Raw genomic sequence first — 72,089 nt, 5'->3', positions numbered from 1 at the left:
AGAAATATAATTGTAGTAGTTTTCTAATTCTTAATTTGAGCATTATTTTTGAAAAATTTTATTTAGTTTCTAAGTTATTATTACTATCTGCCGTTTGCTTTCGCGAGTTTTTCGAGATTAGACTATTGAATTATTTGAGTGCAATTGATAGCCCTGTTAGTTTGTCAGCCCATCAATTTTTTGACCATCCTCATTCTTTCGGACTTTTTTACTTGAACGTTATCTAACGTTTTCAATACAAAAATTTTGCTGCATTTTGTTTCTCATGGTGACAGTGGTTTAAATTTCACCAATTTTAAGATCTGACCTGGGTAGGTAATGAGTTAATGGTGTAATACAAATGTTGATAGGTTCAGCTGTTGTTACGGTTTCTTTGTGAAGTGTTGATGCTTCGAGTCGCTTTTGGATTCTTTTGGCTTTGTTTTTTGTTTCGTCGTCTGACGTTCATGTTTTTTATTTGTTCACACAACAAAGCTGAAAAAGTCAAATTTTCGGAATGACCTCTTCCCCTCACCGGCATTTGCGCGCGTGACGTCATTTCTCACCCTCTCTAGCAGAATTTTTTTGCGTGATTAGATTTTGATCAACAGTGACTTACCTCACTCATTAAAATGACTTTTGCACTTTAAAACTTAGGTTTATTTTGAATAATTTAAGGTCAAAGGAACTCATATGTCTAGTAAAGGTCCCTAATGAAAAGGCTTCTGCGCAATGCATTTTAACAAGCTTTATTAATTTATCGCTTTTTCACATAGCATTTGGAGCGGCGTCGATAACTTTCTCAACTTATTTCTGTATCTTTTTCTATCTCTTTATTATAATAGGGCACGCAAGTCTATTCTTTCTAACTTATTTCGTTAATCTGCGGCTATGTTAATAGCCACGAAGCTATGGCGGAGGCTACTATTTTATTGATGCGCTGGATATTAAGTGAAATAATACTATTAGGCTATATGTTTGAACTTATTTTGTTCAAATTGGGCGAACACCAATTATAACGTTCAAAAGGCGCACTCGAAAAATAACTTGATAAAAAAAAATTTGTCTAGTTTTCATAACGAATATATTTTAAAAGTTCGATATTTTTGATTTTCAAACGTTCGTTATTTGAACCTCATCATCTCGACTCAGTGTTGCGTGTGCGCACTCTTCGGAACGAAAACGGGTTGTCGTGCAACAATCAAGTCGAAAGTGAAACTTGAAAAAACATTGACTTTTGTCCTTATCGCAACCAAAACGAGTTGGTTTTTCCCGCAAATTAAAACTGATATAAAAAACTTAACAAACTGTCTTGAACAATGTAATTGAATCCTTATCTACATTCCCTTACATTTTACGGTTTACCCCTCGTTCAAAGAACAAAACCTTCTTTCCCCAAAACAATTTTGAGGACAAAAGTCTCCCCTGTTACTGGCAAATAGTTTCTTTGTTCCACAACTTGTGCGACGCACTGAAGAAAGCATCAGCGGTCAGTTTAACCATCAAGTGCCGAGCACAGTAAATGGAACCCGAAAGTTGGCAGCCGGTCAAGACAAAGAAAAGACACAGAAAAGACACAAAAAAAAAGACAAGCATTTTTTTCAGCGACTAAGCCAAGTTTGGGTTACCCCGACGAGAAGATCTATTGTTTTTACTGGTTTCTGAAGTCACCAGTAGAAGTCCGCCCGAGGTATCAGACGTTACTTCTGATGTCCTCTTCCCCGGTTAGAGCCATCCAAAATTTCTATTTTTTTTTCGACAAAAAGCCTCCAAAAAATTGATATTTGTCCTCCAAAAAACCTTTTTTGTTACTATAGCATCTCGATTCAAAAATCTTCCATTATTTTCAAAGCGAGTAAAGGCAATTTTTTTACTTTTAACGAATAATCTGCGGAAAAACAACACAAAAGTCAGAGAAATGTTCCTTAAATCAGAAAATTCAAAAAACACAACTTAGTTTTCTGACTACCTATCCGTTTGAATTGCGGAAAAAACTATTAAACCACTCTTCTGAATTGGTTTTCGATCAGACAAAAAGCCACTTTGATCGATATATCACATCAGCATTATATAAATAAGAAATGTCAGAAAAAATTTTTTGAATTCAGAAAATTCAAAAAACACAATTTAGTTTTCTGACTACGTATCTGTTTGAATTGCGGAAAAAACTATTAAACCACTCTTCTGAATTGGTTTTGGATCAAACAAAAAGCCACTTTGATCGATATATCACATCAGCATCATATCAATATGAAATGTCAGAAAAAATTTTTTGAATTCAGAAAATTCAAAAAACACAATTTAATTTTCTGACTACATATCCGTTTGAATTGCGGAAAAAACTATTAAACCACTCTTCTGAATTAGATTTCAATCAAACAAAAAGCCACTTTGATCGATACATCACATCGGTATCATGTCAACAAGAAATGTCAGAAAAAAATTTTGAATTCAGAAAATTCAAAAAACACAATTTAGTTTTCTCAATTCATATCCGTTTCAATTGCGGAATAAACCAATAAAACACTCTCCTGAAATCGTTTGCAGTCAAACAAAAAGCCATTTCCATCGATTTATCCAATCAGTATCATATAAATGAGAAATGTCAGGAAAAATTTTTTTAATTTAGAAAATTCAAAAACACAAGTTAGTTTTCGGACGACATATTCATTTGAATTGCCAAATAAACCACTAAACAAACCCCTAAAACAAGTCATTCTCAGTCGGTTTGATAGTTTCACCTGTATAGGGAAGTAAGTAGAAAGTCTTTAGGCGCCACACCAAATACCAAAACTTTCATTTGACGAAAATAAATACCATTTTAATTTTTGTTTTGGAAAAAACTTCCAAAACTTGATTTTTTGCTGAAATCCTCGGTCTCATACGTAGCCGTCTGCGAAGTCCCTTTATCCCTATTGGTTTCAGACGTTACCATTAGCAGAAGAGGAGTTTTCGAAGAAAATTGGTTCCTGTAGTCACCAGAAAATCTGATACTTTTTTTCCTACTCTCAGTTATTTTGAAAGGCAGATCTCAGACGTTATCTATCGGAGAAAGCTTTGAAAGTTTAGTACAGTCAATGCATATTAAAGATAATGAAGAAAGAGTGTAAAACAACAGATAAAGTCACACAGTTTTAAAGAAAACGAAAAAGATTTTGCAAAACCCGAAAAAAGACAATACACCAATGAGTTCTAAAGATTTCCACAATATGACCCGTCTCTGCAATTTTCTAGCTTTCAGTAGCCCCTCTGTAACCCTTGTTGCCTAAACGTATCGCATTTTTACAAATTTCTTATCTTTAGCCGTCACAACAACAATAAACTCCTAGAAAAAGAACAGGTTTCGAAGTTATAAATTCGCAAAAAACTGTGAGAGTTATTTATTAATCATAGTGCTCGGTTTGGGTTAGGCAGCTAAGGAAAGTTTCTTGGGTAGCTTTATAAGCTTTCTGGTTGGTAAATTGTTCGTATTTGAGAGAAACAGACAATTTTTTTGAAGTTTTCAAGAAAAAGGAGTTTAAAGTAACAGTTATTTGAGTTCTGGTCTAATATTGGTTCAACTGCATAATTGTAGCAAAACACAGTTTTCCTATAAACCACAGTAGCCACACACACTAGTTCAAAAAGTTAGAGCCAGCTATTTAAGCGAAACTTGTGTTAATTCAACAAAAAACAAGCAATCATTTAGGTCTGTTGAACGAAAAACGGTTAAAACGCGCGAACGTTCGGAAAAGCTTTTAGGTTTTTTTAGTGCAAAAAGCCAGATTTAGCACAGAAAACAGATCCTAGGACATCACTTTTGAGAAAAGTTGCGTCGCTGGTCTTTTGAACGAGAAAAAACTAGGATCATTAGCATTCAAACCTTAGACAACCTATTTTAAATCAAAAATTTGCGTCGCTCCGGTTCTCAAAGCAGTTTTTCACCTTCAGTAACGAGATTCTTCACCAACAGCATCTACAATTAGCTTCAACAAAGCAACAGCCACCAAGATGTCGGAGCAAAACAGCGCTGAATGTCAGTTTGCCATCAATATGTTCAAAGCGACGGAAATGTCAATGAAGAAACTGCTCGAACTCCTTGAGAAAACTGTGGAGCAGAAAAGGAGTTTCTGATCATTGTGTTTGATGATCAACAAGATCACAGGCCAGGATGTTGAGCTCAGGAAACTCTCAGAGGAAGTGATGAGACAGCAGCCACATCAAAGCTCTGCATCATCAATTTTTAATAGGCAAACGACATTAATAACTCGACTCAATGAAATGGAACTGCAAGTCGATCTGTTGGACGATGATGGCCAACTCAGTCAGTCTTCCAGTCGCATTAGAGATGATCTCCAGCAGAAGAAATTTGTCTTGGCAATAAACACCTGCGCCCAGTGACGACAAGGAACGAATCCAGCATCAGCGCGATAAAGAAGAAAAGCAGACCAGCAGTAACATCATCAATCAACCGCTCCCAATACCATCACGGCCAAGACAACCATCATTGTTTCTACAAACATCTTATTAACCAGGACTTCAAATTCAACATGTGCTTGAAGCCCACCAAAGAAATCCTAAAATGGAAGTTCGTGAAAGTCTTCTAAAATCAAAAAATAACCTTGAAAACCAAACAAATGCTCCCAATCCTTTTCCCTACTTTGACAAAGATACCAGCCAGGAATTGACATCTCCAAAAAGATTAGGGAAATTCAAAACTGCCTCCAATCTGGTAAATAGAGATGTCCTCGAAACTGAAACAGCTCAAATCAACTTGAGTGACAACTTTAACACGTCGCAGAACTTTTTGCCTCCAACTCAAAATTTGAACCTTTCAAGCAATCACTCACTTTCAAACCTCTTCAATTTGGCAGATCCAACTATTCAATTACATGCAGATGGTCTATTTGCCCAAAACTCGGCATTAGAGGAAACCTTTAATTTAAACTTGCCAAAGCAAAGAAACAAACAGGATTCAAATGCCAACAAATCCTCAGTGTCATAATTTTCCCAATCTGCAACAGAATTTTGGACCTTCTCGATTTCAAATAGGAGCAGATGGATACCTCGATAGTCAACTGTTGAATTGTGAACTGCAAAAATTCAAAAAACACAATTTAATTTTCTGACTACATATCCGTTTGCATTGCGGAAAAAACTATTAAACCACTCTTCTGAATTAGATTTCAATCAAACAAAAAGCCACTTTGATCGATACATTACATCGGTATCATATCAATAAGAAATGTCAGAAAAAATTTTTGAATTCAGAAAATTCAAAAAACACAATTTAGTTTCAATTGTTCCATATCCGTTTCAATTGCGGAATAAACGAATAAAACACTCTCTTGAAATCGTTTGCAGTCAAACAAAAAGCCATTTCCATCGATTTATCCAATCAGTATCATATAAATGAGAAGTGTCAGGAAAAATTTTTTGAATTCAGAAAATTCAAAAACACAAGTTAGTTTTCGGACGACATATTCATTTGAGTTGCCAAATAAACCACTAAACAAACCCCTAACACAAGTCATTCTCAGTCGGTTTGATAGTTTCACCTGTATAGGGAAGTAAGTAGAAAGTCTTTAGGCGCCACACCAAATACCAAAACTTTCATTTGACGAAAATAAATACCATTTTAATTTTGGTTTTGGAAAAAACTTCCAAAACTTGATTTTTTGCTGAAGTCCTCGGTCTCATACGTAGCCGTCTGCGAAGTCCCTTTATTCCTATTGGTTTCAGACGTTACCATTAGCAGAAGAGGAGTTTTAGAAGAAAATTGGTTCCAGTAGTCACCAGAAAATTTGACATTTTTTTTCCTACTCTCAGTTATTCTGAAAGGCAGATCACAGACGTTATCAGTCGGAGAAAGCTTTGAAAGTTTAGTACAGTCACTGCATATTAAAGATAATGAAGAAAGAGTGTAAAACAACAGATAAAGTCACACAGTTTTAAAGAAAACGAAAAAGTTTTTGCAAAACCCGAAAAAAGACAATACACCAAAGAGTTCTAAAGATTTCCACAATATGACTCGTCTCTGCAATTTTCTAGCATTCAGTAGCCCCTCTGCAACTCTTGTTGCCTAAACGTATCGCATTTTTACAAATTTCTTATCTTTAGCCGTCACAACAACAATAAACTCCTAGAAAAAGAACAGGTTTCGAAGTTATAAATTCGCAAAAAACTGTGAGAGGTATTTATTAATCATAGTGCTCGGTTTGGGTTAGGGAGCTAAGGAAAGTTTCTTGGTTAGCTTTATAAGCTTTCTGGTTGGTAATTTATTCGTATTTGAGAGAAACAGACGAGTTTTTTTGAAGTTTTCAAGAAAAAGGAGTTTAAAGTAACAGTTATTTGAGTTCTGGTCTAATATTGGTTCAACTGCATAATTGTAGCAAGGCACAGTTTTCCTGTAATCCACAGTAGCCAGACACACTAGTTAGAGCCAGCTATTTAAGCGAAACTTGTGTTATTTCAACAAAAAACAAGCGATCATTTAGGTCTGTTGAACGAAAAACGGTTAAAACGCGCGAACGTTCGGAAAAGCTTTTAGGTTTTTTTAGTGCAAAAAGCCAGATTTAGCACAGAAAACAGATCCTAGGACATCACTTTTGAGAAAAGTTGCGTCGCTGGTCTTTTGAACGAGAAAAAATTAGGATCTTTAGCATTCAAACCTTAGACAACCTTTTTTAAATCAAAAATTTGCGTCGCTCCGGTTCTCAAAGCCGTTTTTCACCTTCAGTAACGAGCTTCTTCACCAACAGCATCAACAATTAGCTTCAACAAAGCAACAGCCCCCAAGATGTCGGAGCAAAACAGCACTGAATGTCAGTTTGCCATCAATATGTTCAAAGCGAAAGAAATGTCAATGAAGAAACTGCTCGATCTCCTTGAGAAAACTGTGGAGCAGAAAAGAAGATTCTGATCATTGTGTTTGATGATCAACAAGATCACAGGCCAGGAGGTGGAGCTCAGGAAACTCTCAGAGGAAGTGATGAGACAGCAGCCTCATCAAAGCACTGCATCATCATTTTTTAATAGGCAAACGACATTAATAACTCGACTCAATGAATTGGAACTGCAAGTCGATCTGTTGGACGATGATGGCCAACTCAGTCAGTCTTCCAGTTGCATTAGAGATGATCTCCAGCAGAAGAAATTTGTCTTGGCAATAAACACCTGCGCCCAGTGACGACAAGGAACGAATCCTGCATCAGCGCGATATAGAAGAAAAGCAGACCAGCAGTAACATCATCAATCAACCGCTCCCAATACCACCACGGCCTAGACAACCATCATTGTTTCTACAAACATCTTATTAACCAGGACTTCAAATTCAACATGTGCTTGAAGCCCACCAAAGAAATCCTAAAATGGAAGTCCGTGAAAGTCTTCTAAAATCAAAAAATAACCTTGAAAACCAAACAAATGCTCCCAATCCTTTTCCCTACTTTGACAAAGATACCAGCCAGGAATTGACATCTCCAAAAAGATTAGGGAAATTCAAAACTGCCTCCAATCTGGTAAATAGAGATGTCCTCGAAACTGAAACAGCTCAAATCAACTTGAGTGACAACTTTAACACGTCGCAGAACTTTTTGCCTCCAACCCAAAATTTGAACCTTTCAAGTAATCACTCACTTTCAAACCTCTTCAATTTGGCAGATCCAACTATTCAATTACATGCAGATGGTCTATTTGCCCAAAACTCGGCATTAGAGGAAACCTTTAATTTAAACTTGCCAAAGCAAAGAAACAAACAGGATTCAAATGCCAACAAATCCTCAGTGTCATAATTTTCCCAATCTGCAACAGAATTTTGGACCTTCTCGAGTTCAAATAGAAACAGATGGATACCTCGATAGTCAACTGTTGAATTGTGATCTGCAAAAACTCCCCTGCTTACCCACAGTGGCAAACAGAACCTCACATCTTCCAAGTAAAACTGATAAAATAGTCGCAGAAAACAATTGCCTACAATCCAATCACTGTATTAATCCTATAACTGGGGTACACTCCAAAAGTGTCCCTCAAATAACCGTGCAACTCATGGAACAACCACATCAAAATACCCTCTTAAATCCTGTAGCTCCTAATTTTCTGCCAAACCAGGTAGCTTCACAATCAAACGTAATTGCAGCTCATCTGCAATTTCCACAAACTGTGAACAGTCAACACGACCTCGTCAGCCCAGGCCTCTCAATTTATCAAAATATGGCACAACCAAGTCAGTTGTGTAACAACCAGTTTGTTCCTGGCTCTCAATTTCAATCAAACCTTCAAGCCCCAGTAACTTCCACGATCCATGGCCCAATGTGCATTAATCAACAGCTAATTCCTGTTGGACAAAATCAGTTCAACCAGCGTTTAGTCAACCAAAGTTTGCTACCCACTGTCAATCAACATATTAGATCAGTGCACTCGAACAGTAATGTAACACAGGAAAGAAGAAATATTGATTTCAAACATTCAATCAAATTGCCACCTCTGAAACTTCAAGAATTTCAATGGTAACCCTATCCACTTTCACGAGTGGATCAATAACTTCAACACAATGATTCACAACAACACTTCTATTACAGACACGCATCGTATAACCTATTTGCAGAATTCTGTAAGTGGGAAAGCAAAGGACTTGATTCATGCTTACTCCTGCGATCCATCTTATTATCACACAGCACTGAATGAACTAATCCGACATTTCGGTGATCGTACTATAGTTGTTAATGCGTTCATTAACCAGCTCCAAAACTGGCAAATGAACTTCCAAAACAAGTCCCAAACTGGCAAATGAACTTCCAAAAAAGCAAAGCTTCATTGCCTTTTCCTCATTTTTGAAAAGACTTGTGGAAGCCTTCCAATACCTTGGCTTTACAGCAGACCTCCAGTCTACAACACTCATTAAGAAAGCCAAAGAGAAAACTCCATTTGGTTCTGAAATGGACTGAACATTGTCTTACCGAGCTCAGCTCAGACCCGACTCTTGTGGATTTTCAACAATGGTTAGAGCTCCAAACTCAAATCTACGACAAATTGAGTCAAGAAAGCAATCAAAGAACCATCAGTTCTCAAGCCTCAAAATTTGTCAATTCGAACAACCTGTAAAACAAGCCATACAATAGCAACCTCCCATTGTCAGTCAACAACGCATCAGCGGAAAACAGTAGAAAACATTGGAACTTTGCGCCTCAGCAAAAACAACCGTCAACTTCACAAAACGTTCCGAATAAAACTTTTAACACAAAACGATGTTGTGAGAAGTGCAAACAAGAACACAGCATTGCCACATGCCTTGAGTATCAGTTGTGCTCACCAGGTGATCGATACAACTTTGTCAGCCAAAACAATTTGTGTACAAACTGCTTGAGCAACAAACACCACAAACAATCGTGCCCATCGCAAAAACGATGTCAGGTTTGCAGTGGATTCCACCACACAATTCTTCATGATCCTGCCAAGGAAATCAAACGCTCTACAGCAGCCTTTTCTACTGAAGTTGTTTCTGATAGCAATCCAACAGCTTCGTCTACTAGTAAAGATTCAAGTCAAAATCCAAATACATCTCAACAGAAAAGTCAAACAAACAAAGCCCCCAACAGCCGTTACGGCCAAAATTTTAACAATCAAAGCCATCAAAAAACGTGCAACGACGTAATTCAAACAACAATGCAATTAACCAATCGTTCAGCATTAACCAGTGCTCAGAAGAACCGAAAAATTGGTATCAGCAATTGCAGCTTATTCCCTCATAGATCCCGGTAGCCAAATCAGCTTTGTATTGGACGCCGTAGCTGAATTTCTTGAGCTTCCCCGTGAAACTCAACAGTCAGTACCACTACAATTTCTCAATACAGAAAACAGCTTGTCCCTCTCAAAAATTGTTGAGCCAGTCACAATAACTCCATATAAGTCAACTGAAATATCGTTTGAACTCTCTCGAACGTTGAGCACCCCGTCCCTCAACGTCGCAGCCGCAAAAATTTTTGAACTTAATCAAATTTGTGATGCCTTCAACAGTTTGCGCCACATAGATTTCCCAAATATTGCCGATGGCAAAATCGGCGCCCTCGGTGTTATTGCATTCGCATTCAACTACCCTACTCATGTTATTCCTGGCAATCAAAATCAACCGTTTGGTGTGAAAACTAAACTTGGTTGGACCCTCGCCGGTGATTATGAGAACCTTATCTCAGCCACCACTCAGCAGCCCGCAAGTCAGCAGAAGAAGAAATTTATTTTCCATGTGTCAAGAAACAGTTCAGATGAAACCAGACTTGACGAACTTGTTCAACATTTCTGGATTATTGAAGCAGATGGCATTCAGAAGGACCGTGAACAAGTTTACACAAAACAAGAAGAACAGTTTCTTGATATTTTGAAGAACTCTATCAATCACAATGGTGAAAGATTTGAAATCAAACTGCCCTGGAAATCAGAAATAAAATTGGAAAACAACTTCTATTCTGCACTGAAACAAGTCAAAAACCTCAACACACGCATTCAGCGTAAACCTTTGTTGCAAGAAAAATGCAATAGGACTCTCTTGACGGACCTTGAGAAAAACTATGTCAAACCGGTGGAAATGCAAGATCGTCAACCAGACAGAATTTGGTACCTGCCACACCATCCTGTGGAAAATATCAATAAGCCCGGAAAAGTCCGCCGAGTTGAAAATGCCGCTTCAAAATTCCGCGGCCAAACGCTTAATTCAAACCTCCTTACAGCACCCGATCTCCTTAATAACTTTTTTGGTTGTCCTGATGAGATTTCGAGAACATCCCTTTGCAGTCCTTACGGACATCGAAAGCATGTTTATGCAAATCGCCATACATCAGATTGATCAATTCGGTCTTCGATTCTCTGGTTAGCAGACAATCAGATACAACAATACCCATTTACCAGACTCAGCTTTGGAGCAAATTGCTCGCCTTCGTGCGCAATATACGTTCTTAACGATTGTGCCAAAGAGAATATTCAACATTTCCCAGAGGCCCTCAAAGCCGTCAGAGGGCACTTTTACATGGATGACTACATCCAATCACATGCAACAGAAAAATACGCTTGTAAGGCAGTTCTTGAAACGAAACATTGTCTAAAAACAGGTGGGTTTAGACTCACAAAATTTGATTCAAACAGCTCTATATTTCTAAACCAAATCCCTCCAGAAGACAAAGACAACCAGACAGATATTGTTCGACTTCTTGTTGTTAAATGAAATCTTGAGAAAGACTGTTTTCTTATGAAACTCCTCACTGATTTCCCAAAAGATGCCTTAGCGTACACTCAACGTAAGATCTTTAGTCTTGTCTCCTCGATCTTCGACCCAATAGGGATAATGTCGCCATAAACGATCCGTTTCAAAATAGTTCTTCAAGAATTGTGGAAACTTGGGAAAAAATGGGATGAACAAACTGGCCCTCAAGTAGTTAAACGACTTCAAAAGATTTTTGTATTGATACTTTTCTTCACTAGAAGTGACATTGAACAGAACGCTCAATAAGAGTTGCCATTCACCAGAAAGTGAAAATGAACTCCTTGTATTTGTCGACGCCTCAGCTGTAGCAGTTGTAGCCGTTGCATACTTGAAAACAGTTCCTAACTTAGCCACTGATGTTGAAACTTGTTACTTAATAGGCAAATGCAAAGTTGCTCCAATTTAACAAATCAGCACACCCAAATTAGAGTTGGAAGCCGCAGTAATCGGAGTGCGCATTCTTTCAACCATTAAGAAAGAGTCATCGTTTCACATTACTCGTTTTACACTCTGGACAGATAGTCAAATAGTACTTGACTGGTTATCCACAACCAAGAAGCAACCTGTTTGTCTCAAAGAAATCCTTGCATCAACTGATGCTTACCAATGGGAACACGTTACCACCAAAGAAAATCCAGCTGACCACGGGACCCGTGGTCTCAATCCTGACGAAATACCAGCCAAGTGGCTAACAGCGCCAGCGTTTTTTTTCCACAAGACAGCTCAGTGCTCCTGAAAACTCTCCAAAGCATGTGTTAGCAACGCATCAAATTTCACGCAATTTGTCGGAGCAAATAATCGACCCGACACGGTTCTCAACTTGGAACAAGTTGCTCCTGACTTTAGTAACAGTCTTCAATTTGGTCTTTCGGATCAGAAAACAAAGGCCTAAAGATCAGCAGTATATAACAGAAGACGTCATTCTTGCAAAAAATCGGCTGATCAAAATGTTGCAGCAAAATTTCTTCTCAACAATCCAAGCCCTGAAACGTGGTTCCAGGATAGATTCAAAGTGCAAAATCCGTTCGCTCAACCCAATGTTGGACAACAATGGAATCCTTCGGTCATGCGGAAGATTGCAATTTGCGCCAGATAACCTCGAAGTCGAGAGATTTCCGATTATACTGCACGTAAAAGACAAGATAGCGAGACTCTATTTAGAGCATGCACACAACATTTGCGTTCAACAAGGAACAGAGCAAGTGAAAGCTTTTGTGCAGCAAAGATAAAACATCATTGGCCTCAGAAAAACACTTTTGAGTATAATTACCGATGTTTTCTCTGCAGACGATTTGCCGCTCAAAACATTCAACCAGTCATGGCTCCCCTTCCTGCCTGCCGTTTTCCGAAAGAATCTACCCAGTATCCTTTCGCGAACAGCGGAGTTGACTTTTTTGGACCCTTTTATATAGAAGATGCCAAAGGACAGATTGAAAAACACTACGGCCTCATCTTCACTTGCCTGGTTACTAGGTGTGTCCATCTAGAAGCTTGTCCCGATCTCAACAATGACACTTTTTTAAACGCTTATCGACGTTTTTTAAGCCGCAGATGTCAGCCAACAACAATGCTCAGTGACATTGGCAAGACATTTATTGGTGCATCTGAAGAACTAAAAAGATCTGTGAAACGTCTCGACATTAAAATCTACAAAGCAATGGCGGCAACGAACACAACCTGGAAATTCAATCCTCCCTATGGATCTCATTTTGGCGGTATTTGGGACCGCTTGATCCAGACCGCGAAACGCACTCTTTATCATTCTAGGCTCCAGAAGATTGTCGCTTGATGTGTTCAGGACAATTTTGGTCGAGACCGAAGCTATATTGAACTCCAGACCACTAACGATTGTCGCTTCCGGAAAATGAAATGCCTCTCACGCCAAACCATTTTATGATCAACAGACCGTTCAATTCTCTCCCACCAGGAAAGTTCGACAGCCAAGAATCCGCCAGTTTCAAGTCTTGGAAGAATGTGCAGCAAATGGTCAACCATTTCTGGAAACGACTCGTCAAGAAGTATCTTCCAACACTGTTAAAGAGGTCCAAATGGAGCGATAGTAGCCAAACACCACTGAGAGTCAACGACATTGTTTGGATTCTGAAAGATATGACTCCACGTGCAAATTAGCCCCTTGGTCGTGTTCTCGAAGTCTACCCTGGACGAGATGGACAACACCGTGTGGTGAAGGTGAAAACGGCTTGCGGCACGTACGTTCGCCCGGTCTCCACGCTCGCACGCGTTTTGGCTGATTAGCCCATTTTTTCTTGACCTTTTTCCGAAACGGTTCTCTAGGCAACTTGAGTTACACCCTCTTCGACGATCTGGTCAACCGTCTGTGAGGAGTTAGTTGGCCTCCTCTTTCCCCTGGAGCATGTCGTGCAACAATCAAGTCAGAAGTGAAACATTGAATTTTGTCCTTATCGCAACCAAAACGAGTTGGTTGTTCCCGCAAATTAAAACTGATATAAAAAAAACTTAACAAACTGTCTAGAACAATGTAATTGAATCCTTATCTACAGTCTCTTACATGGGTTAAAAAATACAAAAGTTCAAAATAAGTTTATCTTAAGTGCTATGAGTACTTGGCCAATGCTATTTATAAACAGAATAGATGCAGAGACTCAACTATTTTAAGACCTTTACTGACCATTTTAAGACCATTTTAAGAACATGAACTTTAGACCGCAATTTCTATCGCATTTCTTCTGAAGACAAATTATGCCAACCAGGCTTGACTACTCCATTGTCAAGGGGATTTTGAACACTTGTCATAATGCGGACTTCTTGGCATTTTTCTAAATTCGCGGAATCTTTTTTACAATTCACAGAATTTGCCATGTCTTGGAGCACTGTCTTCCTACGAACCAAAATGAGATCACGCAGTACCTAAAAGTCGATGTCAAACATTGAAAAAAATATAAGTGAAATCGAGAAACTTTGGTGTGCTGACAACTTTGCTAAACGCGCAAAAATTTTGACTTGAGGTAGATTAACGTGTGCCACACGAGCGAATTTTTATATTACAAAATGCAGTGTTTTGGTCTATATTCTTAGTTTATATGTGACGAGTGCTCCTGCTTTTCTACTGGTTTGAAATATCAACAATTATTGTTCTTGGATTCATTGAAGTGGTCTAATCGTAAACATGAATGACTACATTATTCTTTCAATTATTTTAAAAGGCAAACCCTCATGGTTAATGGAGGACCTGAGCTTAAAGAAGGCAGATAGAATTAATTTCAATGAAGTAGTAGATAAAACAAGGGAATCAACCACCAGTAAAATTTGTCCCTTTCTTCTAACGCTAATCGTGCATGTCGAATCGGGCCAAATTTTACTGTTTGTTGATTCCCTTGTTTTATCTACTACTATATATTAGCTCTAAATTCAATCAAAAAATCAATTAATATTAAAAAATAAAATAAAAAATAAAAAAATCAAATTAAAATTTACATTTCACTCTTTAAGAGCGATTCACTCTTATTCGGGGTGATCCCCCAGTAGAAAGATCGCTCTTTTTCACTCTTAAAGAGTGATTCCCTCTTTTTTGATATTTTTTTTTATTTTTTTATACTTTTATTTCAAATTATCTATACTCTTCAATAAATTTATATTCTCTTTTACTTTTTCTATATTTTTTCTATTATTAATAAGAAGAGATACCAAATTATAATATTTACACGAAGGACCATCGGTCTTGCTACACCAACCACTTTCCTCAGTTTGGCTAATAACTAGAGTACTTACAGTCTTGCTTTGCCAACTAGGATTAATTGTTTTCTCACTCAAATCAGGGAACCTGCTTAGCAGATTTCTACTAAATCCTCTAGGTAATTCTACATCTGGATGTTGTTTCTTTACATGAGCCCGTATTCCATCATATATCACAACAGAAGTACAATATGGACAATTAATTTTAGCTGAAGTACAACTTCTACATGTATACTTACTCTCATCAAAATAAGTTAGTGGTTTTACATAATTACATTTATTACAACTTCTAATTAAGACTTCTGGGCTAAGGTTAAGGTTAGGGTTAGGGTTGGGGTTATGTTTAGGGTTAGGTTAGGGTTAGGGTTAGGGTCTGAGTTAGAGTTAAAGTCATAGATAGAACTAGAACCAGAACTAGAACCAGAACTAGAGCTAGAACTAGAACTAGAACTAAAACTAGATTCATTTTTTAAAGAACAACACCATGGAGAAAAATTATTAGCACAAATACCACTTAGTATAATATTACCACACATACATTTATCAGTTTTATCTTTATGGCATGATTGATAATTATATTTTAGAACAGCAATGTTTCCATATTTATAGTTACACTCTAAACATTTTAAAAGCATTTATAATAGCGTAAACTTTAATATTTACCTAATCATTTCGCGGGGTTATATTTAGCCATGATTTCAATTACATCTTTAGTATTATTTTTAGATGCGATACACTCTGCTAAATATTTATTTCCTAACGTATTGAGTGTATCAGTTTTACATCTCTTATCCAAAATCACTTCAAGGTCTAATTCTTTTTTATTTTTAACAAAATTTATAATCTCTTCTCTAAATTCTTCATTATTTCCATATAGTCTGGTTAAAAACTTTCCTCCCTTTCTATTTAAAGTCCCATCCTCGTCGTTTATATATTCTTCTTGTATTGCATTTCGTAGATCAGTAAACTGCTTCGCAGATTGGGCTTTGCCCATGTTTCTTTATCAGCAAATCTACTTGGCTTGCCACGGACTTCTTCCGTTGGATAACCACAGACAGAGTGTGTTCGCAGATCATTATCCAACTCTTCTCCATATCCAACCTTGTGAAACATGGATGAAGTCCCATTAACCAATGTATTTACTCTACTCAACATTGTGCTTGCTCCCATTGCTACACTCCCAACATTTCTTGATATTATATCAGGATAAATATAACTAAATATTATTAAACCTGAGCTTATAATTCCACCAATAGTTTGTAAAGTTTTTATACCCTTTCCCATAATCATTTCTCTAGTTAAAACATCTTTCTGTATTTTAATATTGTTTAATTTAAGAAGTTTATTAAAATAGAATTTATAGTTATCGTGATTAATAACATTTCTATCTGTTGCATTTATCATGAGTGGTTTCATATATGCTATAAATTTATTTATATCTTCTCTTTCTAATTCATCTTTTAAACTAAGAGTTTTTAAATCAAGGAAAACAACTCATGAATCTTATATCATTGTTCTATTACTATTAATAGTAATAAAAGTATTTTCCTTCTTATTATATTTAATTATGCCATAACGAAGGTCATCTGACATTCCATCTGTACTATTATAATGGTTACTATTTAACTCACTAATTATTTTACTAAAGTCTTGTTCCCATTTATATATCTCATTAAAATTTTTAAATAGTTCAGGTTCATTATAAGTTGTTAAATAAATAGTATCACAACTTGTTCTTGCTGTGTTAATTATTTGAGCTGGTTTATGACACATTACAATCATTTCAATATTATAATGTCTTCCTTCAGTTAAAGAATAAGCTATATCCTTATTTAACCTATCACCCATATCATCAAGTACTATTACACAACTTTGAAATTTATGCATATTAATTTTTGTGATCATAATTTTATCATATTTATTAAACCCAGCATAAAACTTATTAGAATCAGGATCTATCCAGTCTCTGTCATCTTTACACACTATAACTATTTTTTTTAGCTTGAGCAGTGAAACTGCTTCGCAGATCTTGGTTTTGGTCTTGGTTTTGGTCTTGGTTTTGGACTGAGTACAATTTTAAGTATTGTCTAATAAAATATGTTTTCCCCGTACCAGTTCCACCATAAACAATAGTATGTAATGATGACTTTTCATATTCAAATCTAACTAGACTCCTATTCAAAAATCCACCAAAGCTTTCTTCTAGTTTTGTTTATTTACTTGGTATTGAATCATATATTATATAACAATTTCCAATTATAATAATAAGAAAAAAAGTATACCGACTTTATCCAATTTTATATATAAAATATTTTATATAAAAATGCTTATCCTAACTTTTGAGGAATTCAATAATAAATTTAATATTGATAATAATGCTATGAGTGATATGAGAAGAAAAGATATAGGTAAAGATTTAAGTCTATCACCAATTGAAATAGTAATGAGAGATGAAACTCCAGATAGTATCCGGGAAACGGCTTCACCGATCGGGGAACCTAACTTCAACATTATTGTGAATCTACATCCAACTGATGTTACACATTGGGTTTTAGTTATAAGAAGAAAAGGTGGTCCTGTGTATTACTTTGATAGTTTTGGTGTTGAGACCCCACCATTATATATAGGAGAATATGTTGATCTAGGCTCTAATGAGAGAATACAACAATATGATGAATCTTATTGTGGAGCTTATTGTTTATACATGATCTATATTATTGATAGAGGATTTAGAATTAAAAGTGCTTTAAATATTCTAGTTAATCAAGTTAAATATCCTGAAATATATAATGAGTGTTTTCGTTTAGGTTGTAATGTTAATGATAATGTTAATGTTAATGATCTACGAAGTAGCTTTGCTAATAATGTCATTGATAATGATTATGATAATGATAAAGATATTGTTAATGATAATGATAATGCGAATGATAATGTTAATGATAATGATAATGTTAATGATCTACGAAGTAGCTTTGCTAATAATGTTAATGATAATGATAATGTTAAGGATAAAGATAATGTTAATGATAATTATAATGTTATTGTTAAGGATAATGTTAATGATAATGATAATGTTAATGATAATTATAATGATAATGAAAATGATGATGATAATGATAATTTTATATATCTATTGGATAAAAAGCATGGAGAAACATCGGTGGAACCAGTTACCGGATGGACGAAGCGCCATCAAAAGGGTAAACCCAACAATAAAGAATGTCCTACTAACACTATCTCTATAAACATGAATGAAGATCTACAATCATGGCTAAATGATGATGATATAATTACTGAAGCCAGATTCCCAGATAAGTTTAGATGTATAATATCTGGTCCTAGTGGATGTGGTAAGACATTCTTATTAAAAAAGACTAATTCTAGCTAGTATATGTTTTGATAAGCTATACATCATTGGACCTACTGGTGATCAATACAATGGATTAGAAAGAATAAACGATAAAGCAATTATAGAATTTATTAAAGATATAAACGATTTACCATCTCCTGATAAATTACCCAAAGAGTTAAAGAAATTATTGATATTCGATGATGTTAGAGCCAAAGAACCAGTTATTAATGAATACTTTTGTAGAGATAGACATAGTAATTGCAATATGATATATCTTAATCAAAACCTGTTCTCTCTGGATAGGCAGAGTGTTAGAGAGAACTGTAATCTATTTATTTTATTTGAACAGAGAGGTAAAGTCCTAGCAACAATATATCAAGATTTCTTTAATAATGTTGAACTTAGTTATAATGATTTTGCTAATATATGTAATAAGGTATGGAAAGAGCCTTATAATTATATTGTCATTGATATAATTAAAAATAAAAATATTAATGGTAAATTAAGAATTAATTGGGATCGGAGAGTTTTGTAGTTTAGTTTAATTTTAAGTTTATATCTACGCCAGATCAACGAAGTTGCTGTGTTAACACAGATGGACCTTTGGTCAGCTGACTATGTCAGATCAACGAATTTGCTGAGTACGTCAGATGTAAAGTAAAACTTAATACATCACCATTGAAGTCTATAGGTCTTCCGTGCTCATCTTTAATATGAAACTCTATATATTCTATTCTATCTTTAGTTATATTTTGATATAAGATATTAGTTGGTATAATATTTATTAGATAGCCTGGTGGTTCTGTTACAGTAAAAGTATATAGTATGTCTGTGTTATTCCCATTATCTTTAACTCCAGATATCACATTACAATGAATGTTAATAGTACTAAAACCCATAATATCAACAATTTTCTGAGATGTATATTTACCTTGTTCATATACCATTTTTCTAAAGCCTAGTAATGGGGCTATTGAATTTTCTATGTCAAAGTTAATTGCACCTTGTTTTACTTCCATTAAACTTTTCGTTGTATTCTTATCAGATTCTATTATAACATTACCATTAGTTTCTGCTTTTATTAATTCTGCTATTTCGAAAAATTCATATGCTCCTGGTTTAATAGCTAAAATACGGGTATCTGACCATGTTTCACCCTTGATGTCATATATGAATTGATTGTTCCTTCTATTCACATTAAACACCGAATTATAAACAGATAATCTAATTAAACCTAATTTTGATGAGTTAAGTATAGGTTCACTAAAGTTAAACTTTTCTGTTGGTTTTATCATTCTAAAGTTAAGTGTATGCTCTTCTTTAGTTTTAGTTAAAGCTTCATGTATATTTTGCAGTTCTCTTAAGATTAAACTATCAGTCATTTTTTATCTTATAAAAATGGATTTTAATTTGGATACAACTTACGGTTATAATAATTATATACATAAAAATAAGATTTCAAAATATAAACCAAATAATCTGGCAGCAATGAATACGGTTAATACCAATATTAATATCATACTCAATAGAGAAGAGAATCACTTAAATTTGCGTGATTCATATCTAAAGATAGAGTTTGTTGTATCAGATGATGCTGGTGGTGTATTTGCTACTGATGCTAATATCAGATTAGTTAATTATGGTATGATGGCATTGTTTAGTTCAATTAAGCTTGAAACTAGTGGTGGTAGGACTATTGAATATATAGATCATTGCCATCCTAATCTATTGATGTATAAGTTATTAACTAGTACTGTTGATGAAAACGAGTGGTTTTAATAGAAATCAAGGCAATAGAGATTGTCAACTTAATGGTGACCATATTGCTGCACAACGAGGACATATGTATATGATGATTAAGATGAGTGATCTATTTGGTTTCTTAAATGATTTAGAAAAGATTATATGTGGTTTAGGGCTTAAACTAATATTAAAAAGAAATAATAATGATAGAGCTCTATATAGAATTAATGCTAATCCTGGTGCAGTTGTTAATGATGCTAATATAGAAACTAGAAATATATCATGGTGTGTGCCTAGTATTGATCCTAGTAATGATAATAGAATTATTGTGCAAAAGGGTTTAAGTAAAAAGAATAATGTAGACTTTAGCTATTACGAAAGAAAGACATTTTATAAGAATGTGCCCAATGCTAATAACTTCTTGTTTGATCTTGGTATGGAAAGTGGTATGCAAAGACCACAATATATAATAGTTGGTTTTGAAAATAATAATGTTAATGAGCAAACTCATGATGCAAGTACATTTGATATAATGAATGTTACTGAATGTTATTGTAAGATTGGTAGTGAGTTTTATCCCGAGGATAGAATGAATATTAATTATGGTACTAATAACTATAATGAGCCTTTTAAAGAGATTGTTAGCTTCAATAAAGATTATAATGGGCTACCACATATATAAAACCATATATAAATCATAGAACATTCAAAAGTAGTTATAGAAAATTTGTATTTGACACTAGATATCAAAGTGATCATATATGTCCACAACCAATACAACTTAATTTTAAATTTAGTGCTGCAGTTGCAGATTTTATATGTCATGCATTAGTGTTAACTAGAAAAGTTATTAGTGTGAATAGTGATGGTAATAAGATGGTTGATATTATATCATAATTATAGTTTTAGTCATTGTTATAGTCATAGTTATGGTCAAACATGTGCGAAGCAATTCCTGATTAGCAAAGCTACTTCGTAGATAATTATAATTATCTGCGAAGCAGTTCCTGATAACTATTTCTTACTTGCCTCAACAAAACCCCTAGCTTTAATAAAGATTATAATGGGCTACCACATAATATAAAACCATATATAAATCATCGAACATTCAAAAGTAGTTATAGAATATATGTATTTGATACTAGATATCAAAGTGATCATATAGGTCCACAACCAATACAAATTAATTTTAAATTTAGTGCTGCAGTTGCAGATGTTATATGTCATGCATTAGTATTAACTAGAAAAGTTATTAGTGTGAATAGTGATGGTAATAAGATGGTTGACATTATATCATAATTATAGTTTTAGTCATTGTTATAGTCATAGTTATAGTCAAACATGTGCAAAGCAGTTCCTGATTAGCAAAGCTACTTCGTAGATAATTATAATTATCTGCGAAGCAGTTCCTGATAACTATTTCTTACTTGTCTTAACAAAACCCCTAGCATAAATAGTATCTAGTTTCTTTTTATTCTCTAGAGATAAGCCTCCAGCTTCAAGCTTAATCTTAGCCTTGGGCCTAACCTTAGGCTTTGAGCTTCGCTCGCGGGTGGAACCCATAGACTTAGGCTTAATAACAACAAAAAAATTATACTTTTTAACTTCCATTAGTTTTTATATATAGAAATGAGTTTTACAGAAATTTAAAACTAATTCATATTAGGTAGGAGGTAGACATTATAGTGGTAATAATAACATCAGAGGTTTTATTACTTCAAAAGGTACTAAAATATTAAAGGGTAATTGTGTTAAGTGTAAGAGAAATAAGTCAATGACTGTTAGTGATGCAACAATAGAAGCAGAGGGATTGAAAGATTTCTTTAAAAGCGTTGGTAGGTCTACAGTTAACTTTGGAAAGAAGGTTGCCAATAATCCACTAAGAGCATTAGAAATAGCAAGTAAAATAGGAAGTGCGGCTGCATCTAGAAACCCTAGAGCTGCTTTATCAGCCACACCCGATTTAATTAAATTTGCAACTACTGGTGAAGGTATAAAGGTAATACAAAAAGGAAGAGGGTTATACTTAGATACTAAGAAGAGATAATTATTTGATTAGAGTCATGATTAAATTTTTGATTATGTTTATATTTGTGTATGATTATGATTATATTATATTTATGATTATGATTATGATTATATTTATATTATGTTTATGATTATTGATCTGCGAAGCAGGTTCCCTGATAAATTTTAACACTAATATTATTATTTACTAAATACATTATTATAACTAAACACTAACAACTTTAGTTTAAAAACACTCAGCTTGTTTTTTCTTGTTCTTCTTATAATCCTCATATACCTTAACTAATTCATTATACTCATCATTATCTATTTTATTATCATTCATTGATTTAGTATACAGTCTATTGAACTTATCACTAAACTGTTTACTTAAAATATACATTTGTGAATACTTCATAATTTTATTTCTAATTTTAGTATTAATTGTTTTTGATAATGAACCACATCAGTTGCTGTAGCAAAAGCTGTTGGTATAGAATAAGGTAATCCTATACCTGTTAATGCAACTGATGTTGATGTTGCAGTTGTTGCTATAGATGATAATACTATTTCTGTTATCTCAGCTGCGTTAATATAATTCTTGTATCTACTTAACTTCTTATTATAGTTATTAGTTTCAGTTTCATAATAATTTCTAATAACTTTTATAATGTTAATATTGTTGTTAAATTTATTATTAGCTTGAATCTTTTCGTTTATGTATTGTTCATTAACGGTTGACAAGTTGGGATATAGTAATCTCTCACTCGGTGATGTTGGCTTGGTCATAGTTTCGGTTATTTTAATTAGTAAAAATTCTTTCTATTTCTTTCGTTATATCTTCTTGTTTAAAACCATAATGCTTCTCTAGACTTTCTTGTTCTTTATTATCAAGTAACGTACTTCGTAAAAGTATAGCAATTATATATTGTACTATTGTCCTTTTATTCTTTAACAGGGCTTCATCTATGAAAGAATTAGTCTTTTTATTAACTTCTTTAAATTCTTTTAGCCCAGTAAAAAACATTTCATCTAGTTGTAAGTTAGTGATATTCTGATTAAACTTATTATTATCAGATTCCTGTTTTAATTGATATATTTAGAGATAAAATCAGCAGCAACTTTATTACAAAACTTAACAGTATTTGTGACTTCATTTGCTGATTCAATAAACACATTAATTTCATCATTAACTTGTGTTTCATTTAGTTGTAATTTTTTAGCTGTAACTTTATCAAAGTCAACTTTTCTTAGTTAAATTATGTTTCTACTGAAAATGTCTATTTTTTTAGAAGAAGATAATAAGTTATTGTCTCAATACTCTTTATTAACAACATTTTTTTCATCTATCGGAGGATGTACATTTGTAATTTTATAGGTATCCTTCATATCAATATTATCATTATCTTCTAGGAATAACCCACGAGCCTTACGTAGTGTTAAGTTGTTTGTTGATGTTGATCCGAGAAGTGGGTTCCCCGATGGACCTCCGGTCATGCTTCGCCATTGATGTTTAGCTTGATTGAATCTATTTCTTGTCAACTTTGTATTTGTGTACAGAAAGATTTGAATCCAGCTTGCTGGCTTATAAGTGTAACTTCTTCGAAGATCAGGGAACCTGCTTCGCAGATGACCGGAGGTCTATATCTAAAGAATCCAAAACTTTATTATTAGATTCAAAATCAAACTCGGATTTTAATAATTCCTGTTTGTAATAATTACCTTCTATTATCTCACCATTAATATCTTCTATTTTATACGTTGGTGGTTGTGTTTTAAGAACTTCATTAACTGTAAACAATTCTCTATTCCAATTAGAAGTGTATCCCTTAGAGAAGATATTACGTTTATCTGCATTTCTAACATAATCACCAACTTTAAGTTTTGGTGTTGCTTTGGTAGATTTAACATAGTATCTAACTTTATCAGGATTATTAGAAGCATCAACTTGTGTCATATTAATTATGAATGAGTGTTATTGTTATATGTCATGACTGCATCATTTAGTATATTTACCCAATTACCATCACCATTGATGAACATTGGTTTATTAATTATGTGTAATACTGTTTTATTGAATCTCTCTATAAACACAGCCTTTAAATCACTATAAGTAGAATATAGTTTTGTTTCATATTCTTTAAGTAAAAATTTAAAGGTTTTTTTTGTAAAACTCACTACCTCTATCTACCCATAAAGTTTCTGGTTTTCTACTTTCAGAGCCACCTTGCGAATGTTCACCTAATACTATTTTAAAACCATTAGTTATAGATAAACCAGATTTGTTCTTTAATGAAATAGCCCATGAATATTTTAGATTATATCTATATCTGTTAATATAAACTTTTAATAATTATTGTATTTACTTAGAGATGACTTATCAGTTAAATCAGCTGACCATGTTTCATTTTTATATAATGGTATTATTCTTTCTCTTCTAAACTTTGTTATTTGAGGACTGAATACTTCTTTATCTAGTAATTTTTGTTGTTTTTTATGGACGTAGTCATCTGCGAAGCAGGTTCCCTGATGGTTTCACCTATCTGCAAAGCAGGTTCCCTCATCAACGAAGTTGTGAGCTTGCTCATTGACGTAGTCATGGTTTCACCTATTTACCATAGTTAAAAACAAAATTATCTAGTTGCTCTTGGTTAAAAATATTAATAGATAATAGTTGCTTAGATATATCTAGCATTTCATCATATAATCCATCATGACCAGCTTTTGTTTCCAGTATTAATAATTCTAATTTTTCTACTAAACCATTGACGAAGTCACCGCTACGCTGATTTAAATGGCAACTTCGTTGATTATTTGGGTTAGGGTTGCTATTTAAACCCCTGCCAAATACATCATCTCTTACCCCTATTTACGTTTTATTGTTCTACATCTAGAGCTTTTCTTATCCCCTTTTCCTAAATCATATCTAATATCCTTTAAAAACCTTTTAATTTTGTTTTCATCTTCCTCGATTTCACCATGTTTTATATAAGGGTTAGTAAGGAAGTTTATAAACTCATCTGACATTTCATATAAATTATCCCTAACTATAAATGCAGTTTCTTGTTAAATTAGTTTAACACCGTTCATTTCAAATTCACCAATATCTAAGTTTACGAACTTTAACTTTAATTGGGCTTTAGTTTGAACTGATAATAAATTAATAATTTCAGCCGTGTCTTTATCTACTAAAATTCCTGGTTTATCTCGAGCTTTCTCTACAGCTTTGTCGTTGGACTTCACCAATGCTTCACCATTGTACTTCATTAATGCTTCATTAAACTGGGAGCCAGCTTGCTGGATCACCTTAGTTTGTTTATCTAACTCTTAATTTTGCCAATCTATTGCCCTTAATGTTTGTTCACTTAATGCTAGATTGTGTTCACTGTTCGCATTTAAAGTTTCAGTTAAAGGATCAAATAACTCTTCTATCTCACCATAATATTCCGGTTGTTTTTATCTTCTAATCTATTTCTTCTTCTGTTTTGTTTTTCTAGATCATTTAGTTCTTTAAGTGTTTCTAGTTAAGTGTTTTTTATAATTATAATAAATCATTATATAGTGTAATGGCGGCAAGGATTAACTTTCTATCATCATTGATGGTTACTTTTTTTAATATTATCTATGAACGATTCTAATGATTCTTTACTTACATCTAACCCTAATTTTATTAATAGCTCTATTGGAGTAGTATTATTCAGGGATCTTTTTCATTAAATCTCTTTTGAATAGATATAGATTCTCATCATGAGGATAACTTTTTATATTGTTTACATAAAACCTTTTATCATCAAATATATTTAAACTAATCTTAGTTGTTTTTGTTGTTGTCATGTTATCGCCAACTTTTTGTATTCTGAAGTCATCTTCTGTTCTCTATGTATTATTCATTAATAAATCATAATAATCTATGTGCCTAGCATTATTGTGCTTCTTTTTTCTTTAGTGTTTTTAGGATAATTTTTGAAGCTATATGTTTTGGGGGACAATACTATAATTTTCTCAATAATCCTACTCCCCAGCTCGTAATTAAACTTGCCGGGGACTTTATTATTAGTTTTTACAGGTATGTCTAGATTACTTAAGTCCATATGCTCATCACTAACTTTACCTTCACTATAACTTAATACGAAACTGTCAGTATCCATATAGTGAAGTGTTAGATCTTTGAGGGATGGTTGTAGAATATTATAGAATACATCAAACATATGTAATTTGCTAAGTTCGAGTATTGTTACTCAGACATATACAGGTGAGCTATATTCTATTTTTTTCTTTATATATTCTATTGGCTATAATCTCTATATCTAGTTATATTCTTAAATGTTGGTTTACTTACACTTTTCATTATCTTTTCTTCATCATGCAAGAACTTGCTTTGAAAGAAGTGTAGAAGATTCATGCACATTCTTCCATATAATGAGGTATTCATTAATTTCCTTACATCCTTTTCTGCTTCAGTTTTAGCTGTTGCTCTTTTATTTGTATTGTTTTTTATATAATCTCTACAAATATAATCTTGTTTAAATTTAATTACTCTATTTATTTTTGTTACTTTTACTCCCATCTTAACATAGATTTTTAACATCCTATAATGAACCGCATATTCTGTTTTGTTGTTTTGGTCTAAGATTAATTTCTCTGATCTTACCTTTCTCTGTAACCTAATTCATTATCATTTATCTTTCTCTTATTAGGCATTAGTGCTAACTGTTCTGTTCTCTTTTTACATTTATTAGTATAATCAATATCACATACTATATAGTAACCATGATCACTATCATCTGGAGTATTCAATATTGCATCTAGAGTAGTAGTAGTAGTAAACTGGAAGTCCTTATAAGGTAATTTTTGCATCATTGCATAACCATATAGGTTGTTTGCGTCTATGTACCAGATGGATCTTTGATCATGCTCTGCCATATTATTACTATTAATATATCTATCACCCATTATTCCACATATACCACCTCTCTTTGCTCCAACAAAATCATCTAGCATTTGTTTATCTTGCAATGTATCTAATGTAACACCGGTTGACATTAACCAACAATCAACACTATAACCCGGGAGACTAACGTAATGTAGTGGATTGAGCTTGAATTTTTTCATGCTTAATTTAACATATTCATTCATGCAATAGTCGACATTGTTCTGTAAATACTCTATAGTTAGACCTCTACCGCTTTTATGACTGTATTCATTATTAAAGTTGTCTACTTCTTCTTGTGTTGGTAATTTATTATGTAGTGAGGTTTTGAAGTCCTCTATTTTTAGATTACCTATAACTTCTTGGTAATCATCCAAACCAAGGTATTCATATGGATATAATGTTTTAGTTTTACATCCGTATATCTTTGCCATTTGACCTAGAGGCATAGCTAGGAAGTTATAACTATCTAAGAATTTGAGACAACCAATGCTAAACATCTTAGACTTACCAGCAGCTTGTGACATGTTATCTACTTTTCTTTTATCATTATTCTGCTTGAAGAGTTCACTGTATAGTAGGTTGAAGTCATAGCCAGATCCATTATGGAATATTACAGAAGTTTTGTTCTTTGTATCTTAGATTACATATTTTACATGCCTCTATATTTACCAGTTTGATTACAGTAATCTCTTACTTTATTAATACATGTTTTGCTGCAGATATGACGGGTGTTATTGGTTTCATGATGTAATTTCTCTTCTTCTGTGAATATCATTTGTTTGTTGCGCTTGAAGTTATTCTCAGTTTCTTTTTCTAATAGATCTCTAGCAAAACTTTTGATGCAGCCTAAACCGAAGTAGTGCTTGAAGTTACCTTGCCAGGTGTAACCCAGAGCTATTGGAATATGTTCAGCTATTACATATTTACAATCATTTGTTGAGACTTCAACAATGCAACATTCTATATCTGCAGTTATAATATTTTTTATATTCTGACGTTTGTGTTCATTTATAAAAGTAAAATGTTTTTTCTTAGGACAAACAATCTCTGGTTTGAATGAGTTGTTGCATTCGTGTTTATCATATTTAATTTGTGAGTTAAACCAATAGGTACACTTATCACAATAATAATATTTAATGTTGTTTTTATTTGGGCGATCTAACAGGATTTCTATATTTTTTATTAGGGCGCAGTGTTCTGTTTGTCCATTACTCCAAACTAGTATTCTTACATCTTTTCTATCTTTATCAAAATCATCCACTTGTTTAAACAATTCTACTTTGCCCCCACCACAGGGTGTGTATACCCAAATATTAATATTATACAATTTCTGTATTCTTATTATATAAGAAAAGTCATTTTCATGTTGTTGTCCTGGTTCAATTAGTTTATCTACATATTTATTTTCGCGAGTTGCATGGTGTGGGGCGGGATGTAGCCAAGCAGTTATAGTTAGTTGTAAGCAATTGTTTTTATAACTACGTATATTTAATATCGATTTTGAGTTTTTGAGATCAGGAGGTAAATCTATATAACTACCAATAGATATTTTAGTTGATTCAATGTCTAACTGAATACTTCTTATTCCAAGAAACTCGAAACTAGAACCATAACCTTCATATATTTCCTTTTCGAATCTAGCCACCGATTGAAGTCACCATATTCATATATTGCATTATTATAAATATAATCAGTATTGAAGAATATTTTAGTAGTTTTAACTTCTTCTTTGGTTCTCTTCTTATAATACATTCAGCTGTGATCTTATTTTTAAAACTCTTAACTTTTCTGAACTGGTAACAGTTTTTAATTTCTTTTAAATAGTAATTAGTTGCTTCGTCTATGTCTTCAATGTAATTCCCACCTTTATCAGTAATATAAAATTCTCTCATGTTCTGGCTGGAGTTTATATGAAAGTCTTCTGTGTTTTCTAGATACTTACGATTATGACTATATGAGTGAGTATTTAGAGCTATTTTATTCCTAAATTCTTCATGACATTCTTTACATTCATACTTAATTTTAGAGTAGATGCTGTCTTCGGTTTTGGCTTTAGTTTTAATAATATAATCAGCTTCATCCGAATTATACACCCTCTCCGAGATTTCTTCTTCTTCAGACTCGAACATTTTCTCCAATAGTTCCTTATATTTGAGACCGTATGATTGATGCCTGTATAAACCTTTCTTTTATTCAAAGGATAGATTACAGACATCGCAGAAGTTTATGACACTAGTATTAGTTGATTGAGACATGATGTATTTATTTAGGGAAATAATCAAAAAATAATTTTTCGAAAAATGAAAATGAAATGCAATAAGTGTATAAATAAACCTTGGAAATAATGTTGTATTAATTGTAAAGAATTAGATTATTCTTGTTATGTATGTAAAAATATGGTTAAAGTGAAAGACTATATAGAACAATTGGGATATCATTATTCTGATCCTGATCAATATCTAACATGTAGTATGTGTAATGTTAATAAACATATATCATTTTATAGATTTAGAAATAGGAAATTTAGACTATGTATTTATCTTCATAGATATAGATATGGTCATACTAGAAATCAATTCAGAGAGCATGTTTATAAGTATAATATTCAAGAAGACACAGAAAAACACTAATCACTGTGTTTCCACCGATGTCAGTGTTTTTGTCTGTGCTCTTTTTGTTCGCTCTCTTTCATATTTAGCAACCACTAATAGTATAAGAAGTCAACAAGCTTGGTTTAACATCGCATTACACATCAATGAAACTGCTTTGCAGATCGAATGAAAAGTGCATGTCATGCTAAAATGGCCGCCACCATTGACAACGAAAGCCACCACCACTAACAGAATGAAGTCAAACAAGTGAAAATTTCGAATATATGATGCCCTTATTAATTAGCTAGTAAGGTGGGTATTAGTTAACATTTTTATTTAATTTTTAATAAATTATACAAAGATTTCAATTTAATAGAAGGATTTAATTATTACTTTACTTTCAAACAGGTGATTACTTGGGAAAGGATAACTAATTTTAAGTTAAAAATCATGTCAGAATATTCTAGAAAAAAGAATGTTCTAGAATAATTCTCCATGAGGGGACCTTGATTCTCCACGGCACTTTTTGGCTATTCATCATGAGTTTCACTTCACTACAAAAACTAGCAAAAAATTTTAAACAATTTTCGTCATTTGACGAGACTTTAATAACTGGAGCTTTATCATGCACTTCTTTATCTGAAGAAAATCTAAACGAGTTGACTAATTTAACGAATCAAATGATTACATTTTGTAAGGAGAACAAATGCATACCAGACAACACCGCCGAACTTGAAAGTGAGACTTGAAAACGAACTAAAACAGAACTCTTCCAGTTATTCCTCTCCAAGTTCAAGAAGGACCTACTAAGTTACGAGAATCAGGAAACACTGGACAAGTTTGAAGTGAATGTGCCGGAATATTTATCTTTCCACAATAAACTCAGGATTTCATTCAATATTGGTGAATTTGAGTCTTTTCTCACCACAGTCAATAACATGGAGGGAAAGCTGAATCGTTTATATCTACTGACAATTTCTGACAGAGGATACATATGGGGGAAAGTGAAACAAAATCATCAAGAAAACAATAAGGATATTCCCTGGAAAAAACTACTGAACGATAAAGGATATTCCTACTCTACTCTCCAGAGTTATATCAACTTCTCTAAAGCCTGTGAAAGCTATCCAAGGATCCTAGTCTCAACAGACTACTACTCAGAATGGAAAAAGTTTTGAAGGATAGCCAGCTACAATCTAGGTGCATGACAGAACTACAATTTTCATAAATGATAAACAAGTGATTGGTTATTGAGAAATATATTTAATATTAATATTGATATTTATATCCCTACAAATGATACATTAATATTGGTATTCTTAGTGTTAATACATTAATATATTCACCTGATTATTAAGAGTTCAGTCAGCATAATAATTAAAATTAAAAGTGTTCAAGCATTCTGTAGTTGCACCCTCCCCCACAGTTGCCATTAAGAAAGGTCGAGCAATACTGCCGTAGCGTGGTAAAGGCGATTCAACCTTTTAACAAGACCTCTCAAGACTCGGCTCAAAAAAATGTACCCTGGTACATAGAATCACTCAGGTAAACATCATAGATCAATCGTCTCCAAGGGTAAAGTCAAAATTTTTAAAGAAAATTGCTTCTTATTATCGATTTCTAAACAATTTTGAGTTATTTTCAGTCCATCCGATTCTATTGAAAAAAAACTTTGTGAGATGATTAACCTGATTTATTTCAGTATAGTTTGGCACATTAGATATGAAATTAGGCTTAAAACTATTTTTGAGAACTTTTGGATATTAGTGTATGAAATGCATAAATTATACTAGCTATGTACGTTTTTGTACACAAAATTGTGCGTGTAATATGTATTTATAGTGGTGAATATAGTAGTAGATAAAACAAGGGAATCAACAAACATTAAAATTTGGCCCGATTCGACATGCGCGATTAGCGTTAGGAGAAAGGGACAAATTTTACTGGTGGTTGATTCCCTTGGTTTATCTACTACTCAATGAACCACGTAATCTAAAATCTGCATAAAATCTCCCATTATTAAATGCTCTCAAACGAAAAGCTTAATTGCTCTCAAACGAAGTTTGTAGCAATTTTATTAGTCCTCTGGTCTTTTTTATGCAATTTTTCGCTCAACTAATTTTTTGTCTGACCCATTCAACTTTTCGTTCTCAAAAACGGGATAAGCAGGTAGCAGATGGATAAACGTTTGAGAGCAATTCGCCTGACGTTACTGGGTTGTTTTTGTATTTAATAAAACAATAATACTTTAATAGTTATGTGGATTGAGTCATCAACTCCGACAACTAAATTCAATACCTTTTGCTATCTATAATAGGTAGCACCTATTTTTGAAAATATTCCGCTAATCTGACGTGTATAAGGTCTCCATCTTTTGAATAATTCGAGGCTGTTGTCGATCTAGAATTGTTATGTTTGACTCGCAGTGGTTTATTGCTTCAGCGCTTTTTGTACAGCTAATTTTTTTTGGAGTGTTGGTGTGTTTACGTTAAATGGCTACAAAATTGAAAAGCAGTTATAGACACTAGTTTTCTCTTTAAGTTGTAATTCTGGGAGAAAACTAGATTTAAAAAAAAACTTGGACTGTAAGCCCATTGGACCACTCTTATTATTTCTTGTGCGTTTTTGTGATAAATTGTCTTGATCACAAATGTTTTGAAGCGATGTCCAGTTTTCTTTATCCAAATGGTATTGGGTGGCAACCATTTATGATTCTGATTCTTTTTTGGTTACGACTGACTCATTTTCTATTTGTTGGAGCAACAATTCTTTGCAAAAAAACCTTAATGTTAACAATTTTTTTCTGTTTTTGTCCAACTTCTTGTTTATCCATTCTTTTATGCACCATGACGCCTCTTACTTTTACAATACTTAATGCAACTAATTATTGCAATTTTTTATTCGTTGAGTGCCTAGTTAGCTCAAATGATTTTCTTGAAAATCTAGAGAGTTTGCGAAACCAGCATCTCTCTCTGTGAAAGCAATCGATCTCAAAAACAAAAAAAAAAGTAAAGCCTTTTTTAAAGCTGAGAATGTAAGCAAAAAAGAGGCAGAAAGCAAGAAAAAGAAAAAATTAAACAAAAATCTAGAATGCATCTAATTTTTCTAGTAAAATTTGCATATATATTAAATGTGCATATAGTAAAATGTGCATATATATTTTTTCCAAACCCAGTTCGTCTTTTCAAAATTACCCCATTGGAACTTTTTATAGCTTAAAATTTGTTCTTTGTAAAAAGGACATAAAAGTCAACAAAAATTTAAAGTTGTTTTAAATTTGAGTTAAAGTTAGCAAAAAAATCCGCTCAAGATAGGGGGATTAATGACCATATGATTGAACATGATTTTCACATTAAATTTGTGCCTTATATTAAGCAGCTTTTTTACATGTAGAGTTTATTATACTACTAAATTGGCATTAGGGAGTCTACTGCACGTTGGTGCTCTTTATCAAATTAAACGCATCTTACGGGACTGAAATACAGGGACTAATCCGATTCGAAGTCTCTGGTCGAAATTATGAAAGAAGAGAGAGATGAGGCAAAGGATATAACTCTTGCTATCTCATAGCTGTAGATGAATATCTGTCTCCCCCAATGAAAGATATTTATGATTGTGAATATTGCTATACTGTAAATATGTATGTATGCAATGATGCGGGTGCGTAAAGGAGGCAAGTGTGGCATTGTGTTACTATTCTTTTCTTCTTAAAATTCTTGAATTTTTCTAATTATGGCCAGAGAATAATCTCCTTAGGTTGCATGGAACTTGATTCCAAGGTGAATATTGGCAATGACAAGTAAAAATAACTGATTATAACTCGATCACAAGGTTTGTCAGACATACCAGCTACTACAGACCCCCTAAATTGAACCCATTTCCCGAAATTTTGCTCGAGTTGGATTAATTTAAATATCTTGCCATCAAATTATAGAGAGATGAAAAGACAGATGGTCTCGCTTGATCATCAAAAAGGATTTTTGATTTAAACCTGTAGATAAAAGAATTCGAACCAAGTTAATGCTAACCACGACACGTTTTTCACAGTTTATTTCAACGTAAGCTTCGAAACATTAAATTAGTATTCCGACTCACTTTTGTGGGGGGAGGAACTATATACTCAAACGTTTTTTTTTGTTCAGTGAATTTTCACCGATTGATATATTTATCGCAGAGGATTGTGAGTGGTATCATTAGAATGCCCATTCAGCGTAGAATATAGAATTAAAAAGATTTTTTGAATTTCTTTTAGTCCATGGAGTTATTGAGGTTCATAGTTTTCAGAAATTTTGTTTTCGTTTTTAGATGCAAAGCTGTAAGCTGAGTGTAGCTGTTTAGCCTTATTCATGGGTTTTTTACAGTCCAAATTTTTTTATTGAATTGGTGTGCTCTTTTTTTTAAGATCTGTTCGCACTTTTATCCATTTTGTCAGGTCAGTGAAAATTCAAATTAGAGCGGTGATTTTAATCGAGCTGGAGATGTAAAAAGAACGTGAAAGAGAGCAGGTTTCAGGCAAAATTTAATACAAGCTACCTTGAAATTGGAGCCAGAAAAAGTTATTTGGATCAGTTTTTCGGTTTCTGAAAACGAATTTTGGCTCAAGTGAGGCAATTTGACTTCTCTAAGCCTTTCCTCTACTGATGGCTATTAAAATGATACAATTGTGTCCTAATTGCACCTAACTGAAACAGCTTGAAATTGTTAACGTTCAGCAAATGCTTTTTGTTACTTCGACTCTATTTGTCACAAAATTTAAGCATATTTTTGAGTTTTGCGAGTATTTGCTGTACTTTTGTAGTCTTATCATTTGATCGCATTAATGAAAGGTCTCAAAGGTTGCTGAAAAGGATTATTTTAATGAGTTAAACTGTTTCAATTCAAAGCTAATGGTTTCTGCGACTTCAGAACTAATTTTTAAAAAAATATATTCTTGAAATTTTGAATTTATGGAGTTTTTTTGTTCAAACTTTTGTCTAGTTGCTTAGTCTTGCTAATTAAGAGCCTCATATCCTAGTAAAAATGATTAAATTGGTGAATTTTTTTCAGTTCAAAGCTTGTGCTTTCTATGTTTTATACGCCGTTTGTTTTTGGAAAAAAATTAGTGAACTGCAAAAATTGGTTAGTTTTTGATGAAGCTATTTCTGTCTCAACCCACAATCTCATCATTGATTGATTCCACTGTTTGTTGAATATGAAAAAGAAAAAATAATTAGTTGATGTAGTTCCTAGCGGTCGTCACCATGATTGTTACAATCTTTTCAGTAAATGAGATAATTTGCATGTTTTGTTACTTTTCCGTGTTCTTTTTGCTTATTTCCAAGACCAATAGGTTTAGACTGCTTTCTTGTGCGGTTTACTTTTAGTGAAACTTTTGGCTCTAATTTTCATGTAACATGTTTGTTGACGGAGACACTGTTTATTTTTGAGACTTTTAAGTAGATATGTGAATCTCGTCTTCATTTGTAATTTGATTGACTAGTTAACAGTCATCAGAACTGCCGAACAGTTTTTTTTATGATCACTGTTGTTTCATGATAAATTGTCATTAGGACGTATGCTTACCACAAGATTGTTTTAAATTTTAAAGTTAACACATTCTAATGTTAAAAGAACCGTTTTTATTCATGTTATAGTTGTACAGTTTTAATTTTGATTTTGCTCAGCTAAGGACATGGGCTATTTAGACTGTCGTAAGTTGGCGTCCCTGTATAGATGATACTTCTCAGTTTATAAGTCAGATCAATTCTGCTTATTGCCATTGAGGACTTGCCTCGTTATATTTCTGTGTTCAGTCGTCTGGCGCTCTTTTATAGTTTTATGTACTTTCGCACACTAACTGAAGAAGCCAATTGTTTTGAATGATTTTTTCCTCTCACTTAACAGTGGTTTGGACGCTTGACATCGTTTCCCACTCTGACAAGCAAAATTAGGTAATTCGATTGTGACCATACTTGACTTATATCTTTCAACAAAATGACTCTTGCGATTTAAAACTTAGGTTTAATTTGACTTATAGGAAGCTACGTTTTTTTGTGCAAGCTACTTTTAACTTTTCAAAGAACAGGGAGTGTTGTTGATGTGTTTATGTAAAAAATTTAGCTAACAATTAGGCTAAAGTTCTCAAAATTCAGCTGGCTTTCATCAAATTAGCGTCAATTTTGCTTCTATAGCACAATTTTTTTAAAAAATTATGCTGGATGGGCAACAAAAAAACTGCTGAAACAATCTCCACAAAATCCAACGAGGTTTTTTTTCTCTCAGTCTCCTATGAAATATTTCTGGAAATGAAACTTTGTCAGTTCTTTCTAATGGAACTCTTTTGAGCAAAATTCATTTTTCTCGGTTTATCGACTTCTTTTGGTAAAAAATATATTTTTCGCTACCAGTTAGAAATAGTACCAATTTCTAAGAACTGACTGCATTTTTCAAGGCTAAATTTTGTCTAATTGCGTTTTTTACAACAAAAATATTCAAATTGTTAAGTGAGCTTTTTTTTTTGCTTTTTTGTCTTTTTTATGTTAATTATCAAAATGTTACAACGGAATTACTTGAAAATTTTGTTCAATTAATGAGAGATACCTTACAAGTGACAAACAGGCAGTTAAACATAAATTATATTTGCAGTTAAAAACTCACTGTTTTTGGGAGTTCAACACCGTTTGAGTTAAACTGTTTATGAATTTTAGTTGTTCTTTTTTTGTTGTTGATTAGTTGTTCTTTTGTCACTATATTAGTTGTTCACACTGGTGACAGTTTTCAGTGGTCTCGCACGGAGCAACAACTTACCCTATCTAGTGTTTGTAGTTGAATGCATTTTGGTTTTGCTGTTCCAAAGAAATTTTCTTTAAAAAACATTTTTTGTTTTATTTTTTGCCATTTTTTATAGATTTTATTCTTTCCTTTTTTAATATAGATGCTTTCTTTTATTTTTTTCTTTTTTCGATCAATTATTAGCTTAATCTAAGCTGAAGGGTTCTAGTTTTCTTTTGAATGAATTAAAAATTAGTAGTCATTTGTTTTTATGTTTTAAGAAATGATTTTTTGGGTTTAAGTCATCAGTTTTTTTTGGACATTTGCCCATTTTGAGATCTTTTCTTGGCTTAAAATCATTAAGAATAGGTGACCAAAAATTTCGTTGGAAGAACGGACAATCGAGCATATGTAACGCTCTTAGTGAAGTGATATGTTTTGATTTTCAGGGTTTGTTTTGATTTTGCCATATATTTGTCGTTGCTTTATTTTGAAATGTTCAAACTAATGGTTTTCTGTCTTTGGTGATACTAGCTTTTACATCAATTGTGTGATTTTTGAAGTTTCCCTGGTTCGAAATTGTTTTAAGAAATGGTTTTTTGGATTTGAGTCATCAGTATATTTTGTGGACGTTTGCCCATTTTGAGGTCCTTTCTTGGCTTAAGTTCAGTAGTGTTAGGTGACCAAAAATGTCATCGGAAGAACTGACAATCGAGCATATGTAACGTTCTTTTCGAAGAGATGACGGTTTTTCGGCTTCGATGCCGTTTTCTAGCAAAAGTTACATGATATGTTTTGAGTTTGGCATATAATTGTCGTTGTTTTCTCTTATTATGTATAAACTAAGGCTTTTCTGTCTTTGCTGCTATTAGCTTTCACATCAATTTTATTATTTTTAAAGTTTCCCATGTTTGAGTTTTACTTGTAGTGTCTTCTCAAAATAGCACAATTAAAATAAGTCCAACAGGCGTTCAAAAAATGTCCACTTAAACTTATGTAAAAAAAATGTTCAGTTAATAGGTTTCGATTTTATTGGCTTGGACACTGATTACTACCGAATTTTTTAATGTTGTTAATACTTTTCGTTCTTTTAATAGTCGAAAGACATAGTACGGATAACGAAAGGTCTAGAGGGCCTCCTGTGGATTTATTACTGAACCTTCTATTTAAAAATTCCATCCAATAGCTGATTGTTTAAATGTTTTTGAATATATTTTTCAGACAAAAGAAAACAAAACATTTCTATTTTTGCCATTTCTAGTTTTTTTTGCGTATTTGCTACGTAGTCTCTTTTTGTATATCTTTTTTTATTGAAGTACAAGTTAATTTGATTACTTTACCTTTCATGCGATACTTTTTCGATTTTGTTAGGTGTTTTTCTAAATAGGCATTGAGCTTTGGTCGTAATTAATGTTTGTTTTAGTGTTTGCCTTGTATCGTAGTCTCGTCCGTGGCATATATTATCGGCCCTCTTAAACGGCATTGTTTAGTTCAATTAATTGTTTAACTTTAAGTCAATATTTCAGACGTCACTTATTTTCGAAAAGGAAGTAAATTCTCGAAAGTTATCTTTCTCTTCCTGATTTGGAAGACTATTATGTCAAAAATGTGGATGAGCGGGGTCGGAACATTATGTGCGAACGCACATATCTGAGCCTCCTTGTTTTGATTAAAATCATTCAAGAGGTTCCAACACGCCCCAATCTTTCAATTTCTGCTCAAACTCCAAGCTGACTACACCGTGTTCGTAGATGAGTTGTTTGTACACATTGGCACTTTCTCTGGCAGTCCTGGTTCTGTTGAGGGAGGAGTAGTCAACACAGTAGAGACCAAACTTAACATCGTATCCATTGCTGTACATGTCCATTAGACCCCAGTAGGAATACCGGGTGACAGGGAACTAAAATATATCAAAACTTGAGCCCGCAACTAGGAGTTGGAGGTGAATTATTGCGTAATGGAAGCGCATGGAGTTCAACGTACGATAATAGAAGTGGAAAGCTTGTCCTGTCCGCGTTGGGAAGGTTGAGTGATATAAAACTTGAATTAAAGTGGACTTCCGGTGTAACCGCTATTTCACACAAACCCCGGCCGCCCGTTAACTGCTGAAAGTCATGCCCTGCATTGTCCCCAGTTTTAAAAAGTGAGTGAAATGAGGCCGAAACATCGATCATTGATGAAAATGTCTTCGTCTGATTTTTTCATTGTTTAATTTTTTTTCACCTGACGCCTTTTGAAACTCAAATTTCAAACTTATGCCAGTAAATTTTCCTGCAAATAAGCACAATTTAGCAAACACATACAAACTGCATGGGAAGACAGGAGAGACTCTCTTGTCATTAGTATGCAGCAGCTGTTTCAGCAGAAGGGCTAACGCAAATAGTCTTAAACCGTTCTGAAGAACAAATCAAAGCTAAAACGGTCATAAGCCAATAATTGTGGTCACGTGGACAAAGAACGTACCACGAGCCGTTTTAACTCACCACTCGCTATTGGTGGATACACCTCTTTAATACGGATACACTTCTTTTGAGTATACACTTCTTAGGATGCACCTCTTAAATCCGACCCATAAGCGATATTCCAAGTGGAGTAATATCTTCCAAATCCAGATAAAAGGGTCCAAAAAAGTCAAGATGTTAAGGGGTCTATGCAGGTGCAACTACTGTGAAAATGGACCAGTACTGGATTCGAACCAGCATCTCTTACTTGCAAGCCTAGTGTGCTACTCATTTACACCAACTGGTTGTTAAGCTCTCGAACTTGGGCATCTCCTATAACCCGTTCTCACGTTCTTTCTTGTTCCTCAAGGCTTTATTTCTCAAGCCAAGTTTACGTTGAACAACGTCAAAAGGCAATAAGCGTGCGGGTTTGGTTTCGGGGACAACAATTGCACCGCAAGACATTTTGACCTTCACCCTTCACCACTCGCTGTTGGTGGATACACCTCTTAAATCCGACCCATAGTCAACATTCCAAGTGGAGTAATATCTTCCAAATCCAATTAGCTGGATTAGATTTTTGGTGAATGCAAACACTGTGTACATGCTCGAGATAAAGTATCCAAAATTTTCTTTTATCATGCAGGATTGTTTGAATGTTTTTGCCTTCCAGCTTGTCTGGTACTTTTTGCAATCTTAAATACGTAATTGCCCAAAAATGGGTTGACAGAACATAGATTGTATATGCGTCCAAATTTGAGCCACCTGCTAAGGTCGGAGTGTTTAGAGGAGAGAATCTGTTTATATCAGGTTAAATTGGGCGCGATCAGCGTGTTCTGTCGGCTATTGTTTGCTTTTTGGTTACCAAGTTTTGTCAAAAAAATTGCTGAAAAATAAGGGATCATATTTTCCTGGTTGAAAACCCGTGTTCGGTCGGCCAACTCTGCCTCTGGTTTAAACGTTTAAAATTGCATTATGAAATGTGTTTGGTATGAATTTTGTTGAAAACAATAATTTGTGAAAAAATGCTTGAAAATTAAACCATTTTGTAGGAACTTTAGATAGGTCGAGGCAATGGTAGCCGTGTTTAGCTAGGTTTTCCTTTGTTGACCATATATGCTCTCAATGAGTTGCTTTAGTTGAAACAAATTATTCTTAAAATCAATTTGCTATAAAAGTGTTTGTTTCTTGAAAGAAGCTCTAGAATTCAGCTGTACTGATCTGGAAGGAAAACTTCAGGATTGTCAAAATGCGTTGCTCTCCAATGACAGCGTCAACCATTTCAAAATTTGTTAACCTGACTTGATCGTTGGGTTTATTTTTCCAATGCGGAAGCTGTTCACAATTTTACGCGCCTATGCATTTGATTTCTTCAGACGAGGAACTGTTGCAATCGTTGATCTGTCACCAAAATTGCCAAAAACGTGATCAGATAAAATGGTTGGCACAATTTGAAATATAACTAGTGTTGATATTCTTCAGAGAGTTTTTTGTGCTATTTGCGGTGCTTTTTACCATGGCAGAGTTAGCAACGTCTTACGGATGGACAAGACTGCTCATTTTATTTGTCATTTTTAAAATAGTTTGTATGCAATTTCTTCGTGCCATTTGAACGTATCAATTGGTGATTATAGTTGGTACTCAGATCATGGGAGCATGTAGCAAGACTAAGTTCCCTCTTATACTTTTCGCAGGATCCTTTTGTGTAAATTTCCTTGAAGAAGAGACGACAAGGCAAAAGCGGTTTGCTAATTGTCATGGTTCATCTGCGTGTTTTCTGGCTGTTACGAAGGCTTTGAACACAATCCTTTTGTCGCCGAAGCGGTTTACTAGCTCATTTGAAGCTTGTCTGTTATAAAGAAGGGGTTACAAGGTTAAGCTTAAATTAAATCCTTTGCTCATTTGGATACTTCTTGTCAGAAAGATTCTGGTTTTAATACTGCAGAAAAGTTATTCGATGAGTATCAGCTATTGAACTGCCGCAAAAATAAGATATAATATTTTCCAGATTGAAAACAGTGTTCGTTCGGCCAACTCTGCTTCTGGTTTAAACGTTTAAAATTGCCTTATAAAATGTGTTTGGTATGAATTTTGTTGAAAACAAAAATTTGTGAAAAAAATGATGGAAAAGTAAACCATTTTGTAGGAACTTTAGATAGGTCGAGGATATGGGTGCCGTGTTTAGCTGAATTTTCCTTTGTTGACCATATGCTTTCCATAAGTTGCCTCAGTTGAAACAATTTATTCTTAAAATCAATTCGCTATAAAATTGTTTGTTTCTTGAAAGAAGCTCTAGAATTCAGCTGTACTGATCTGGGAGGAAAACTTCAGGATTGTCAAAATGCGTTGCTCTCAAATGACTGCGTCAACCATTTCAAAGTTTGTTAAACTGACTTGATCGTTGGGTTTATTTTTCCAATGCGGAAGTTGTTCACAATTTTACGCGTTTATGGGTATGATTTTTTCAGATGACGAAATGTTGCAATCGTTGCAGTTGATCTGTCGTCAAAATTGCCAAAAACGTAATCAGATAAAAATGGTTGGTACAATTTGAAATATAACTAGTGTTGATATTTTTCGGAGAGTTTTTTGTGTTATTTGCGGTGCTTTTTTCCATGGCAGAGTTAGCAACGTCTTGCGGATGGACAAGACTGCTCATTTTATTTGTCATTTTTTTAAATAGTTTGTACGCAATTTCTTCGTGCCATTTGAACGTATCAATTGGTGATTATAGTTGGTACTCAGATCATGGGAGCATGTAGCAAGACTAAGTTCCCTCTTATACTTATCGCAGGATCCTTTTGTGTAAATTTCCTTGAAGAAGAGACGACAAGGCAAAAGCGCTTTGCTAATTTTCATGGTTCATCTGCGTGTTTTCTGGCTATTACGAAGGCTTTGAACACAATCCTTTTGTCGCCAAACCAGTTTACTAGCTCATTTGAAGCTTGTCTGTTATAAAGAAGGGGTTACAAGGTTAAGCTTAAATTAAATCCTTTGCTCCTTTGGATACTTCTTGTCAGAAAGGTTTTGGTTTTCATTCTGCAGAAAAGTTATTCGATGAGTATGAGCTATTGAAGTGCTTCAATGAATAATTGTGCCAAAATTGCCCAGGTCAAGGTGTGCGTTAATAATGAGACCAATCCAGACTAAAATTGGTCATGATCAGACCCATCCAGACCATAATCAGCCATGCACTTTAGCTTCTTTTTAGAAATTGCGTTCGTTTTTACCTCGTTTTAAAAATTTTTGCTCGTTTTTGCCGCGTTTTAATTTTTCTGCTCGTTTTGCGGAAATTTTTTTCTTAAAATCAACGTCAAAATTGTGTTATTAAGGTTTTCATTTCAAATATTCAATTAAACTGTCTTCTTTGAGATTGCAAAACTTAAGTGGAAATCTGCTCCATTTTCACGATTGGATCAACACGTTTCACAAGAGCGGATTTCCACTTAACTTTTGCAATTTCAAAGAAGGCAGTTTAATTAAATGTTTGTAATCAAAAGTTTGAAAACAAAATTTTGACGTTGATTTTAAGAAAAAAATTTTCCACAAAATGTTCTCACCAGATCATGTCCTGCAGCTCTGTGTACTTGATCAAGGTGAGCAACTAAATACTTCATCCTGTCTTTTTCACTTCCACTGTTCTTACTGCAGTTTGGTTCCAATCCAGGATAACCATTCTCAGTGATAAATATCTCAATTGGGTAATATTTCACATAACTCTCCATCATCCAACTCACTGACTTCCTCAGACCCTAAACTCAACACACAATTGAAACAATTATTTATTTCATTTAATAATTTTTCTATGTTGTTATTACTTAAAAAAGTTAATGCAGTTCGAAGCATCTTATATCATAGTGATACAGTGTCTGTGTGTAAGTGTGTTGAAAGAATTTAAGGAATTGTTTTCTTTCCCCTGCGCTTTCCCATTCACTTATGGAAAAGGCAATAATTATGACAAAATGAAGAACTGACAGAATAGGTATTTAGATCTAAACACGATTTTGCGATTAAAAAAGATGCTATAATTTAATGGCGATCGGCTAATTCGCATGTTGCAAAAAAAGGTGACAAACCACTTACAGTTCATTATACATAATTTTTTTGGAAATTTGCCAAACAAGCCAAATTAATCCACTGTCCCAAATTTGAACAACGCAGATGCAAAGTTTAAGTGAGCAACACAAGTGCAATCCAACCGGTTTCATTCAATTGAGGTCAAATTAATTGTCTGTTGTTCGAAAAGTGCTCCGCGATATAAAATCTGTTCACGTGTAGCTACTGGGAGCAGATATTATAGTTTGTTACCCGCACTCTTAAGATGATTTTGTTCACAGGGGGACTCTCATTTTTCCCACTTGAGATTATAAAACTGCCATTCAGCTTGTTGAAAGGCAGCGATTTACCTGTGGGAAAATGCGGTTCATCTGTAAGCCATAAGAGAGCCACCAATCCGGGAAAACAGTGATGAAGGACTGATCGCTGGCCATTGAAGGCTGTTTGCTGTACTGCTGATATGTGTACTGGGCCATAATAGAACCGAAATAGTTGAAACCCAGAAAGTCAACCGATCCCAAAAGTAGACGACTTTCATCTGGTGCGAACTAATTTCAGTTGATTTTCAGGAATTGTTCCTTGATATAAAAATTTAATTAATCTCAATTGCCTTTGATTAATGAGGGAGACTTTGAGAGAGAATATAATTCATTTGAAAGGTCTTCTGGTGAAAATCGTTCAATAATGGTTGGACTGCCTATTTTTTTTCATTTTTTTTGAATTTGTTGCAGGGATATTTATTGTTTCATTGAAGTGTCAAATAACTTTTTACTACAAAGAAGGGAAAGCATCCTTGAATCCCAGTGAAGACGTTAAAAAAATAAATAATAATTTAAAAAATTCTCAAACATAAACTCTAAAAATTTCTTAAATTCGTCTGAAAAGAATTGCAACGAGAGAAGTAGATTATTTTGCGAGCTCCAATGCAACGACTGTAGATATCGAGAGCAAAATGTGCTTTGTCCTAATATACAACATGGCCGAGAAGTTCCTCCAATATTAAACACCATTCAGTAAACAAGAAGAAAAAAACATCACATGCAAAAACTTCAATTTCTTCTACTTTCCTCTACGCTGCTCCTCAGGATAATACCATCGATTTTGTCTATGCGTTGGATTGACACTAGCTCTCAATTAAAATTCCAGAGTTCTTTGCGGCAGCTTACTCTTCACCTGAATAGAGCTTCCAGTTTTATACACAGTACGATATCTGCAATAAAGCCATCTTCAAGCCACGAGCAGTGTTGAGAACGGTTTGGTATTTTGTTTTTAAATGCCTTAAAGAGAGGCCAAATTGACAAAGAAAAGGTGACCTATTGCATAGTTTTTCCGGTTCCTACCAGCAATTGACTATTGTACAATTTGAGAACAAAAACAGCAAGCTCGGAGCAAAAAAAAGCGGTAAAAACACTACATTAAACAATAAGGTTTTTTCGTACTGCAGATATGCCGACGCCCCGCTATTATGAAAGCGTTTTCAAAAACCGAGTATGGCCAAAATTTTTTATTCTTCATTTTTGAAAATACTTTTGTGGCGCGCACTATACTCTCGGTTCCTTCCCTGACAAATTAACCCAAGTCAAACGCATCGTAGGCTGCTTCCTTTTCGATAGACTTTGTAACACGACGCCGAATAATTTTACCTACAGTTAGTTCCAGTAGAAAGTCAGATTTTTTTGCATCGAAATTGCTGACGGGGCACTGTATAAATGGTGCGACAAAACTTGGGAACTGGCTGCTGCTAGCGGCGCTCACTATTTTTTTTCAAGATTACGTTGTCTGCTTAGATTGATCCCCAAAATGAACAATTGTTTGCTTAAAAAAGATCCTGGAGGTTCTTTTTGGGCCATAATTGACCTGGAAAAATTGATTTCGTACAGATACCTATGATTCAGCAAAATAATAAGTTTCGCTGCTATAGTCTCACATAATATAAAGAATTTCTTCTTTCCCTCGATGCAGTTTTTCAAGATCCTCGAGCGGTTTTGTGCACGGGTGCATTGTTCCAATTCTTTAGGCGCGTTTACGGGTGCAATTCATTCTTTCATTCTGTCCAATGACATGATTTTTGTTGAAAGGGCGAGATTTACTTAAAAGCAAAGTGCTTCAAATCCTGAAGCTAGCGCTTCGATTGTGTTTTTGCTTGTCTTAGTTGATTGTTTGGATGAAGCCCCTTCGTAGCTAAATAGCCACCCGCACCGCTTCATTCAGATCTGTTCATTATTCACTTTTCCTGCTGCAGCTTATGTTTTTTCATGCCTGTTTTAGAAGCCCGCAATATCATTTTCTTTTTGCGGACCATTTTTTGCTATTTTTCAACACACTTTTCAGCACAGAGGTATTATTTTATGATTAAGTTAGTTTAGAATTCGAGATCGTGGCAATCGAGTTGCACGATATGAATGCATATATTTTGTAAATCTGGTGGTAGTCCGTTTGTATTTCACTGGATCTTGACAAATCAATTTCTTGTTTTGAAAATTAAACCAACTCATCTACGCGAGCAGACAAATCTTGTGTCACCTTTTTGACTGTTGAGAGAATTTGAGTGAATTGCAAATAAACCTCGAACCTCGAAGGATTTAGAGCACACCAAATCATCGCAGTTTGAATTCCAACAAGAACATCTCATTTTGAAATTGATTTTGAATACTTATCCGTGCTTCAGGATTGAAACTCCGTAACAATTATGTTTTCTGTTAGTGTAAAATAGTATGATTTCAAATGGATTCGAGAAACGAGTTCTTTTATTTATAAGGAAACTGGCACCTTGTCACTGATATTCATTAATCAATGAGGAGGAAAAGATGAACTATCGATTACAAATTGATTCTCTTCTGCTTGACACCGAGAGAGGATGGGAGGGGATTGTCGTATTGGCTTAAAAGTTAAGGTCCAATCGGTTTTGAGGACAAACTCCCACGGCTTCAACCCGATAATCTGCCTTCATAAATCCACCCCGAAATTCTACTATGAAGAGCAAATAGGTAAATGTGTTAAAACGGATCCCAGGGATGCCCAATATTGTTTTTTATCCATTATTTTTCGATGATGGTCGATTCAGACAGATGTCAATGCAATATGAAGCGCGTGCTAAGTATCCGATGGACATGGGTAGTGATTGAAACGCGTTAATCGAGTTAATTTTTATAAGAACTTTTGATGGTAGTTGTTTTGCTTTTCTATACTGTTAAAGCAAGCAGAGGAGATACAGTAGGATTTTTTTTCCCAGTCTCGTGTCTCATTCTTCTTCCTTTTAAACCTCCAGCAAAAATATTTGTTCGACAGTTGCATTATGCAGCACTTAATTTTTGATGAAACCAAATGCCCATATGTTTTTTTAAACATTCTGCTAGTTTCAAACCCGTCGAATTATTTACTGACAACATATTTTCCTCTCTCAACTCAACTACAATGAAGGAACAGTTCCTCTGGTAGCCTTGATTGCGAAAAGCCCTGGAACTCGCTCAATTCTCCAATCACATTCTTCATTACATCCGGGTAGTCACCATTGCCAAGAAGTGGGCTCAAAACCCATCCCAGTTGAAACTGAAACATAATATAAGTATTTTTATGTTCATGACGCACGGAAGAGTCAACGATTTGAAAGATTTTCTAATTGTATGTAAGAAATTCCGAATATGCAGGAACTTTTTTAAAGTTTTATGCTTCAGATCAGATATCAGTAATTTCATCTTTACAGTAACCCCCCTCCCATCTCTTGTTGTCTCTCGTGGGTGACCAGCATATCGAAACCATTCAGTTTGGGCAAGAAAACTTGTCAACTATATAAATGACTGGATAGATAAGAATATCAACTATCGCTGAAAGGCGTGAAACAAGCCACTGCTACACTTTCAGAGACTCAAATACACCTTTACAGAGAACATAATGTTTTATGATTTCTAGGCAATCATATCCAAGAATATGAAGGTTTTTTGTGCATGTAAACCAGGAACGTTCGATTTTCATATCATTTTAAGGGATGGTTTTTTTTGGCTATTATGGCATTCCTGGATGCCGTAAACCAGCCACATGTTATCCCAGGCTATTCTCAATTGGGCCATCTGAAATCAGGGGTTCAAAAATTTTCCTAGTTTGTCGTTTTCGACCGTTCTTAGCCGTTCTTAGTGTTATATATGAGGCTCTGATGAATCATGGGAATAAACGTCACACGTCGCAGTTAGAATTTTTCTTATCTCATAATGTAAAATATACGACAAAATTTTACCTGCAGCACTTTCTCCGTAGTTTCAATGTTGAGTTGGCTCTGATTGTATGGCTCTGGCCAGCTCAACCCCACATTAATGCCCACTTTTCCTCCTTGGGTTGACCTGTACTTGTCATTGTACAGATGCCAGGCTCTTGCGTGAGATAAAAGTTGCTGGTGCATGCTTCATTCACACTCAATTGTTCATTTCCTTCAAATTGTATTCTCAGTTCATCGAGAAATGAGGCCAAATGAAAGTTAAAGAAAAGAATTAAAAAAAAAACAGTCGAGCATATAGCTCACACCCCCCCCCCCCCCCACACACACACACACACACACACACACACACACTCTGGTGGGGTCGGAACAATAATTGCACGTAAACGATTCTTGCTATCGTCGTTTAAGCCAATATTTCATATTTGGAACTCAAGTGTTCTTAATTTTTTTTAATTGATCACTTTTTCTATCTATGATTACCAAAGAAATTTTAATCAACTTTCATTCCATTTTAATTTAAATGGCCAAAAAATGGCATGATTGTTTGTTAGAATATTTTGTATTAATATGATTAACGAAATGATTGTTTAGATTTTTGTTTTTTTGTTAATCTTTTGGCTGAAAAACTAACGTCAATGCATGCCAAATTTTAATATAATTAAACTATTACGTTCCCAGAAATGTTGTATCCTAATATCCTCTAATCCTCTAAAGGTATTTGTTATGAATTTTTCTGTTGATGTATTACATTAACATATATAAGTAACTTTTTTGCCATTTAGTAATTTTTCGTACCAAATTAGGAAATGAAAATGTTGCCTTAAATAGGCGGAAACCCCTGGATCCTCTACCCCCACACAGCCCGTTTCGTAACAGGCAGAGTTGTAATATGGGTCATTGATAGTAGTCCAAAGTTTAACACGATCACCAAAAGTGTTGAAGCAGAAATTGGCGTATTTCTCAAACCAACTTGGCATTTCAGACGATGTCAAACCTCCCAGGTCTCGTAGAGGATCTCTTTCCTTCCCAAGTAGAATTTAGTTTTAACCATCAATTTATTCTGCCCTTCGGAAATAATAACATTACAGGAATCAGTTCATTTTCTAACCCACTCACCGTGAAATCAAACTTGAACTGTCTTGATAATACCCTGACAAGATTCTTGATATTAACACGTCAAATTATGTGCAAACGTGCAAGAGCATTATACTTGTGCCTCCAAAAAATTAAAACCGGATCTTTCTGTCAAGATTTTGACCAGGTAAATCAAGCTTTGACAGGAATATTTTGCCTTACCATGATCGCGTCAATTTGTATCATTTCTGTCGTTAATATCAGGGACAACTGACAAGCGTTGGCCAGCTGTGTTTTGCTTCGCTTCACTTAGTTATCAATGCAACAAGGAGGCTCGGTAATGTGCGTTTGCACATAATGTTCCGACCCCGCTCATCTACATTTTTCACGTAATTGTCTACTAAATGAGGAAGAGACAAAAAATATTATATTGTTCAAGAAACCACTAAATGATTAAAACAATAGACTTTAGAGGGCCGATGAGACCTGCCATTAGCGTGACTACCAAAAAAGACGGCGATAAAAATCAAATATTTACAAATATTAACTACGACCCAAACTCGTTGTCCATTTTTTTATAACAATTAATTACCAAGTATCATTTAAATGAGAGATTAACTTATATCTCCATAGGAAGCGGTTGAGACCTTTCATTATCCAGGACACGTCCTGTGATTACATAAAGAATGACAAAAACAGGCAAAAATAAAAAAAAATCAAAGTTTGCACCAAAACGTTGTCCCAGCCAATTAAACATTAAGTTGTTCAATAGGGACATCAAAGTTTTGTAATTACCTTTTGTACGAATGGCAACAGAACCACTCAATATTAATAAACTGTGAAAAGAAAAATTATCTATAAAAATTGGCAAATTTGTAAGAATCAGGAGTTTTTTATTAAAACTTGTATGACCAAGAAAGTAGGCCATTTGAGGAGAATGAAACAGTTACCAAGAGCAAATTGTAGTTCACTACATAATGGATGTTACTTGTCTATAGAAAAACTAAGCAACAAATTAACAGCAAAAAGATTAGCAAAGCTCAAAAACCATTTTTTTGAAACAAATACTTTCAAAATTTATCAAATAAATAAGCTTTCAATTAAAAGATTTTACAATTTATCTTGCGAAGTTTTAGAAAACTAATTGCTCATGTTATTATTGAGACTAAGCCACGAGACTCCAAAATAACAATAAACACAAGCAGAACTACAAAATTTAAACAAACAACTTTCCCAAACCACATTGTTGAAGCCATTAAATTTATAACATAATAACCGCGCAAAAATTATATTTTCAGATGCGTCTCCGATGATCATCATAAAGTGTTGTTGTAAAATGACAACCAGAAGAACCACAAACCTTGAAAAGCATCTAAAAATCGCAAATTCCTGAAAAAGATTGATTAAACCCTAAAGACATCAACCAAAACGTCTAACGAACATAGAAGTTTTTGCTTGATTCAACAAACAGTTGAAAAGATTATCAATTTTCAGGCTAAATTACAATTTCTATAGGAAAATGTAAAACGCAGAAAAATGACGAATACTAGAGCAAAAGAGGAAAAGTTGACGAATTTTTCTAATTTTTAGACTTTTTTGAAGAATATTGTTTTAAAAGTCTATGAAAACCATTAGCTATATACGGTTATCGGTTTTTGAGTTCATTTTAATATCTATAATTGGCCATTGAAAAACTATAATTTATGCAAGAGAACAGCTTCGCTGACCTTAAAAGTTTGAAACCAACAAATGTGATGAAATGCGTATATTAGGTGTTCTTTCCGATTGGATTTTTAAGCGTTTTGACAATTAGCTTAAAAACAAAAAAGGACAGCAAAAATGGACAATTATCCGCGAAAATCAAATTTTTGTTTCAGAACTTGTAGTACCAGAACCGAGAAGCCGACGTTTAATAAAACCCGCCAGAAAGAGAAGTTCGTGTTTTATTTGGAAAAAGCTTGAGCTGTATTTGCTGAGAATAAGTTAAAAATTGACAGAAATGAAATTGACAAATGAATTGACAAAATCAAAAAATACTAAAATTTTCTTAATGCAAATATATTCAAAGTCATAAGAAACATTAGATTACACCCGAAAACATTGTATTCAATCACTTACACCTCTTTAAGAAGCTATTTTGATCTTTGATCAGTTATAACCAAAGACCAGACTGCAGAAAGAATAGCAAACCAAGGCAAAACATATAATTTCAGTTAGAGTTTACTGATGCTCTTTGTCAAGGCCACAAAAGCCATACATTTTACTCTGAAAACAAATTATATCTACTCTTGATCTCATTTTCACTCAATTTTGAGTTTCCCTTATTTGAGCCGTGAATTGAGATTTTTTATCAGTAATTAACATTAAAAAAATAATAAAGACAAATATTTGCAAAACGAAAGGCAGCGCCCAAATAAAAGTTTGAAAAATTCGGATTTTAAGAATCCATGATGATTAAGAATTTGTGCCTGATTTCGCAACGCGCATTACAAACCATCCAATTGTTGCAAAGGTTGGTGAATTAGATTATTTTTTAAGTTAACTATATCAAAAATAAGAAAAACAATGTTAAATTTCGTATAAATATTGAGTTAAATTTGCAAAAAAAAACGGCGAATTGTTTTTTCTAGGAGACTTATATGGGATGCCAAAGGCCAACTAGCTCTCTTTTGAAGCTTGTGGAGTTTGTATCAGCTGTTTCTAGGTCTCTACTTCTGGTAAATTTACACAAAGGGGCCGGAAAAAGCAAATTTTGTGCCATTTTTGACAACAATTTCGAATTTCGAAATTTTTTGTCAAAAGTTGTTGCCAAAAAGCTTCAATCAAACAAATCAGCAACAATCTTCTATCTTTAATGAAAGCAATCAAACTCTTTCATTAAAATTTTTTATTTATATTAGCAAGATTGAGCCAAATTCAAGCAAAATTACAGAAAAAGTGAAAGAAAACTGTCGAATATTCACCACATTTAAAACCTCGATAATTCCCTGTAAAAAACGAAAATCGAAAAAAAATATTTAATTTCTTATTCAAGGATGTACGTGCTTTCTAATGATACCAGTCTCAACTCTCTACAATGAATATATCGATCGGCCTAAATTGACTGAACAAAAAAACCCATTTGAGTATATAGTTCCTCCCACATCACTATAAGGGGGGGGGGGGGGGTCGGAACAAAAACAAATATAATTTTGGTCACAGACTTGTGAAGAAAATGTTTACTGGGAAAGGATAAAGAGATCCCTTGTAATGTCTGAGGCAGGTCAAAGTTGAAAAGAGTGACCAGAGGCTCGATTCCAGCCAAGATCAATGCATCGACTATTGAATTGTAGTACTTCACTCCCATCGGATTGATATCAATGTCTGGGTTTTCAATAGTGCCGTTAGGAGCAATTCTCGACCAGGAAAAAGAGAATCTAAACATTTGAACTTCCGTGTCGAAAAATGAACTGAGCAGGATGCAAGAATTTAAGTGAAAACAAGAATGGAACTCAACTCAAACCGCCTAGGCTTATAACTTTGCTTATAAACATCCGATTTGATAAGATCTGTTGAAAGTTGTCAAGATTTTAAAAAATAGTAGCGCTATTAAGTGTTTCTTGCCATTTTTGATTTTTATTTGCAATAGATGACACCCTAGTCGGGACCTGGAAATATTAAAAGACTGTTCTCGACAGATATTGGGTATGAAAAGAATTCGTCTTCACCTAATGTGATGTCCTGTACTTTGGCTGGAACTAAGAAAACTGTCCTAGAATTTGGCTTGAACTAAAACATACGTCCTGGAATTTGGCTGGACAATAAAACATGTCCCGGAATTACGCTCGCGACGTTATAATAACTTGTTTTTAATTTCCTCCAAAGTTAAGGACATGTAGCGCAATTGGTTAAGCATTGTGTAAGATTGGAGAAGGCAAGATCAAACCCAGATGTTGACGGAACTTTTTAGTTTGCCTCATTTTTGCATGTGGAAAGAATTTGGCTGGACTTATGGAAAGAGTTAGCCTCGATTTTAACTATGGTCCTCGGCAGTGTAATTTAATTTAATATTTACACCCCCACCTGGAGTTAATAGGTCTTTTTTTGATAAATTCCAGGTCTCGACTAGGGCAGCTTTTGATTGTTTTTTCAGGCGATGATCGTTTTTGATCGATGACGGTTTTGTGTTTTGACGGTTTTGTACAATTCATGGTTTATTGTACCCCCGGGTACAATAAACCATGAATTGAAAGTGAGGCTGCAAAAGAAGACTAGAAGCTGCTGAGGAATTCCTGATTCCAAGAAAAGCACCCTAATTCATAAGAGAAAATCATAACTATGCAATTAAGTTACGAGAAATGTAGTTGGAATCTAGAGATGCGAAATCCACCTCGTCTAGTTCTTTAACTAACTTGGTATCTCCAATTCAAAGAATCAAATTTGTGAAGTTCCTTTGTTCTTGTTAATATTTTTCCTGCTAAAAATGTTTAAATTGTACGCAGCTATGCAAATGCTATCAGTTCTGATGAAAAAATGCTTTTAAGTTTTTTTCTAAAAAATAAGCTTTTTTCCCATACAATTTTGTTGCTCTTTTACAGTGCTCGCTTTAGTTACTATTGCTGTTGACACAAAGCTCAGTTCCATTATTTCCACTAATTGGCACTGTACCCTCGTGAGTATTGCGTTGCATTTTTTGTGTCCTTGTAACTTGTATTAACTTGTGTTTATTGTTTTTTGTAAAATTAAGAAACCGCACACAGTTAATTTAGCCTGTTTTGCTAAAATTCAATGTTTTTATTGCGACCCAAATTAGTGCAAAAATTTTGACTATTTTTGCTAAAAACATGATTATAATGTTAACCAAAGTCTGATTGTTTTGATGTTTGAAGGAAAAAGATAGTTGCTCAATTGTATGAATCATCAATTTTGGTTAAAATGCTGGCTATGATTTTGAAAATTAAGATTTATTTTCAATTTTCTCAAACAGAATGGTACAAAAAAGCTTATGCTTGTTTATTTTTTGTTTTACTAATTGACTGGCAGACATAAAAACCGCTGAATCACACTCTGGTTACTCAGATACTGTTTTTAACTCCGGTTCCTAAGAAAATGTTCTGCAACTAATATATCTCGAAAGAACAGGTTCTGATAGGGTGTTTTTAGGAAAACACCATTCCCTATCGCTACTGTGTACGTTGAAACATTATAATTTTTATGTAATTGTTGAACACTCAGACCAATATCAAGATTGATAAAAAAGATTTAGTAGAATTAAGTTGCAATCATGAGTTTTGGCCTCGATGCTAGGAATTTACAAAATTTTTTCCGGGCGTTTTCAAATTTTTGAGTTTAAAATTTAATGGCCTTCAAAACCGTTTTCTAGCAAAATTTAACTGAATTTTTGATTTTTGCTTTTGTTTTTTCCGTTTCAGCAGTGCGACAAGCTGGATAATGACAGATATCACTGGTGTTGCATGGACAAACAAATAAGGTCATTTACTTATTTCAGTTTTTAGCTAATGACTGAATCACTTTATTATTAACAGTGTCCAAAAACTATAACTGTATTTCTTAACTTTGACCTTTTTGGTTTTTTCTACCTGTCAGCTTTTCTCATTAAAGGCAGGTCCTCACGTGTTTCCTAGTGAAGTTCAAGTCTATTTGTTGAATTTAGTTTTTATCTTCTGCTATTTTGACTTTTGCTTCAAGTTTTTTTTAAAAACCTAGCCATTGAGTTTTGGTTGAAATTAATGCTCTGTTTTTTTGTTTTCTTGTTTGCCTTGTCTTTCAGTCTGTTTAAAGGCCGGTATCATCAATTTTCTATTGAGGCGTTATTTTTAAGTGACTTGAGCTTAAAGCCTTGTTTAAATAGATACATCAAATATTTTCCAGCAATATCTCTCTTGCTCATCTTTAGTTAATTAAGTTAAAAACATGGTTGATTGGGGTCGGGACTTTATGTGCAAACGCAAATTACAGAGCCGCTTTGTTGTTTTCAGTAAAAAATCGTTGAGATTTCTTTTAGTGAGACTTCCCACTTTTTTGCTTTCTGATGATTGAGCTGTCCGACGATAAAAAATATCTTTGATTCCCAATTAATTGAATGTGAGCATTGGCACCTGATGACTGATTAAATTAGCTTTTTTGGTTTGTCATCAGAATTACTGGCTACAAACAGATTCTTTGCAAGAAAAAAATAATTTAAAATTTGTTTTTGATCAATTTTTAACTTATTGAAGACTAAGTTTGCTTATTATCAGATTTTGCTTGTCAGAGGTTACATGTTATTATATGTTTCAGTTCAATTGTGCTCGAGCATTTTTTCAAGCTTTTTGACAAAAATTTTGTCAAAAATTTTAATCTCTTGCGGGCTTAGGATCTCAATCTTTATAATAAAAATATCATAGTTCATAGGTTTTCTTTAACAACAGTCATCACAAAAATAATATTGCTCAATGTTTTTTCGGAAGTTGAGTTCCTAGGAAACAGAACAGGAACTATAACTTGGATTTTGTATAAACGAAGTTGTTGAAATACGTAAGATATAATTTTCTCCCTTGAAGTTTTTCCATCCTATTTATATCTCGAACACAATTCAGATGATTGAAAAGGCATCTCGGCTACTCCGGAACAAACAATCGCCCATTGGCAATCCAATTTCAAAAACATTTCCCGGTTTTTTCTCCTGTGGTTTCGTACAAGTCTAAAATCATTGTTGTTTGCAAATGGCTAGTAAAAATCGAGGTTATATTTTTTATCTAAGTCAGTTGTGCGTATTGGAATATTGCAACTTAATTGCCCATAAATCTAATTAAAAATAAATTAGAGTATACAATTACCTCAACATTCATCATACTTTTTTTAATTTTATGTATTATAACTGTTCTTATCTTTCCACTTAAATTTATTTTTTGTTGGCGCTCTGTCGATTAGCTTATAGTTAGTCTGTTTGTTTTTGCAACCATTTTCTCTCGTTTTTAATTTTGTTTCCAGAAATGACCTTTGAAAAAGATGGCAGCACATTTTGTTTCTCTTTTGAGTAAGCTTAGCGCTTTTCGATCTTTCCCAGCTCACTTAACCAATTTTCTTAACCCCCTATCATTTCACACCGATTTTTGCTTCCCTCTATCATTTAACCCTTCTATCATTTAACCCCACTATCATTTAACCCTCTATCATTAAACCCCACTATCATTTAACCCCTCTATCATTTAACCACACGATCATATCTCTCCATCTCTCCGATTTTATTCTTTTATAAAACTAGCACGCCCGGGTTGCTACTTCTTAGTAGTCATACAAGGATCATATATGATGTCATACAAATCATACGCTATTTCTTAGTACGATCCTTGTATGATTGCTAGGAAATCAGCAATGATTCTGTATGATTACCGGGACATTATATATGATCCTTGTACGACAACCAGGATATCATAAAAAGTTAAGACAATTTTGACACCTTTATGAATAGTGGGAAACCATGGGGGTGACAATTGTGACTGTTTAAGCATCTTTCAAAAACATGTATGACTCTTGTATGATTACTGGGAAATCATGCAAATCATATATGACCTTGTGCGATTACCGGGGATCATATATGACCTTGTATGATTACCGGGTTTTTTGTATGATGAGCATCCCGGGACTATTAAATTATTAATATAGTTATTTACTTGGCCAAACCTACAACCTGCCTTATCTTATAAATATTGTAATTAACACTGTAAGTTTACTGAACTTCGAGTACGAGATTGTAAAGCGCCCAAATTCTTCAAAAGATTATTGGCTCAATCAATAATGTTATTTGAAGCACAAATAAACAATTTTTTTAACCTGTCGATGGTTTTTCTAGGTTCTCAAAAACACTCTTAAAAGGTTTGGTTACTCTAAAGGGTAAAGCGTTACTCTCTGAAATTTCTGGCGTTCTTGCGGAGCTAATGAAATAATCTTGATAAGATCACCATTGTAGTAGTGTTCTAAAAAGATGCATCATTTACAAAATGAAAGTATTCAAAGATAGAAAACGTTCAAAGCAAGCTCTGCATCTAACCTGTAGAAATCAACTCCCATATTCTTCAAGTTGTTTACGTCTTCTTCCCAAAAGTAGTAACTCTTATCTGCGTCATCCCCCGTTGGTTCTCCCTGGTGAGAGGGAGAATGGTTCACGTGATCCAGGGTACTCTCCCCCTTCCCATCTGCGTCCCATCCGCCCTCTATCTTATAGGCTGCCGAAGCTGGCACAAGTGAACAGGGAATTTTTTCTTACTTTTATTCGCCCTGGAGAAACAATTCGGACACTCGGACCAAAATGACCTCTGCTGGGATCGCCCTAGACCGAATTGAACGCTGAACAGAGTTTCGTGCACCCGTAAACTAGGAAGTTTTGTTGTGTAATATGCTGGATAGATCTTGGATACTAATGCATTCAGCACTATGACTGTAACAAGACAAAATTTTTTTGAAATAAAGATCTTATATAATTTCACAACAGAGGTTGCCTTTATTATTTGTCGTTTTTTATTCAAATTTGGTTAACTCTATAACGTGGCAAATATAGGATTTCTAGAGTAAATTTATTACTCACGTTTTTCACTATTTTTTACGACCACATTTTAAATATAAGCTTATAATCATATGTGAAATTTTGAGGCAGTAAGAAAATTTAGTTGCCTGCAAATCTATTTGTCACCTGTCTTCGGCCGAGCATGAGAAACTTTGTCACGCTTTTTCACGATCTTTTTCCCGGCCTATTACTAATTCATATCCCATGGCATCTTTTTCAAGTGTTGTAGTATCTAATTTCTACAGTAGTGTCAAGTAGACCAAAACGAAAGAAAGCCTAATTGTTCCGACCCACTTTAGTGGAGGAGGAACTCTATACTCAAACGGGTTTATTTTGTTTTTGTTCAGTCAATTTTGGCCGATATATTCATCGTAGAGAGTTGGGAGTGGTATCATTAGGCAGCCCGTCCAGTGTAGAATGAATAACTATAAAACTTCTTTTTGAATTTTGATTTTTTCCACGGAGTTATTGAGGTTTAAAATTTTGTGAACAATTAACTGCTTTTCGTTGTTATTGCATTCATTTTTCCGTATTTTAACGTAATTTTCTGTCAATTTTGTCAAAAAACATTCTAAGATCTGTTTTAAAAAACCATTTTTGGTTTTACCTCTATAAACAGAAGATTGTTTTTAAACTAATTGATCCATTTTTTGGCTAAATTTCTTGCTAACTTTTGCAAAATTTAGTCTTTCTTCCATCAAAAATGGAAGGAAATAAGCGTTTTAGTTCACTTTGTTTAATTTGAAAAGATTAACATGCCTACAAACTATTGACACAATTTTTTTTGAGTCCAATGAAGGCAAATTTTACTTCTGCATTCTCTAAGAGTTTCCCCGAATTGTGCCGATTTTTTGTTAATTTAACTAAAATAATTAAGCAAACTGCGTAATTTGCTTTTGAAAGCTTGAAATTTTTTAGTAAATTATGTCCACAAAATTCGAAACAATTACGTGTTCCTAATGGATGAACGGTAATAGCAGGATAGTTTTGGTGTAATGGCGGTTTTTTGACAACTCAAAAAATTCGGATTATAATCAGTCAGTTTTTTTAAAAAAACTTTCGCACATTTTTTTGCTTCTTGTACGTTATATACAGAAAACTACAATTCAAATCAAGAGCAGTTTCAATTGGCTTACTATAGAGTTTCGATGAAATCGATCTAGATTTTAAGTCACAAGATAATTGTCGTTTCGATTTTTAAAAACACATAATCTAAAAATAAACAATGGATTATTGAGCTTTGCGACTTTTATCTCTTTTTTGTCAGCCTGTACCAGGAAGTCAATAAAAACAGGTCGCATCGTCTTCTTATTGGATTCAGATTGAACTTTTTAACGGTTTTACGTGTTAAGTTTTAGAGTAAAATTATTGGCAGGTTAATTTTCACATCATTTGAAATTAGAAAGGGGACCCAATTAAACACATCAGTTGTTCAGTTAATACATTATTGTTTTAACTGATTCAACAATGTCTTTAGCATAAATTATGCGACATTTTTTGTCTTGACTTGTCAATCTATTTGTAGTCTAAATTAAATTCTGGATATTTGAATGTCCTAACGCTTTTCTATGGATGTGGAGAGGAATTCATTTTATTTTATTGGTTTTTGCACTTTAAAATCAAATGTTTTGATTATAGACGAAAAAATGTAGAGACGTAAGTATTTTTTATTTTTTCTTTTTCTGTGCTTTTTTTCCACTTGTAACCTAGTTTCAATATTTTGAGGACTCAAATCGAAATATTGGTTGTCAGGAAAAAGCACATTTCATCAAATCAAATGTTTTTAGTGCATTTTTGATTGCCTTATCATCTTAGATACCGGTTTTTCGCAAATTATTAATATATCTATGGTTATGTCTTTGTTTGTCGTACTTTTTATAGTAGTATGATAATATCTGGATAATATCTGGATAGTTGCATGTTTCAAAGGTTTTTTATGGATAAACAAAGAAACCTATATACTGATTTCAAGTGCGTGCCAAAATTTTGTTGACTTTGAAATCAATTTTTTTGATTATATATATATATATATATATATATATATATATGTCTATATATATATATATATATATATATATATATATATATATATATATGTATATATATTTGAAACCAATTCTTTAATTATATATATGTCTATATATATATATATATATATATATATATATATATATATATATATTTATATATATATATATATATATATACATCTATATATATATATATATATATATATGTATATATGTATATATATATATATATATATATATATATAAATATATTGACGTTTTTCTTACACTTGCTCTTTTCTGTACATTTATGCACCTGCTACCTAGTCTCATAAAAAATGGTCGCATATCAAATTATTGATTTTCACAAAACACACAAATGAACACATCGAAGGTTTTTATTGCATTGGTTATTGCCTTAACAGCTTCGATACAAGTTTTTCGGAAAACTTCAATTTAAATTGTGAAATCTGTCTTTATTTGTTGATCATTTTGTAGTCTTATGATAATTTCCGGATAGTTACAATATGGTCTTAATAGCTTCGATGAACAAAACAGGAGGGGAAATTTTTCTGATAGATTTCGTTTGGTAGAAAAAGCGTTGGGAAAAAGCTAGGTTTTGAATAAAACGTTTAAAAAATATATATACTTAATTTTTAAAATTGCACTTTGCTTTTCATTTTGTTCGACCTGTTAACTAATTTTAATGACTGCAGCTCGCAAACCATTTTTGTCCTGTTTACGAAACGTACAATGGAATCGTTGCATTGTTTTTAGTGCATTGTTTAATGTTTTAATGACTTCAACACAACTTTTCGCCAAAGTTTAATTTTAAATTGTCTTTTTTGTGTATTTGTCTTTCTTTTTGTAGACGCACGACAAATTGTAAATAATGATAAAATGGTTTTCAATTGACTTTTTCGGAGAAGTGAATTAAAATTTTATATGAATTAAATTGATAGCTAAGGTTTTTATGACTTTGAAATGATTTCTTTTCGAAAAATACAATTGTTTCTTTTTTTTAAAACTGGTTTCCCAGTCTCCTTTTTCATAGGTCATTTTTCTCATTATTGGTGCTCAATTGTTACAAAATTGATTAGATCTTAGGTTTTATGACATGGATTATGGATTAAACGGCTTGAACACCATTTTCTTGCAAAGTTTAATGAAATTTTTGTTTTTCTCGTCTCAATTTGGCGTTCTGTAGATGTATTCTGGATATCCTGGATAAAGACATGATGCAAATGTCTCCATATCTAGGTAAGAAAGAGCATAAACCTACCTAAAATTTCAATCGATACCGTACGGTTTTTCATCATTTGCAATTAACTGATCTCAAAATATACAAACGAATTTTTTTCAGATCTGCCGCTTTTGATAAACTTGTCTAGTTTTTACTGAGTCTCATCAAGGGCTGCTCCCATGTTTTTTTACTTGTAAAGTACAAACCTATTAAATCAGTGTCTGTTTTTTACCCCATTTTGACTTTGTTATTATGTAATTTCTTTATAAAAAAGACATTGGGTTTTGAAAGTAAATGTTTGCTGTTGCTATTTGATTTATTGTCCTGTATCGTAGTTTTAACAATGACCGGTCTCAAGGACCCAGTAATGTGGCATTATTTGCTTCTCTAAAGGATTTAAGATGTAAGCAATTGTTTTAATTCATAGACCAATGATTTTTGATCAGTTTGTGAGACTTTTTGAAAGAAGAGTTTTCTGTCCTTTTCTCATTTGGTTGACAACTCAGCCGAAATTGTGGATAAAGGGGGTCGGAACATTTTTGAGCCTCCTTGTTGTTGATTAATTTCATTAATCGCCTTGGCAATACTATTTGTGGATCAAGAAGACAATTGGATGTCTTTTAATAACGCAAATAAAAAAAAACAAAAAAATTAGGTCTTTGAATTGGGTCTCAAGTTTTCAGTAATAAAATTTGGCAAATAACTTGTAGGCTAATTACAGACTCCAAATTTTGGAAATTGATTACGTTAATCCGTAAAAAATGGGAAAGAAATTCAAGCTTTGTCAACATTTTTGACAACTTGAGACATAAATTCTCATAGTAAAAAATGGTTCCGTAAAAAACAAAAGTTGCTAAGAGATTTTGTTACTCGTTTCTGAATACGCCAAACGTTTTCAAAATAGCTACACCAATTAATGTTATCAATCAGCAAAGTGATGCATCATATAGTGGAATTTTTTAGCGAAAACAGCAATTTTGTATAACAATTTTTCTGAATAAGACTGTTCTCTATTTTTTGAAAAAAATAGGGCGGCTCAAAACAATCAAAATCAGGCAAATTTTTGAGTCGTAGCTAACTAAAAATGCCAAGGACAAAAGTTCAGAAACAATTTATACGTATAGACATAACATATAGATGAATGCGCACAGTGCTATCGAAAGCATGGCTGCATTCGAAATTATCTCGTCTCTATCATTCTATTCTTTCCAGACACTGAAATTTCAGTTAAAATCACGTTTTTGGGGAAAAATCACAACATAATTATGAAATACAACTCATTGAATTTCTATGATCGGGATTTTGTTGATTATACTTTTCTGTAACAGTTATGTACAGTTACAAGCATGATAAACTCTTATATTTATAAACTTTTAATATATAATGTTTGTTGTGCTGTGCGTGCTTTTGTTTAGGTACATGCTGTTGTGGTGCAAATGATTGATGAACTTGACGGGTGTTTCTATGATTTTCGTTATACTGCTCACTTTTGAATCATTGTGCTATGGTTAATGTATATAAATAAACTATAAATTAAAATAGTAATAAACCCATGAGGTATCTCTTCTGACTTTAATTTAATTTGGTAGTAAATCTTTTATGACCTATCACTGAATACTGACAAACTGTCTCTTAAGAAAACAATTCCGCTCCTGCTCCATATTTGAACCCGACAGGAAAAGTTCCTCCCACCCACAGATCCAAATGACTGTCGTTGTAATTATGGGGATATGGGTACACATCTTCTTGTAAAGACAGACGTATTAATATTGTGCAAACTATCAAAGAGAAAGTAGCCATGTTTTTAATAATCAAATTTTATTGTTTCAATGGCATAGACTAAACAATAATATAGTAAATAAAAGTAGAGTTACTACTTTGATCAGCTCTCTTGTCAATAATTGCAGTCCAACTTAACCTAAATATCGCATGGTCTTGACAGCCCGAGTCCAGAAATAATTGCAAAAACATGTTCGATCTATGGTGAAAAGTTACGTTTTGCAACTAAAAAATACGCATAGCCTTGCGATTAATAAATGTAGTGATTGTAAGATCATGGCTAAGCTTCTGGTTGTTAAATTGCCAAATTTTGCGTTGATTGCTCTTTATTTCTGTAATTTCACAGCCTTGTTTCAAATAATAACGTCTGATTCTGTCTCCAAACGTCTACCTTAAGCATACTAGACCCATCTTCTACCACTTGATTACATAGCCTCAAAATAATTTTTCATTGAAGCCATGACGAGAAAACGCCAATATTGCATGTAATGACTTTTGGTTGCTCTTATTTGGTTGCGAATTCTTGTCAGATGTTTTTGGGAAAGAGTAACTCTCAGGTTTTTTGGCGGTAGTTTAATCATCGGCAAAATTCATGGTTTTATTGTGTTCTCAAGGTCATTGGGACCATGCTCCAAAAAGGAGGGCAGGGGGTTGAAGATCATCTTGATTGTCGTTACATCCGCTTCCTTGAAACTATATAATTGGAAATTATAGTACTGTAAGGGTAATAACATCAAAGGGGGTGGATGTAGCTCATGTTGCCTACGAACCGTGCGAGGGGCAGAAAACTACGGAGAAATAACCCGTGCAAGGCCGGCACCGGACGCACGAACGAGCCGTAAGCCGCTTTTACTTTGGCAACTCGTACTTCACCGTCTCGTCTAGGGGATGTTTCCGCAACTCTTCCAAGGTGCCAATTTCCTCTCGGCGCCAAGTCTTTGAGTGCCCACATAACATCTCCAATTTTATGAGCAAGCTGGTTGTTGTCTGTCCATTTACGTCTCCTGATTAATATCGGCAGGTACTCCTTCATCAAACGCCGTCACACGTGGTTCATCAACTGCTGAACGTGCTTCCAGTTCTTGAAACTAGCTGGCTGTCGATCTCAAAGTTTCCTGGTGGCAGGGAACCGTACGGGCGTTAAATGAGGAAATGGTTAGGAGAGAGTGGTTCTTAGTTGTCAGGCTGATCGGCAACGTTTGTCAAGGGTCTGGAAATCAAGATTGCCTCAACTTCAACATTATTTTCCTGAAGATGTCGAAGGAGAGACTCTCAGATCCTAGAATGATCAGCATGATCAGTGTCTTCCTGCGCTCTGAATTAATCGTTCCCATAAGCCACCGAAATGAGGGCCGTACGGTAGTTTAAATTTCCATGTGGTTTTGACTGCATTCAGGGCTTTTTAAATCTTTTCTTTGTCTAAAGCCTTAATCGACTGCATCAGCTCTTCGTAGGCTCCGACAAATCTTTTTCCGTTATCGCTGTACAACAAAATAGTTTGGCATCTTAGGCATGCGAACCGTCGATATGCATTGAAGAAGGTGTCTGTATTTAAATCTGGGCATGTTTCCGAATGGACTGCTTGCGTAACGAGGCATTTGAAAATAAGTCCATAATATTTCTCGGTTTTATTTTGTTTGTCTTCAATATAAAACGGGCCAAAAAGTGCAGTCTTGTTTTGGCGAAAGGAAATTTGGTTTATTCTGTGGGAAGCGGAATGCAGGAAGTGGGGCCGTTATTGGTTGCATATTCTGAGTGTCAAATCGTGACACAGAAAACATCAATATTTTATTAATAGCAGTGTTTTTCGCAATCCGAAAACGTAGTAACGCTGTTGTACGAATGCTTTGATCGATTCCGTTGCTTGATGAGCACAAATTATGTGAGCATGTTCAAGGTATAGTCTCGCAATCTTTGCCTTTGCGTTCAAGTTTATAGGACATTTTTTGATCTCCAATTCTGTTGGAGCAAATAGGAGACGGCCACTAGATCGTAGGAGTCCTTTTTGGTCAATTATTGGATTCAAGTTTCTCAATTTGCTCTTGGCGTCCAACTTTTGTCTTCTTTTTAATGCATTGATTGTTGAAGAGAAAACATTCTTTTGAGACACCTTCAACGGAAAAATTTGAGACCAAAACATCATCTTTAGTGTACTGACATTTGCTGGAACGATTCTTTTTAGCTCTGTAAATTAAATTGACGACAGTTGCGAGGATTAAAAGTAGTTTTTTCCTTGCTGAAAAGCGGTTTTGATTGATGTTGTCTCATTTCTGGTTACGGCACCCACGGTTGAAATCTTTTCATATCTTTCCGAGAACTTTCAGTGTTTTGCAAAAACTGTGGTGCTGTAAGGCATTTCGTGGAGATTTACGATAGCTCAAAGCCACGCGTTCCATAGTCGGCTGGATTATTATTAGTTGGGACATAATTCCACTCATTGGTTTTAGTTGCTTTTTTAACTTCTTCCAGTCATTTCGACACGTAAAGATTTTGTCTCTTAGTTGAGCCGATCCAATCTAAGACAACACGACTATCGTTGCACAACTAAAGTTTTTTTAATTTTTAATGTCATTTCGGTTTGTATCAAGGTGCTGAGGCGTGTACCTAACACAGCAGCTTCGAGTTCTACTTTTGGCACACTAGTTTGTTTAACTGGTGCAACTTTGCTTTTTCCAAGCAAGAAAAACGTTTGATAGCTTTCGTCTTGCTTTTGGGTGCGAATGTAAACAACTTATGCCAATGCAACAGTTGAGGCATCAACCAAGACCTGAAGCTGGTGATTATTTTCCCGATTCGTTGAGGTGTTCAACCATCTTGGAATTTCGATATCAGGCATTTCAAAGTAACTATCGAGCACTTTCTGTATGTTGGAAAGTAGTTCTGCGGGAAATGGTTAAACCCACTTCTTGCCTAGCTTCCAGACCTGTTGTAAAAGCATTTTGATTCTAATTTTGAGCGGAGACAATATTCCTAGGGGATCAAAAATGATTGATACTAAGCTGAACTTTTTCTTTTGTGTATACTCTCTCTCACTTCGGGGAAGTTGTTCTAAGGTCTTAATTGGAAAACAGTCAGTTCTAAAATTCCATTTCTGACCGAGGACTCTATTGATTTCTTTCAGTTCATCCCGATCTGCTTGCTCAACAAACCTTGGGGCTTCAAGTTTGTTTGCCACAAATTTGTTCAAGCGAAAGCCACGTTTATGAAGGCTATTTTTAGTTTGGTTAATGGTTTTATTTGGTTCTTCTATAGACGGCAAAGAATGGATATAATCGTACATAAAAAAATGGTTATTATTGTATTAACTGCTTTTGAAAATTCAATTGTATTATCTTCTGCGCAACGGTTCAACACAAAAAGGGAAGCAGGTTGCTCCAAACATTAATCTGTTGAACTGATATTGGTTAACCATCTCTTCATTGGGCCAGAGAAAGCGTAGTGCAGATTGCTCATCATGCTTTACTGCGATCTGCATAAACACGCCTTCAATATCCGAGAGAATGGCAACAAGGTTTTCATAAAATCTCAGAAAAATTCCTACCAAGTTGTGCAGCAAATCTGGTCCTGTGATCAAATTGGAGTTCAACGATTGACCTCTGAACTTGGCCGCAGCATTTGTTACTCTGAGCACTTTTCCGGGCTTGTTTGGATTAACCACCGGGTGATGAAGCAAATATTAAATTTTCTCGGGTTCTGGCTGCTGCATTTCAACTGTGTTGACATAAAATTTTTGAAGATTTGTTGTGAGAGTTTGCTCATACAACTCTTTCAATTAGATGTCATTACTGAGTTGCTTATGAAGAATTTTGAGCTGGCAGAGAGCTGCGAAATAATTGTCGTGGTCTCGAGCACGAGTAACAAGAGTTTTTTGTTATTTTAATAATTGAATTACAAATGGCCAAAATGTACGAAATTTTATAGGTATTTATAGCCCGTATCAGTTTGAAAATTTACAGATCCGTCTAGAAATAGATAAAATTATATTGGTTAATTTACACCTCAGTTGTGAACAAATTTTTGTGAACAAAACAGTACCGTATATGGCAAGTACCGTATATGTCAATTCTATCTACTGGAAGGGTCGGAGAGTTGGTTTGTGATCATATCTGGTGGTGGGAAGGTTGAATCTATCACACAAATTTATGGTTTATGTACACTGATGAACTTGTGATATGAACTTTTTTGAGTCGACGATTCGGTTCAATTTAGAAGTCGTTATTCAATTTCACTTCATCAAACATCAGATAAGAAAATTTTCTTTATATATCGAAATTTTAACTTAAGTTGCTAAGTTCACCATTTCTCGATATATCACATCCTCCCTCCTTTTTTAAGCAAGTTTGTAGGAATGGCTTCTCCAAATCTTTCTGGTTGTTTTTTTATTGCTTGAAGTTCTCCTGGCCAATGAAAATTGTTCCTCTTCAACTACTGAGGTTTATTTAGTAGAGTTGGGTGATGCCACTTCTTTGTCGTCCCTACTGCTCTCAGAATGTGATTCAGTAAATTCAGTCTTGATGTCGTCAGGTTCCATACATTTAATTTGGTTATCACTAACAAACACTGTCTTGTTTGAATTCTCCGGCTGAATGAACAAAGTGTACATTTTTTTACAAATAATGAAAGCAGATGGAACCGTTGGAGAACTGTTTGTCGGTTTTAAGAGGACTCGTTCAAACAGATCAAAATCATTGACTGCTGGAAGTCTTATTTTGTGTCCCAGTAGCAGTTCTACAGGAGTTTTGTCGCGCGTCTCGGAAGTGTTCCGATGTGTCATCAAAGCCCGCTGTAGGAAATCACCAAATGACACATTCAGATTTGAACTGCACTCTTGAGTAGCCCGTTTCACTGTTTGAACAGCTCGTTCAGCAATCCCATTTGCTCTTGGATGGTAGATGGGAGATTCCATCTTTTTAATCCCCAGTGATTCACACCATTGCTTTAGTCACACCTTCACTACTCGCAAACTCAGGACATTTGTCTGATACTAATATTCCTGGTATATCAAATTTTGCTATGATTTGACTCAAGCGCGCCTTCACTGTTTGTGAGGTTCTATTTCCCGCAGGGAAGGCTTCTATCCAACCTGATACCGCGTCTACTATCACTAAGATTTTACCATGATTCCTAACGTAGCCCCAGTCCATGTGGCCATGTGGAGTCTGTCTCAAACTTCAGCTTCCGGCAAAGTAGATACTGTTTTCCCCAGGCTATGCCTGTTTTTTTGGCATTCCTTACATTTACTAACATATCGAACAACGACTTGACTGATGCTGGGCCACCAAGCTATCATTCAAACTGCTGTTTCAGTTGCATTTTTGCCTCGGTGAGTCTCATGAGATTTGGTCATCACCATGGGTCTTAGTTTGGGTTGAATGAATGGCACAACTCCCCGAAAGATGATTCCATTGTGAATGGTCATGGCATCTTTCTGTTGTTCAAATCATTTCTCCGCTTCTGAGCACTGTTTCCAGATGCCCCTTTTTATTCGTTTGATGACATCTTGAAACAGTCGATTCAATCCCATTTCAGTTTTGCTGCCTGACTGGGTCACCGGGTCAGATTGTACGAAGTAGATATTGTCAAGAGCAAAGCAGACTCGATCATTGTCATCGTCGTCGTCAAAGTCTAGTCTGCTTAAAGCATCAGCGTGGGGGATCTGTTCTGCGGGTGTATATTTCAATTCGAATTGAAATCCCATCAGCGCTATCGCCCATCTCGTAATTCTTGCCGGTGCTGTTTTCGGAATATCTTCGTCTGGGGCGAAGAGATAATTGAAAGGTTTGTGGTCAGTCTGTAGATTGAATCTTCTTCCGAACAGGAATTGTTTCAATCCTGTGACCACAAAGACATTTGCAAGTGCATCTCGCTCAATATTGGGGTAATTTAGTTCGGCTTGTGACAACTTCCTCGAGACGTAGATCACAGGATGTCCTTCTTGTGAGAGTACCCCGCCTCCAGCTTTCTCTGAGGCGTCTGTTGTTACGGTTGCTTACTTTGTCAAGCTGTAAGGCTGTACAAGAGGATTACCACATAACTCGTTTTTGATGTTTTTAAAAGCATTTTGCTCTTCCTTTACCATATGAACTCTTCTTTTCGAATTTCGTTTAGGGTTAGCATTTTTTTTGCAAAATCCGTTTTCATTTGACCATAAAAATTTGCTAAGCCGACAAAGGACTCGAGTAGTTTCATATTTGATGGCGGTTTTGGATTTTTGATTTTCTCAACATGTTCAGGATCGGGTGCTATTCTTTCGTTGGACACTGAGTAACCAAGAAAACTTACGCTTGAAACTGGTTTTGAGTTGAATTTCTTCTCATTGATGGTGAAAATTTTTTCACGGAGCCGACTCTTGACTGCAAGCATTCGTTTATTGTATTGATCCTTTGTTGTTCCATATACCAGGACGTCGTCTTGGAAGATGACCACACCCCTGATGCCTTTGAGAGTTGACTCAATGCAATTCTGGAAGATTGACGTAGAGTACTTTAGGCCCTGAGGAACCCTGCACATCTTGAACAATCCCTGCGATGTGTTGATTGTGCATATTTCTTTTGAATCCTCGTCCAGCTCAATTTGATAGTATGCGTCTGATAAGTTAACTTTTCGAAAATAGGAGGCCCCATGGAGATTATGGAAAATGGTCTCCATGTCTGGGATTGGATAGTACTCGTCCATAACTCTGCCTTTGATGTGAAATTTCAGGTCCAGGCATAGTCTCAGAGATCCATTTTTCTTCCGCTGCCACACAACTGGTGATGAATTTGTGACCCCAACAGGTTGCACTGGCTCCAGGATGCCCTGTCGCACCCTTGTCTCAAGCTTCTCTTTGACCCTGTCCTAGAGGTAGAGGTATCTTTCTGGCATTGCAGAACATTGGCTGTGGTCCCCGTATGAATTTCACATGCGCTTTGTATCGTTTGACTGCATGTAGTCTTTCATCACTCACTGCATTGATGCCTTCTTGGGGTAGATTGTCTCTCCCACGTAGCCCAATTTTTTGTCGGATTGTACAACTGCTAGCTTTTGTTGCTATATTTGATTCCGTTCCACTCAACATCACATGTTTGTGGTCCCAGAATCGTCAGTTGATGACCATCATAGGCCTCAAGACGTCTGACTTTCCCATTTAACAGAGGTTTACCAAGCTCAGTCCAGATTAATGGTGATATCACGGTGCTATCAGCACCGGTGTCAACTTGCATTTTTATTTTATGGGCTTTTACCGTAATGTACTCCCATGTCACCGACATGTTAAACACGCTTTCCCGGTAATAGTACATTCCCATCTCCATTTCGAATGATGTTTGATCAGACAATTTACCCTCTTCCTCGCAGAAATTGTTGTGCTGGTCAGATTTACTTGAATTAGGCTGGGTTTTACTTCTGCACATTTTTGAAAAAAGCTCCAGAATTTCACAGATGTTAAATTTCTTGTTCAAGGCCGGACAAGGCTTGCTACTGTGTGGCTTACCTCCACATCTATTAAACAAGCTACCATTGCCTTTATTACCAGTGAACTTTTCAAAAGGTTTTCTGAAGGTCTTTTTGAAATTGTATCCCACTTCTTCTTTTATTACAAATGGTCTATTACCTGTTGAGGAACTCGCAAAAGCCATTGCTTAACTTCTTAAATGTAAGTTTTTTGTCATTTCAGACAGAGAAATCGTTGGATTAGTTTTAATGCCGTCTACTAGTCTTAATTTGGCCTCAGCGTTTCTCAAACCTGAGATAAATTTAATTTTTACCAACTCTTCCTCAGGGTTGGTTACTGTTTTAAGTTTTTCGAAGTCACAATAATGTGCTTCTTCTCTGAGGTGCGCTAGAAAACCGTCGTCAGATTCTCCAACGCCTTGAACAACGGACATAAGTTTAGCCTTTTCTGCCGTTTCTACTCTCTCTTTAGGGGAATAATAGTATTGAAGTGTCTAACAATTGTTTAGGGCTCATTAGGCTCCTAAGTTTAAGAAGTGCGTCCTGGCTGCATATACTAAGAACGAGATCTGTTACCTGTAGGTCCACTATCGCACCGTCAATGTTGACTTTATCTTTTTTCTTCTCTGCGCGACATTTCGCCACAAGAGATATGATCCACGCAGTACAGGATTCAGCATTCTGCAGATCCAAGGTTTGTCGGTCGTTTAGTGGTCTGGACACCGTTGTCGTGGTCTCGAGCAAAAGTAACGAGAATTTTATTATTTTAAAAAATAAATTCAAAATGGCCTAAATGTACCAAATTTCACAGGTATTTATCGTTCGTATCAGTATGAAAACTTACAGGTCCGTCTAGATATAGAAAAACTGATATGATTTAATTTACACCTTAGTTGTGAAGAAGTTTTTCCTCTTGCCGTATATGACAAGTACCAGTGCAGTTTTTTGCACTTAACACATTGTTCTCCCTTCCCGAGAACATGTCATTTATATCTGCTGGGAGGGTCGGAGAATTGGTTTCTGATCATATCTGGTGGTCGAAGATATCACACAAATTTAGGGTTTATTTACACTGATGAATTGTGGTATGAACAAATTTGAATCGACAATTCATTTCAATTTAGAAGCCATTATTCAATTTCACTTCACCAAACATCAGGTAAGAAAGCTTTCTTTATTTATCGAAATTTTAACTTAAGTTCTAAGTTCGTCACTTCTCAAGTTGCTAAGTTCGTCACTTCTCAATATATCACAAAAATTATTTTCATTTCTCAATGGTTTTTTCCAAGGTAGTCCAATTTCGTTCCTCTCACCATTGTAGCAGATTGTCTTGTTCAATATATCAAGGGCTTCCTTGTTATCGGAAATCGTAGATTCACTCTCGGGATGAGGTTCTTCAGCTTTAATTTTTCAGAACTGCTCAAGCAACTCATCGAGGGCTGATTGTCGGAGCTTAAGCGTGATACATGGTACACGGTATGTTTCTGCTGGTGAGATCGCTGTTTGGGTTGTATTTCTACTTTTTCATACTCTCCAGCTAGGGTCCAACCAAGCCTCGTCTTTACGCCGAATGGCGAGTTTTTAGATGCCGGGATGATTTCAGTTGGATAAGTGAAAGCAAAAATGCTTATGCCCAAAAGGGCACCAATTTTTCCTTCAGCTATTTCTGGGAAGTGAGTGTGACGCAATTCTTTGAATGCATCGCAAGGCTGGTTGAATTCAAATGTATTAGCTGGTGCCACATTTAAACAGGGAGTTCTATAAGTGGTTGTTATTTGATACTTTTGATCCAAATTTTGTACAGTGCAACTGTCACCGGTTCAGAGATTTTTGACATTGGCATATCATGCTCTGCGTTGAGATACTAAAGCGTACTGGCTTCCTAATCTTTGCATGGAAGGGCAAGGAAATCGAAAGCTTTCTTGTCGTTTAGAAAAGATACTGGGACAGTTTTTCGAACCATTTTTTTTGGTGTAGACTGCAGATGATTCAAGCTAACATTTTAGTTACAATTGTACAAATTAGCGCGCAGAGTTTGATTCTGATTGCAAAAGACTGTCCGTAGCGGTTCTTTTGTGATTTGGATGAGACGCTTGCATTGCTGTTATTTCCTTGTCCAGATTGCTGTTTGACTGGCTGGTTTTCCTGGTTGATAACATTTGTACCTGTGGAATTGGTGGTTACAAAAGCAGCTGGTGGATGCTTAATAATTTTTACCAGGATCATGCAGTGTTTGTGTTGGTATCCTCCGCAAGTTTGGCAGCGTTTGGTTGAGGGGCAGTTTTGCTTCTCGTGTTTATTGCTCAAACAGTTCGAGCAAAAACTGTTCTTGCTAACAATGTCAAATAGCTGGCTTGGACTGCAATTTTTGGTAACCGGGACAGTTCGCAAGTGTATGGTTTCCTCGACATGTTTTTTACAAGAACGCTTTGATTGATTTGCGTTGTTTAGGGCTGGAAATTTTGGAGTGCTAGGTGGTTTCACATTATTGTTACTGCTTAAAGTTGTTGATTGATTTCGGTTATTTGGCTGTGGTGGAAAGCCTAAACATTGGATACCTAAAATTCTCGCTGTTGTTCAAGTTCCCAGAATTTTTAAAATAGTATCTACGAAGGTTAATTTGTTGGAAGTTTTCGCGGTTTATCTTATAGCTCATATGTGCTTGAACTTCTAACAATTTTTAAATTCAATTAAATTAGCTGGTGTTTCGATTGATGTAACGATGTGCTCTGTCCATTTGATGAGCATGTTATATGGGACTTTTTCCTTAGCTTTTTTCATGAGTGTTGAGCTCTGTAGGTCCGCTGTGTATCTCAGGTATTGGAAAGCTTGCACTAAACGTTTCAAGAACGAGGCAAAGGCTACAAAGTTTTGCTTGTTATAGTCGTTAGTTGATTTCCAATTTTCCAAATGATTTATAAAGGCGCACACTACCATTGTAGGATCACCAAAATATGACATGAGTTCGTTTAAAACTGTAGTATAATAAGCAGGATCACATG

At 34.6% G+C, this 72,089-nt stretch overlaps 1 protein-coding gene across 1 annotated transcript; it reads right to left on the bottom strand.

Annotated features, from left to right (window-relative positions):
• Positions 1–37,974: 37,974 nt before the first annotated feature.
• LOC142343079 (cytosolic beta-glucosidase-like) lies at positions 37,975–61,677 on the bottom strand. Its single transcript, XM_075394766.1, has 9 exons — positions 61,533–61,677; positions 56,113–56,299; positions 51,322–51,496; positions 47,826–48,007; positions 47,028–47,190; positions 46,228–46,345; positions 43,147–43,346; positions 42,301–42,492; positions 37,975–38,199 (listed from the first exon to the last, which is right to left on the bottom strand). Exons 1-9 carry the CDS (start codon positions 61,675–61,677, stop codon positions 37,975–37,977), a joined length of 1,587 nt encoding a protein of 528 aa, XP_075250881.1.
• Between the last annotated feature and the right edge of the window lie 10,412 nt (positions 61,678–72,089).

The sequence above is a fragment of the Convolutriloba macropyga genome, chromosome 7 (genome assembly GCF_964194025.1).
Source record: "Convolutriloba macropyga chromosome 7, txConMacr16.3, whole genome shotgun sequence".
Classification (NCBI taxonomy): Eukaryota; Metazoa; Xenacoelomorpha; order Acoela; family Convolutidae; genus Convolutriloba; species Convolutriloba macropyga.
Note: the sequence above shows the minus strand (reverse complement) of the source record. Positions and strands in the feature narration are given on the sequence as shown.

What these genes read in the sequence shown, in the direction of transcription:
- LOC142343079 (XM_075394766.1), bottom strand. Translation starts at nt 61,677, where the DNA reads ATGGCTACTTTCTCTTTGATAGTTTGCACAATATTAATACGTCTGTCT. An exon ending in TTCGCAATCAAGGCTACCAG is followed by an intron (nt 43,347 to 46,227) that starts AGGAACTGTTCC and finishes TCAACTGAAATT; the next exon opens with AGTTCGCACCAGATGAAAGT. An exon ending in GAGCTGCAGGACATGATCTG is followed by an intron (nt 38,200 to 42,300) that starts GTGAGAACATTT and finishes GATATATTTTAG; the next exon opens with TTCCCTGTCACCCGGTATTC.